This window comes from Sarcophilus harrisii, chromosome 6 (assembly GCF_902635505.1).
Source record: "Sarcophilus harrisii chromosome 6, mSarHar1.11, whole genome shotgun sequence".
In the NCBI taxonomy this organism is placed as follows: domain Eukaryota; kingdom Metazoa; phylum Chordata; class Mammalia; order Dasyuromorphia; family Dasyuridae; genus Sarcophilus; species Sarcophilus harrisii.
Genome location: NC_045431.1, coordinates 102387501 through 102459589, shown reverse-complemented (window position 1 = coordinate 102459589; position 72089 = coordinate 102387501).

Below are 72089 nucleotides of genomic sequence, written 5' to 3'. Positions count from 1 at the left end.
TTAAAAGGTCCCTTCCGATTCTGAATTTATGATCCTGTCTTATAATGAGATAAAAGTCTTGGAAGTTGCCACCCCATTCCCCCAAAATTCCTAAATTCAAATGTAGCTGCCATAAAATTCTGAAGAGTAGGACCTTGAACATGAAATGAATTCTTTTTAGAATGAAAAACAGGGAGGAATTCCAGTGAATACAAACACTTGAGCATTTGTTATCATTATTATAATGGTGACTATCTTTACCCATAGCATGATAGATTGGGATTTGATTTCACAGAGGAAGGTCTTTCCCTCCCTCATTTTGAATCACCTGGAGGGTATAGTGGATATTGGCTTTGGAAACATGAAGAACTGAATTCATATTCTGCTCCTCAGACATTTATGAGATTGTGACAAGTTAGTTGCATACTTTGAATCCTTCAAATTTTAAATCTATGAGTCAGTCTAAGACCACCCATGCTTTGGTGTTCCACCACTGCTGACTGATATTCATTTCTTCACAATAGCATCTGTGTTTTCTAAACTCTCTATTAATTCCCTCCATGAGATATCTCAGAACTGTTGTAACAAGGTTTTCAAAGTATTGTGCTAATTCTAATCTTTTCTTTTTCCACAGGTTCATGAAGCGTTTCACAATGCAATACCAACAAATGAAATACTGTAGGCTTTCCTCTCCATGTCTCATGCACTGTTGCATCTAACATCATTTATAATATTATTAGATTCTATGGTAGCTATTATTACTCTCTTTTGTCAGAACTATGGTGGATTTTTCCATGCAGAAATGACTCTTGTAGCTTTTCATTTGCATTTCGGAAGCTTTATTTCTAGGCATTTACTCCATGCAAGTAAACAGACAGATTTTAAATATTAAAAACCCATTTAGTATGACTGAAAACTTAACCACCTACATTCCCCCTATTACAGAATCTTTGGGTGTGAAATTGAAAAGTAAATTATAATATTCTCTGTCTGAATAGATTTCATCTAGTACTTTGTCTTTGTTAAATTGTTGGGGAGCTTTATTTAAGGATGTGGTCTTCAAAATGAATTACTTGCAGGTCATATTTAGACCTGTGTTGTGAAGTAGCAGCTTCGGTTGTTATTAGTGGTGTGGGTGTATGGGAGAAGTGGATCTAAGGGGACATATTTGATCAACCACACAGCCTAGCTCACAGAGTGCAGCCAAATCATAAGGCCAAAATGGGGAGGACAGGAAATGTTGAATACTTTTCCACCGGGAACCCCTGGGCTTGCATGAGCTAGCTCCATCTGCATTCCAGCTGCCCATGATTCTGCTCATTCCCATCATCATCCATCAGCTCAATGGCTCTGGATGGGCAGCCAGCCAATCCTGAAGCTTTATTACCTTATTAAAGAACAGCTCATGGAAAACTGAGACTATTATTATTTCCACATCAACTGACTGTTATGTCACAAAACAGAATAGAGTAATTTGAGGTGTGGAATAAACAGCAGGAACTGAGGCAGACCCCATACCAAACATCCCTTCTGTGCAAAGGAGTGTTAATAAATTATAAGAAAGACAGTTACCATGGACTCCTGAGCTCAATCTCTTCTACCAGTATTTCGCTTTTAAAGCCAGATTTGATTGTTATATTAGTCTGTAGGCATTTCACCTATAGTTACACAGGATAAAAAATAGGTCCATCATGAGTAGTCTTCAAAACAGTAAATTTTCTTAAAAAGACAGTACAATTAGAGGGAGATAGAATACCAACACATAGAAAGTCATTTCAAGTTAATAAAAAAGAGTGAAGAACATTATGTTTTCATCAGATATTCATTTAAAGTGATCTGCAAGTTACTTAGTGGGAAAAAAGGACAAGATATAGGAATATGGACTCAGTGTTCCAGATAATAAGATGCAAGAGAGACATTTATCACATTTTTAGTTGCAATATTCAGATTCATGAATTGTCAGTATTTCTCCATAAAATTCAGCTTTCCATCTCTTCCTGGGATGCAGTGATTATGAGACATCTATTGACAGTGCATGCATCCTGGCAAGAATATGCTCCATGTTAAAATTTTAATTCTAATATAATTTTATCACAAAGTTTTTTCCTCTTTTAAAATATTACTACTACAACTATTCTTTTAAATACATACACATAAAAAGATTAGATTAGAATTGCATAGGTGGAAGCAACTATTGAAATCATTGAGTCCAGTTTTTCTCATTGTACAGATGCAGAAATTCTGGAATCAAGAAATTAGATGGCTTGTCCAAGATCACACAGGTTAATTGGTAGCAGAGATGAGAATCCAAAAATAGCTAACAGTTTCTTTGATTTCAGTGCTCTTTCTACCATGCTATTGTAAGATCTCTTTCATACTTAAATCCTATGCTAAAAAGTTCAAACTGGTTATCACTTATGAGATTGTAAGGAGGCATTCATACTGTACTTGGCTTCCCTTTCCACTCTTTTAATTAAACTTGATGTTAAGTAGATTCTGTTAGGTAACAGCCCCACCTCAGAAAAGAGTAAGCAGGCAAGACACAGAATAACATATAGCATATATCAATATATGCATACTGACATAAATATAGATATAGATATAGTTAGAGCATGAATATCTATTTCTCTGGACACATAAATAGGCTAAAACAAGGTGGCCACTTGTAATGGGCCAGAACTCTGTACTTGAAACAAAGATTCTTACAAGGTGGACAAGGTGCTAACTCAGTGGAATTGATGAGACAATGGTTATCTAGTTTAGCATGGTGATTAATAGTTCTCTAGTTCAGTATGATTGAATTAATCCTACAACAAACAGTGGTTCCCTGGTGATATAATGATTAGCTTATACTCAGTATGATGAATGGATTTAAGATGTCAGAGTCAGACCTAGAGGTGGGGTGGAAGAAGCTTGGAGACAGACTTGGAGAAAACAGAGGATTGGAGGCTGGACCTCAAGTTCTCGGACTCAGAGAGACATTCACTCCATCTCCCAACACCGGGTGGCTGGCCTGTCCACCTGCATTTCCCCCACTGAGACCAAGGCTAGTTTGAAGGGCCTCCAGAAAGCTAGGCGAGCCCCAGGCAAGAAGACAAACTTGTGAAAGAGATAATAAAGAATTTGGACTTTATCACCTGGCTATTCTTGTGGTGATTACTAAGCTGAAATAAAGGCTGGTCCCAAGACCTACAGAAAACCAACTAGAACACTACAGCCACTATGGTTGAAGGAGATGATAATAAGAGTGAATAAATACTGGGAAAAGAGACTAGGTAACATAAATGCAAGTTGCAGATAAGGGGCATCTTCTCTATTAGTCAATTTGAAAAATTAAGTTTCTACCAGATCATGGTCTTGCCATCACACTAAAGAAATACAAATGTTGGTTTGCTTCACTGTATTTCATCTAATGACACTGATGTAATTGAAGCTTTTCTATTTTATTACAAATTCCACTTTTCCCAATCTCCCCAAATAAAACAACCATTGTCTTACATTAAAAAGCCAGTGCCTTTTTTTCCAGAGAAGATATCAGAAATCATTAAATTACCTCTAAGACTATGAGAAATTTGCTAGTGAAGCAAGAAGTCAAAAGATAACCTTAAAATAACAACTGTACCACTTCCCAGAATGGAGGTCCATTTATTCAGAAAGATAATAGGCAAATTGACTCCTATGTGCACCTGCTCACTGTTATTAGAATTACAAACCTGGACCACTTAGCAGAAGAGAAAATTATGTAAAATGCTTACTCAGAAAAATTATTAAAACTCTGTGCTGTGTGTGTGTGTGTGTGTGTGTGTGTGTGTGTGTGTGTTTCTGTTGTGGATAGAGAACAGTTCTCAGAGTCAGGTAGAATTTGGTTAAATTTCTCTCCTGCTACACAAGCACTTCATGATATTGAGTAAGTCACATCCTATCTTTTCCCAAAGATTGCTCCCTTTATTATCTCTTCTCTCTCACTAATCTTCAGTCCTTTTCTATCTGCTGACAGCTTTCTCATTGCCTATGAACATGCCCATTTCTTTCAACCTCAAAAAATCCTTTTCTATATCTCTTCTTCCTTTAGTGGCTAAACCGGTTTACCTGGTTCCCTACTGCCTTTCCTCTCACTTCTAATTTTCCTGCAGTCTGGCTCTCATCCTTGTCTTTGTACTAAAACAATTCTGCAAAGTTCTCTTAATTGTCAAATCTTTACCTTTTCTTAATTCTTACCCTTCTTGATCCTTCAGCTTTTGATACTATTCATTACCTGCTTCTTTGTAATATCTCTCTAGGTTCCTGTGAAACTCTTCTTCCCTGCTTTTCCTCCTATCTGCCTAACTGCTTACTACCAGACTTCTTTGCTGGAGTGTCTTTTTTGTATCTCCAGTGCTTAGTATGATTCCTGACACAGAGTGTGTACTTAACAAATGCTTGTTAAGTTGACAGTCTCTTAGAGCCCCAGGAAACTCTCTATGACTGCAATAAAGAGAAGGTGCCCATTTGCACCCATAGAGTGGATTGACTGTTCGTTTGGCAATAAAATCACAGGTCACATCCAGGTCCAAGTTTACGATGGATGTGTAGGTATGTATGAATGGTATAAAGTGAGTGAAGACCTCTCATAAGAATGTGACCTTGACCTATGTCTTAATTGTGATTTGAGACTTTGCAATAACAAGTTGAGCTATAAATAAAAGCTGCAGATCTTTGATTATTTTAAGTAAACAAGCATTTTCCTCTTCCTTCCCTTTTCACTAGTATTAAGTACCTAATATGGTAAAAAGTGTGTTATTGACTATTATTTTTTGTTTCTGGGATATATATATTTAGTTTCTTGGTAAATTAGAATTTACTAGCCAATGGGAGAAAAGGTCAGATGTCAGGGTGGTGATTTCTGCATTGGGGTCTATATAATCCTGTGTTTGCAACTTGTGCTTTGCACTCCTCTCTGTTGGGAGTTACCCTTTCTCCTGATATCATAATAAATCTTTTTTTTTCTTTTACCTTGAGTCTAAGATCTTAATTTGGGTAAGGATCACTGTCACACACATGTATTTTACACTCACTCTGAGCCATCAAAATCCAAACAATGAGGAAGTAAGCTTTGGACTAGGTCTTATTGTTGGCCAATCCATGAGAGCTAAAATGATTTGGGTTTGAAGGCAGAGTCAAATAGATCCATTAAAATCACAATGGGCTTTCTCAAAGTTTGGTTTATAGAGTTGGGCAGACATTAATAAACAAATGTGATCGATAGATACATTAATAAATAAATATAGATGGGGAACTAAATAGAATTAGGTAGAAATAGAAAGGTAGAGACATAGACAGGTAGATTTAATATCAACTCTTGCTCATCATGGCAAGATACTCTCTAACTACTGAACTCGTCTGGCATGGCCCCTAGCTGTTGCTCATGTTAGAATGCTTCCCCTTCTGCTTTCTAATCAACCCTTGGGCATTCATTTAGAACACAGCTAATATCCCTTCTCATGTGTCTAACCTTCCCTGATCACCTCAGCATGAAGTGATCTCTCAACCTCTAAACTCCTAAAAACTATTCATCTGTTTATACTCACAAGCTTCAATTCTTATTTAACTCCCTATCTATATTTATTTATTAATTTATATATCACATCTTTAACTCTTTGGTGAATATGACTATGATTATGAAACTTTTGTTTCTTCACTGGCAAACATCATGATCCTTTTTCAGATCTTACCCTCAGCTGGGGCATTTGACATCATTAACCTCAATATCCTCCTGAATGCATTCTCTTCTCTGGGTTTCTTTAATATTACTCTCTCCTGATTCTCTCTGCTGTTCTGTCACCTTTCCCAATTCCTCATTATATTATACTTAAGTTACCTCATTAACTTCCATCATTAATAATTATCTCTGCACAGAGAAATCACTATTTATCCAGACTGAATCTCCACCCTGGGCTTTAAGTTCATGTCACCGATTCTCTACTAAATATTTCAAACTGAATGTACCAGAGAGATCTTAAACTTAGCATGGCCAAAACAGAACTTATCTTTCTCACCAAACCCACTTATTTTTCAAGCTTCCCTATTTTGGTCAAAGACTATCATTCTTCCCATAACCTTGGTTTTCAGCTCAGCATTATTCTCACTTCTTATATGTAACCAGTTACCAAATCTCATTTTTGCCTCTACATCTCTTGCACCTGATGTAAGTCAGACACTACCTACCTTTGTTCAGGCCTTCATTACCTCTTTTCTAGATTATTATAAGAGCCTCCCAGTTTATCTCCCTCCCCACTCCAATTTATCCTCTACTCTGCCATTGAAGTGATTTTCCTAAAGTGCTGATCTGAACATGTCACCCTCCTACTCAATCAATTCCATTGCTTCTCAATTTCCTCAAGTATAAAATATAAAGTACTCTGTTTAGCTTTTAAAGCCCTATAAAACCAGAATCCAATCTATCTTTCTAGTCTCATTGCAAATTATTCCTTCCTCTCCTGTCCCCAATCCCTCCACTGTGCTCCAGCCAACCTGCCTTTCTTCCTTGTCCATATATATTTTTGTGTTTCTACCAGCTGTCCCTGTTGCCTGGAATGCATTTTTTTTCTCCTCCTGACAGAATTCCTGTTTTCCTTTAAGACAGCTCATATATTACCTCTTATATAAAGGAATCTTTCCTAACCTCTTTAACCATTAGTGTCTTCTGTCTCAACCTACCTACTAATTTATGGCTTTTATTGTTATTTGTTTTCTTTATTTTGGCGCATGTCTAGGCCATCTAAGATGGTGTCACCTATATGGAAGATTCCAGAGAAGACTCAAAAATGAACATTCATAAATACCCTGAATTGGCCTACCACATTAAGAATAATAGCCTTTTCCTGCAAAGCCATTGATCAAAGAGCCAGAATTATTTGACTCTTTAAAAGCTTCAAAGCTTTTCCTAGATTCGTCAGAGGGAAAGGGTTCTTTTAATTATAGCCAGTAAGACCATGAGATAAGGAAAGAGAGCCTGAGGGTCTCCTTCTTTCTTTCTCTTCCTTCTCCCCTTCTTAAACCACTGTGGCTCCAAGAAACAAGTCCCAGATTTGGTCTTTATGTTTGTGCTTTTCCAATATAAGTACAAGGGATGGAGCACAAGGCATAGTAATCTTAGAGTGTGGGGGAAAGTCTCTTGGGAACCTGGGAACAAGGAGCAAATTCAGAAGGAACTACACAACAGATTTTGATCTTGAATTATGGAACTAATGCTTTGTAGCTAAATTATAAACTTAATCTACCCTTCATCCTTACTGAGGTGGTGGTTTGTGAGGTAGGGTTGAGGTTATACTTGAGAATTCAGGGAAAATACTTAGATGTTTGTTCTTGCTGTCCCTTTGAAGTAAACATCCCTTTGTAAAAGCTAATGTGATATTATTAGGTTAATGGAACAGCAGTGCTAATCACGATCTCTAAAATAGTAAAGATCTTTAAATGAGGGAACACAATTTGTAAATCATTTTTGATGGGATTGTATAAATTCTGTCATTACAAAAGATAATAGCACTCACAGAGCTCCTATGTCTAACTTAACTTAAAAGATATTTGAACTAAGGAAACAGGCTAATAGAAATTGGATATTTAAAAAAAAAAATCTTACTAATTCAATAGTCATCTCCACTGAGCCATAGTTAGGGTCACACTAACATTATGGTTGCAATTTAAAAATCCTTTGTTAGATATTTTCTAAGAAGTAATTTGGTTCTTGACAGACTGAGTGAACTGAAGGAAGGAGGAAATAAAATTGCCTGCAAGAGGTTCCATAAGTGAACTTTTAGTTTGGTCAAATAGATCATAAAACTGCTAAGATGAGTACCGTTCCACTTTCTATTTCAGGTGTTTATTTTACATTTAAAACTTAAATGGGTCTTTTGTGAAATCTTTATTGGGGTATCACAGAGTTTAAATTTCTGCCAGTTTTTCACATTGAATTCTATGAACATCTAACTTGTTTTGAACATAAGGCTTTGGTCTAAGAATGGCGTCTGTTGGCTCTCCAGTAGCATCTATCATTCTATAGGCAGTATTGTGAGTGCTGAATATTACATAATAAATAGCTTTGTCCTAAACACTATCACAGACGTGTTGAAAGGCATAGGTCAGAACAAATGGAAAGGACAGTGCACACTTCCTGTAATCCATTATGGGACAGAATTATCTCCCATGTGTCAGTTATATGTTAGGTAGATCTTGAATAACAATTTATAGAAAAAAGAGCATTTTCTCTGGTGATTCAACAACAAGAAGACAGAGATTTTGCTGGCACAAGAAACAGAGAGTGAAATTGAAAACCATCTTTCATCCAAGCAAGGAATGACATTTTCCCCCATGGAAGAGGAGCTTAATAGGTTAAAAGAAACTCTTGATTTTTTAAAATGATTTTGTACTAAGTACTACACTCAGTCCCATCAGCAAACATTAATTATATTCTTACTGAGTACCAGGCATTGTGCTAAGAGCTAAGTATACCAAAAAAAGTATAAGGAACCTCACCTCAAGGAGTTCAAATTTCAACAGGTACAATTACGTCCATGCAAGATATATACAGTATGAATTGAAAGCAATCTCATAAGAAAGGGACTAGGGTATGGGGAGATCTTGGGAGAAAGGAAAGATCTTTCGTAGAAAGTAGAATTTGAGCTTGCTTTAAAGGATGTTTGTGCAGATGAACACAGGAAGTGCGTTCCATGAACAGAAGACAACCAATGACAGAGCATAGAGTCAAAAGATGGAGGGTTGTATGTGAAAAATAATCAGGTCAGGCAAGATAGTAAAGGGAATAGGGGAGAATGAGAACCAAATTGTAAAGGACTTTATAAATAAAATAGAGAATGGTAAAAAAAAAAAAGTCAACTAAATGCATTTATGCTAAAGTGGAAATAACTGATAGCCCCTAATAGTTTTTTTTTTTCCTTCAGAGATATTTTCTTGTAAACCCAAATGAATCTCTAATTAATCCTATTGTTCCTTAAATAACCATACTTATCTACTGTGGGAAGGAAGAATATTGGTTATTCTCAGGACTTTTTTTCTGCTGCTAGGAGGGATAAGTCAATGTCTTGTTTATCTTTTTCTATCACCTTCTTTTCTAGAACCTAAGGCTTGGCTACTCATTTCATCTTTGATCTTCGATGAAAAGGGAAGAATAATTATCCTTCTAAGGGGAAGAATTGCCTGATCATCTCAATCAGTGGAGTCAAATAGAAATGGCAGCTACTGTCCTTACATAAGGATTAAGGCTAGCCACATATTAACTTCATTTTAAGATTACATGTTATTTATGTTTTATTGTATTTTTGTTTATTTAATTAAATAGTTCCTAATTTTATTTTAATATGGTTCAGTATCACTTGGGAGTATCACAGGGGTGTGTTCAACACTTCTGATCTAGATTGTTTGACTCCTTATTCTTACCCAGGCATCTTCAGGAGGGCATTCTAGTTCTTATGGCTTTTTTATAGCTCTGGGACCAACTCTGATTTGCTTCTAGTCATGAAAAGTTAAGCCTACTCTCTTGAGATCTGAGTAGCTAGAATGTCACCAGGGTTGGCCCTAAGTAAAATTGTGTTGCGCTTTTCTTCTTTCCTTGATGCATAGCTTAAGTGGGGTGATGTAATTATTTGAAGGATTGCATTATGTTATATTGACCTTGATCAGAATGTTTTCTGAATCTCACGAATGTCACTAATAGATAGTTTTGCATGACTTGGTGTTGGAATCTTTACAAATTGTTAAGCCATTAGAGTTGATAGAGACAATAATTATCTAATTTAGCATGGTTCAATATGATTGATTTGATCTTAGAAGGAGATATTTTGGGCCAGAACTTGAAACAAGGTACTAAGTACAACTGATAGAAACAACACACCTTTAGAGAGCTCATAGAAGCAAGAAATATTTAAGTATTCATTGGAGTTCACATGTTTGGGAGATTTCAGGGTTTAGAAAGAGATATTGGAATTCACACCTCCCTTGAAGTTCTTAGGGCCAGAGTGCACTCTGGGAGGTAACCCATAATCTCTCTCTCTCAGAGGAGGAGTTAACCTTTGGGAGATCATATATAGATATATATATAGAGGAAGCTCTTAGAGCTTGAAGGAATTACTTCAGCACATTGACTGGGGTCGGAGAGGAGCACTCTGGGAGGAAGCCCACAAGTCCTCTCTCTGAGGCAAAAGAGATTCATTGCATCTTCTACCTTGGTTCTGGCTAGAGTCTGAAGAACAAACCTTTGGATTTGGAGACATTCAGAGGGAGCTCTTGGAACCAAGCAGAGAAATAGGCCTGAGCTAACTGGGCTATATTGAAGGACACAATAAAAGATCTGAACTTTTATCATCTGGCTGCAATTTTGGGTGATTATTTACTTGTAACTGAAACTAAAGCTGCCTCCAGAAAACCTCCCCGAGAAACCTCTCCCCCAGAGAGAACTCTTATATTTTAAAGAAGAAAAAACACCAACAACTCGGGAACATCTAAATGTAAAAGATGAAGGAAAACATTTGTTTTAGATGGAAGATGTTTATATATATTGAATGTGTGACATTGGGCAAATTACTTAATTTCTCAGTGCCCTCAGCAAGTATCAGATTATAGATTGTAATGAATGTATCATTTTATACTATTGAAGAAAGTTCCCTAAACTAAAAAAAATATAGGTCCATTCCTTATTCCTTTAACCTTATCCTTTGTTCCTTATCCCTTTAACCACTGGGGTAAAATGGATGAAAAAAAAAACAAAAACTAAAACAACAACAACCCAAAACTACATAGCTTTACTTTAGGACCATGGACAGAAAACAAATATTACTTGAAATTATTCCAATGTTGTAGTCAAGGATATTAGATTATGGAATTTTAGACTTATGAGGGACCATCTACTAGGGCTACTAGTGTAGTGTTGTACTCAGAATCAAGATGACTTATCTTCAGATACCTTACTGACAGGTAGCTGTTTGACCACAGTAAATTTCTTAATTCCTGTTGCCTTAAAGTTGTTTACATATAAAATGAAGATGATGATAATGCTCATAGCATATGCTTCATAATTTTGTTGTAAGTCTCAATTGAAAATAATGTGTAGAGAATACATTGGAAGCTTTAAGATTACAGATGCCAATTATTATTATTATCTGGTATAGACACTTTTTTTTGGGGGGGGGAGTGGAAATCTGTCATATTGTCAGTATCTGCTGGAAAGCCCCAAAAGAAATACTGATAATTCAAACATAGTTAACTGATACATGTCAAAATGCTTTAAAATGGCACAAAACGCAGAAATTATACTTCAGTTGATATTCAGAAAAACAAAAGGAAAAAAATCACTGAGGTTGAAAAGTTCAAGATGACTTATCTTCAAATACCTTACTGACAGGTAGCTATTTGAACACAGTAAATTTCTTATTTCCTGTTGGCTTAAAGTTATTTACATGTAAAATGAAGATGATGATAATGCTCATAGCATATGCTTCATAATTTTGTTGTAAGTCTCAGTTGAAAATAATGTGTAGAGAATACATTGGAAGCTTTAAGATTACAGATGCCAATTATTATTATTATCTGGTATAGACACTTTTTTGGGGGGGAGCGGAAATCTGTCATATTGTCAGTATCTGCTGGAAAGCATCCAAAAGAAATACTGATAATTCAAACATAGTTAACTGATACATGTCAAAATGCTTTAAAATAGCATAAAGTTAGAAAAGGTCAGCAGAAATTATACTCCAGTTGATATTCAGAAAAGCAAAAAGAAAAAATCACTGAGGTTGAAAAGTTTCAGAAAAAAATATCAGTTATTGTTTTACCCATGAAACTGTGTGGGATTTAGGGAAGGAGAAATGAAATGGATATATATCTAAGGGAATAATGATATTTTTTGTCCATGTTTTCCTTTCTATTCTTTCATGAAAGTCTTACTCACGTTTTATCAAGGTCCAGAAGTAACCTGTATTATTGAAAGCCATCTCAATGAAATACAGAGTGTTTTTAATGTACAAAGTCTATTGGGATTGCTTTGAATCACTGAACCACTGAGAAGAACTAAGTATTTTATAGTTGACCATTGCACTTTGTTGCAGTTACTGTGTACAATGTATTCCTGGTTCTGTTTGTTTCACTCAGCATCAGTTTATGTAAATCTTTCCAGGCTTTTAAAGATCAGCTTATTCATCATTTTTATAGAACAATAATATTGCATTATCTTCATATACCACAACTTGTTCAGCCATTCCTCAAATGATGAGCATCTACTCATTTTCTAAATCTTTGCTACCACAAAAAGAGCTGCTACAAATATCTTTGTACATGTGGGTCATTTCCCCTTCTTTATGATTTTTTTTGGGATATAGACCCAGTAATGGCATTGCTGGGTCAAGGGTGTTCATAGTTTTGTAGCCCTTTGGGCATAGTTTCAAATTGTTCTCAAAATTGTTGGATCATTTCACACCACCACGAAGGTGTAAGGTGGTGCCTCAAAGTTGTTTTGATTTGCATTTCTCCAATCACTAGTGATTTAGAGCATTTTTTCATATAACTATAGATGGCTTTAATTTCGTCATCTGAAAATTGTTCATATTCTTTGACCATTTATCAACTGGGGAATAACTTATATTTTTATAAATTGCTTGACAGAATTTATTTGTGAATCTATCTGACCCTGGAGATTTTTTCTTAGAAAGTTCATTAATGACACTGTTCTTTATATATTTTAGAAATGAGACCTTTATCAGAAACACTGGCTGTAAAAAATTTTTCCCCATCTTTGTACTTCCTTTTTAATCTAGTTTCTGTTGGTTTTGTTTGTGCAAAATTTTTTCAACTTAATGTAATTAGAGTTGTCCATTTTGCCTTTCATAATGTTCTCTAGTTCTTCTTTGGTCATAAATTCCTCCCTTCTCCAAATATCTGATAAGTAATTTATCCCTTGTTTTCTTAATTTGTTTATAGTATTCTTTATGCCCAAATCATGTATCCATTTTGACCTTATTTTGGTATAGTGTATGAGGTGTAGGTCTATGCTCAGTTTCTGACATGTAATTTTCCAATTTTCCCAGCAATGTTTGTTAAATAGTGGGTTCTTATTCCAGAAGTTCAAGTTTGGGGGTTTATCAGATACTAGATTGCTATAGGCCTTGATTATTGTGTCATGTATATCTAAACTATTCCACTCATCCACCACTCTATTTCTTAGCCAATACCAAATGATTTTGATAACTGATGCTTCATAATATAGTTTTAGGTTTGGTACTGCTAAGCATCCATGCTTTGTATTTTTTTTTTTTTTTTTATTAATTCCCTTGATATTCTTGATCTTTTGTTCTTCCAGGTGAATTTTGTTATTATTTTTTCTAGTTCTATAAAATAATTTTTTTGATAATTTGATTAGTATGACACTTTATAAGTAGACCAATTTAGGCAGGACTGTTATTTTTATTGTATTAGCTTAGTCTACCCATGAGCAACTGATAGTTTTCCAGTCGTTTAGATCTGACTTTATTTTTGTGAGAAGTGTTTTGTAATTGTGTTCATATAGTTCTTGGGTTTCTCTTGGTAGATAGATCCCCAGGTACTTTATTTTGTCTACAGTAATTTTAAATGGAATGTTTCTATCTCTTTCTAATGGGTTTTGTCAGTAATATATAGAAATGATAATGATTTGCGTGAGTGTATTTTATATCCTGCAACATTGCTAAAACTGTGAATTATTTCCTGTAGGTTTTTGGATGATTTTCAATGATTCTCTAAATATGTCATCATATCATCTTCAAAAAGTGATAGTTTTATTTTCTCATTGCCTATTTGGATTCTTCTTTTCTTATTTTATTGCTAAAGCCAGAATTTCTAGTACAATGTTGAATAATAGTGATGAAAATGGGCATCCTTGTTTCACCGCGATCTTATTGGGAATGCATCCAGCTTCTCTCCATTGCAAATAATGCTTGCTGTTGGTTTTAGATAGATACTGCTTATTAATTTAATGAAAGCTCCTTTTATCCCAATGCTCTCTAGTGTTTTTGATAGGATTAGGTGCTATATTTTGTGAAAAGCTTTTTCTGCATCTTTTGAGATCATCATATGTTTTCTGATGATTTTGTTATTGATATGGTCAATGATGGCCATATTTTTCCTGATACTGAACCAACTGTGTATTCCTGGTATTAATCCCACTTGGTCATAGTGTATTATCCTGTTGGTAAATTGCCGTAATCTCTTTGCTAATATTTTATTTAAAATTTTTGCATCAACATTCATTAGGAAGATTAAGCTGCAATTTCTCTTTGTTTGCTCTTCCTGGTTTAGGTATCAGTGCCATATTTGTGTCATAGAAGGAATTTGGCAATACTTCTTCTTTACCTATTTTTCAAAATAGTTTACATAGTATTTGAATTAATTGTTCTTTAAATGTTTGATATAATTTACTTGTGAATCTATCTGACTCTGGAGAATTTTTCTTAGACAGTTCATTAATGGCTTGTTCAATTTCTTTTCCTAAAATGGAACTATTCAAATATTTTATTTCCTCTTCTATCATCCTGGGCAACTTATATTTTTGTAAGTATTCATCTGTTTCAGTTAGATTGTCAGACTTGCTGCTATAAGTTGGGCAAGACAGCTCCCAGTTATTGCTTTAATTTCTTTTTCATTGGTAGTAAGTTTACCTTTTTCATTTTTGATGTGATAGTTCTGATGATGATTTGGTTTCTTTCTTTCCTTTTCCTGAACAAATTAAGCAAAAGTGTACCTATTTTGTTAGTTTTTTCACAAAATCAACTCTTAGTTTTATTTATTAGTTCAATATTTTTCTCAGTTTAAATTTTATTAATCTCTTCTTTGAGTTTCAGAATTTCTAATTTTGTTTTTAATAAGGGATTTTCAATGTATTCTTTTTCTAGGTTTTTTAGTTACATGCCTAATTCATTGTCTCTTCTTTCTCTTTTCTAACCATGTAGCTATTTAGAGATATAAAATTTCCCCCAAGAACTTCTTTGGTTGCATCCCAATGTTTTCTCATTGTTATATTATCTTGGATGAAATTGTTTCTTTGATGTGTTGTTTGACCCATTCATTAAAAAAAAAAAAAACAAAAAACAAAACTAGATTATCCAATTTTAATTGGTTTTTAGTCTTTTCCCCTGGTCTTGTATTTAATACAATTTTTATTTCAATGTGGTCTAAAAAGGAAGCATTTACTCTGCCTTTCTCCATTTGAATATGATGTTTTTCTGCTCTAAAATATGGTCATTTGTTGTGAAGATGCCATGTACTGCCAAGGAAAAGGTATATACACTTTTGTTCCTATTCAGTTTTCTCCGAGGTCTATCATATCTAGTTTTTCTATGGTCCCATTAACCTCCTTACTTTCTTTTCTGCTTATTTTGTGGTTAAATTTGTCTGATTCTGAGAGGGGAAGATTGAGGTCTCCCACTAGGATAGTTTTGTTGTCAATTTGCTATCAAAATCTCTGGGAATTTGGCTACTCTACCACTTGGTGCATACACATTTTGTATAGTTACTACTTCATTGTTTGTGGTACCCTTTATCAAGATGAGTGCATTTTCTTCCTTAACACTTTTAATAAGATGTATTTTCACTGTTGCTTTATTTGAGATTAGAATTGCTACCCTTGCCTTTTTACTTCAGCTGAAGCATAATAAATTCTGTTCCATCCTTTTACTTTTACTCTGTATGTAAACAGTATATTTTAGGATTGTACTATTTAATATACTCTGCTACTTTTCCATTTTATGGGAGAGTTCATCCCATTCATATTCACTGTTATGATTACCAGTTCTCTTTTCTTCATCCTATTTTCTCCCCTTATATATTTTTGTTCTCTCTGTCCACTGTGTCCTTGGTCTTGTGTTTTATTACCCATCCCACCCATTCAAAAAAAGCTCCTATGACTCCTCCCCCTTCACTTACTAGTGTTTTTACCTACCCCCACTCACTACCTTGTCTTCTATCATCCCTTCCCTCCTTCTCTTACCTTTTTCCCTAGTCTTTCTGCTATCCTTTCTATTCTATTCCTCCCTGTTGTTTTTCTCTTTCTCCTACTTCTTTATAGGGTTTGATAAATTTCTATACCCAACTGATCATTAAGCTATACCCTTTTAGAGACAAAACTAATGAGATCAAGCTTTAGAAAATGCTCTCCCCCATCCCTTGTTTCCCTTCAATGTAATAGGTCTTTTGTACCTCTTTATGTGGATTAATTGTCCCACTATACTTCTCCTTTCTTCTTTTTCCAGAACAGACTTTTTTCTTAACATCTTTTTCTTTGAAGTCATCACATCAGAGTCCATTCACAACCACACTCTCAGTCCCTATGATGTCCTCCTCTCTGTCTGCCCGAGTGACACACACTGTTCTCAAGAGTTATAGATATTGTTTATATATATATATATATATATATATATATATATATAGTTTTTTTTCCCGTTTACCTTTAATGCTTCTCTTGAATCCTGTGTTTGTGAATTAAATTTTCTGTTTAATTCTGTTTTTTTTTAAAGAAATGATTGAAAGTCTCTTACTTTATTGAAGATCCATTATTTTTCCTGAAAGATGATACTGAGTCTCATTGGGTAGTTAATTCTTGGTTGTAATCCTTGGCCCTTTGCTTCCCAGAATATAATATTCCAGGCCCACTGATTCTTTATTGTCGAAGCTGCCAGATCCTGGGTAATCCTGTCTGTATCTCCTTGGTAATTTGAAGTGTTTTTGTCTGGCAATATGCAATATTTTTGTCTTGATATTGTAGCTCTGGAGTTTTGCAACAATATTTCCTGGGATTTTCTTTGTGGGATTTATTTCCAAAGGTGATTGATGGATTTTTTTGAGAAGTATTCCCTTCTCCCTCCCCCCACCTCCTGTTTTTAGAATATTGAGGCAGTTTTCCTTAATGATCTCTTGAAGAATGCTATCCAGGCTCTTTTTTTTTGGTTATGGCCTTCAGGTAGGCCAATACTTTTTAAATTGTCTCTATTTTCCACCTCTTTTCTAATGAGGTATTTTACATTTTCTTCCACGTTTTCATTCTTTTATGTTTGACTGTTTCTTGCTATCTTAGAGACATTAGATTTCATTTGCCCTGTTCCTGTTTTTAATGTGTTTTTTTTTTCCAATTAGCTTCTATATCTCTTTTTCCATTTAGCTAATTCTACTTTTTAAGGGATTGTTTTCTTCAGACACATTTTTTCTTTTTTTTTCCAAGCTATTGACTCCTTCATGCATACCCTCTCATTTCCTGTCTCATGTTTTTCTTCTACCTCTCTTATTTGCTTTTTTGTTTTTTTTAAATAAGCACTTCCAAGAAGCCAAGAAGCTTGAGACCAAGTCATATCACTTTGAGATTTTTTTCTGTGGACATTTTGTCCTCATCTGAGTTTGTGTTTTGTCAGCATAGTAGCTTTCTATGGTCAAGATACTTTTCTGTTTATTGCTCATTCTTTCCTATTCTTTTTGTATTTGTCTTTTTTTTTTTTTTTAACTTTTATGGTTGAGCTCTATTCCTAATGTAAAGGGGGCACTATCTCAAGTTCCTGTGCAGCTCTGAGTCTTGGCTTTGAGGACAATGGCCCCTTGAGTTTGCCTGCTCTGTTCCAGAAACAGCCTGGTTTCTCAGAGTTTGCTTTATGAACTGAGACTGGAGACCCAATGATTTGCTCCTCTACTGAGTCAGGACTGAGCGTCTTAGTGCTAATTTGTTGTGATTCAGATCCTCTCATTGGCTTTCTCAGTGTCTGGACTGAGCTAAACATAACCTTTTCACACCAATGAGATGCAATCTGTGCCTATGACAGGAGTGTCCACCCAATGAAACAGTTAATCCTTAAAATATTGAAATATTCCTAATTTTAGTTTCTGATTCCCTACTTTCAACTCAGGAATAATTCTAATAATGAAATAGTTATCCAATAAAATCTTTGTTGCTATAGGAATATCTATTTAAATTGCTTTGTTAAAGTTGAAATTGACATTTACTTAGCTAAATCCATTAATGTGAATTATGATGGTCTCACAGGAGGTGTTTTGGTATAGATGGAATTCACCCAGGGCATTGTTCATCTTCTATCTCTTCTCCTGATTCCCCAAACTCAACTTAAATATTTATTATCATAGACTTTTTAAAATAGGAAGGATCTTAGAAATTATAGATAGAGAATTGGAAGGGATATCAGTGATCACCTAGTCCAAATCTATTTACAGAAGAGAAAACTGACAGCTTTTCCATGGTGCACAGTTCACTAATTCCATTTAGTGCTCTTTCCTCAAATTAACTGATTATCAGTTTTTACTCAATCTTATTCCTCCCTTTTGTAGCCCTGCCAACAGGAAACATGGTCCCTAAATGCAGAAAACAACCCCTCTCCCCCATACACAGATCAAGAAGGAAATGTAATGAAAGAAGAACACTTCACATATATTTTCCAGATACCTGAAATCATTATTACTCTTAACTGGGCCTGCATTGGTCACCTTTATAAAATCTTACTTCAATTTTTATATCTCTCCCTATTGTTCCAACAACCCAGATACTTCATTAAAAGTGTTTAAAACTCTAATCACTTGGTTACAAGCACAGTTTAAAATGAATAGGCAATATCTGTTCAGTCTTTTATGAATAGGTATTTATAATTTCACCTTTACCAGATGTGAACAATATCAATTTAATTTATTGCTATAATATTAAGTACCTATTATAATTATTGTTCTAAGTTCCAAAGGAGAAAAAGAGTTTGCCTGGTATTTTGGTGTAAAATATAAGACGGTTTGTAGCTTCTTTTAGTCCACCCTTCTCAGACAAGGTAAAGGAGGCTCAGAGAAGTTTAGTACCTCTCCTAGATTGTACAGGTTGTATGTTGAAGAGCCAATGTCTGAATACATTTCACAAATGTCTTAGTTCAGTTTTGAACTTTTAAAGCTTATAAATCCTTGCTCTCATGTAGCTTACAGAGTGAGAGTGTTGAAATATTTCACAAGATATTCCAGGCAATTAAAGAACACTGAAATGAAGAGAAATAAGGTAAGTTTGGGGAATGGGACAGTATGTTGTTTTCAGTGACAAAACAGTTTGAAGTTCTAAAAGATCCAGATTGTCTACAAGATCAAAATCACTGGTAAATGTTTAAACTCTTCTCTTCATGTAAAAAAATCAACCAGCCCAGGACAATGTACTGATTGCCTATTTGTGATTATGGGAAAGATGAAAGAAAGTCATTATGTTACTTAGAGTGCCATCTGAGCTTTGATTATTGTATCCTCGAGCTTCTGACAGCTTCAAGATAATAGAAAACACCAAGGAAGACATCACAATTGGCACACACATTGCATAACATCCTGAAAGAGAGGAATAGAGCTAAATCAATAAAGCCTTGAAAAAAGAACACTCAGGGGGTGACATGATCAATGTCTATAAATGTCTCTCTTTAACCTTGAAGATTCTAACATAAAAGGAAACAGTTTATTCACATTGTCAAGGAATGTCAGCAATAGACTGAAATTCAAATTAAACTTTTTTTAACCTGGAAAATTTTTTCCAAAGACTGGGCAGATAAAGAAACAAATAAACCTCACTTGTTTAGAACCCAGCTTCTTAAATTGTGGCTTGCAGCTCCATATGTGTAACTGAATGTGAGGGTTGTGAAATTATGATTTATTATCAGTAAATGTTTTACTTGTATACCTATTTTATTTACTTGTATACTCAAGGTCATGTGCAAATTTCTTGGGTGAAAAGGAGTCACTAGTGAAAAAAGTTTAAGAAGCCCTCTTCTACAATACTGCACTCATTATTGCAGGGTATTTAAGAATCTCTGTGAAATCAAAATCAGTGAGTATAAAATCTTTATCAGATACAAGATATTCTCTAGAATAGGATTTTTAAAATGAACTAGGGATAATGTTAAACCACCTCAATAAATTTAATAGTCAAAGATTATCCCTTAAAATGTAAATAAAATTGTGTGAAGGGCATAAAATCTGTTACATTTTGCTGTTCATACTTGGTAATTACAGTAAGATATGTCAAAGATTATATTAGGATGGATTTATAGTATGAATATAGGACAGACAATATTAGTGCGATATATCAGTAACAAAAATAAAAAAAACACAACTAGATAATTTTATAGCTACAGAAATACCTTGTAAAAATACAATACCTATTCTTATTTAAAACACCAGAAAATATAGGAATAAATAGAGCTTTACTTTAAATGATTAGTAGTATCTATGTAAAACAAAGAGCAAGCATTATCTTAGATAAGAGTTTACCTAGAAATCTTCATATGAGCAATATTGAAGCAAGAATGTCCATTATCACCTTTAATATTCAATATTTGTACTATAAATATAAAGTATATCATTGACAAGAAAAAGAAAATGAAAATAGATAACAAGGTTACAAACTATCACTCTTTGCAGATGATATGATGGTGCATTGACAGAACCTTAGAGAATCAACTAAAAAAGTCTAGTTGAAACCACAATTTTAACCAAGTTGTAAAATATAAAATAAACCCACAAATCATCAATATTTTCTATATTATCAACAAAACCCAGCAGTAAGAGAAAGACAAATTCTATTTAAAGTTATTATAAACAATATAAAGTACTTGGGAGTCTAACTGCTAAGACACACAAAGAAATTATAGTTGCAAAATAATCTTCACACACATAAAGGCATTTTAAACTAAATATTATAAATTTAACTAATTTTAAAAATATCAATTGCTCAAAGTTAGGCTAAACCAATATAAGAAAAATTACAGTATTATTCAAATTAACTTACTGAGTCAATGCCATATCAATCAAACTATCAAATGATTATTTTATAGAGCTTGAACAAAAATTAACAAAATTCACTTAGAGGAACAAAAAATCAAGACTATCAAGGAAATAAATGGAAAAAAAAATGGAAAGGGGTCTAGAAGTACCAAATCTCAAAGAATATTACAAAGTACTAATGATCAAAACAATCTGGTACTGAATAAGAAATAGAATGATTGATTAGTGAAATAGATTATGTGCATAATATGCAAAAATGGATGAGCATAGTAGCATAGTAGTCTTATGTTTGATAAACCCAAAGAACATAGCTATTGGGGCAAAACCACACTATATGACAAAAAATTCTTGGAAAATTGGAAGATCATTGGAAAAAGCTGGTCATAGATCTACCTTGATTAGAATGTTTTCCAAATCTCATGAATATCTCTCACAGGAAGAAAGAAGTATATTCCAGGCACAAATAATAGCAGCAAACCAGAAATGTGAATCACCCATTGACATTGACTCTATGACCCATAGACATACATGGTCTATGCTTTGTAAAGTCTTACATTTTTAACTAAAAAAATAAAAAGCAAGGATGAAGAAGGCATGGTTAAGTGCTTGCCAAAGATCTGGGGGATTTGGACAAATTTAATGTATAAATATTTTTATGTATGTATAAATGTATGTGTTCATTATTTGACTATATTGTAATCTTTTAAAGTTCAGGGACTTTTTTTTCCTTTGGTATTCTTTTTTTCTTTGCTTGTTGATGGATTAATTGTCCTGAAAACTCTATATTCTCAATGTGATGTTACCAAATCAGCAAGCATATATTCATATGCTTCATGCCCAGCTATAATAAAAACCAACAGATGAAGTATTGTATTCTGTTCTAGATAGAATTAGTTAAGAATGACTTTAAAAATTTGGATGTGTCTAGAAGAGGACAATCAAGATAATGAAGGTCTTGAGTCTATGTCACAGGATGAGTTTGATAGAATTTAAGATATTTAGTCTAGAAAAGGGACCACCCAAAGAGGACAAATTAGCTGTGTTAAATAATGTGAAGGTTGGTCATGTGAAGAAGGATTAAGCCTGTTCTGGTTGGTCCCAGAGAACAGAAACACAAATAACTGAGGCTACTGGAGAAAAGGGGTCAAATTTAATTCATATTAAAAAAACATTCCTAATAATTAAAATTTTCCAAATGTGCTGTCTCTAGAAGTGGTGGTTTCTCCCATGTTAGTAGCTTCGAAACAGTACTACCACTTATAATGTACATTATAGTGGCTATTCCTTTTGGGTGTCTGTTAGACAATATATCTGCTAACATTCTTCTCAACTTTAAAATTCTGAGATAGAATAATTCTTAGAATTTTTTAAATGTCCTACCTGAAAGACCCCATCATGGTTAACTCTTAGAATATTCATGAATGGAATTTTCCTTCTGTGAGCTGATGAGCTGATTTTAACCATTTCCAAGATCTCTCTACAATCTATTGAGAAACATAATCATAATTTGCAAGCTATAAAGTTCTGAACAGGGCTAAATTAAATGTAAAGATTTTCTTATGCTAGTTCTGTACACTCCTAGTTAAAATAACTTTTGTTACAGTAAATTACTAGAATGTTTTGCCTTTCTTGCTTATCTCATGTACTTTGGGGAAAAAACGACAGTTCAAAATATTTGTCTATGGTTTATGTGCATCCATTTATTGCAAATCTTAATTAATCAGCTGTTTTTAGGAATTTCTTCTTATAGTTCATTAGATAAGTAAAGCATTCAGATTGTGACTAAAGTAAAAGTGACCTTTGTAAACTCTCTTGGAGAAAAATGGATCTTGACCTTGTTAATTCACAAAACAATTATAACATGGAATTTCTTGCTTATTTCGTTAGCACTTTGTCAACAGTAAGGCTTGGTAGTTTGATGAATGTGCATTCATGCAGAATAGGGAAAAGGCCACATTTGCATTGAAATTCAATTTTTAATTGTTTTTATTTTTTATTAATGCTTGGTGAATCAGATCTATAAAGAGTCATTTTCAAAAGGGACTCAGACTTGACAAACATTGTAGCTTAGTAAATACTTGCAGTAATTATTAACACTAATTACACTCTGTTCCATTTAGTAATATTAAAGGAAAAAGGAACAAAAAAAAGTCCATGTCATAGCCTAACTTCAGGTTATTTAGAATAATGAAATCCAAAGAAACTTTTGTTTGGCTGTGTAACTAAATATGCATCTATCCCAAAAAAATACTAAAATGATGGCACTCATGCCCAGGAAAAAGGAATAAATATAACCAAAATATTTTTACATTTGTGATTGTGTAAATAAGACATACTTATTAATAAATAGGAGTAAGGCGGTTTATTGTCTCTCTATTTCTCTACTTCAGTGTCATGGAGAATTTGCACAGGCCCTAGGGATCAGAACTCCAAACATTTGTATGATGTACCCACTGTCAAAATATGTATTCATTGAATAAACATGAGTAGGTTTTCTGTCCTAACTTTCCCCTGATCCTCAAGTTTGATCAATTAGCATGATGATAGGAAACGTGAAGTCAAAGAACTTCATGTTGCTATTTAATGAGTGCAATGTACCGGGCAAACCAATTATTCTTCATCTATCTTTTCTTGGAAGAGTTAGGAAAAATCCATATTTTATTACATATACAATATTTATATTATATCTGGTGTCTAATTCAATCTCTTGAAAATCCTACAACTGGAATAGCAATTCTGAACCACTATCAACTTTAGGGTAGATTCTCTTACCTGTCCACTTGGCTGCTACAAAAATATGGCAAAACTTTGTATTTTTATGAACTTCCTCATCTCCTCATTTTCATTTGATTAATGTCTCATTTGGTAGTTCTTGACAAAATGATTGTGCCTAAATGTCCTAACACTTATTCTATGTCTTTGGTAGAAACATGAGAGAATAGTTGGCTTCCTTGCCTTTTCTGTTAAAATTTACTTTGTTAACTTTGTTTTTTATTTTTATTTTTATAACTACAATTTTTTGTAATAATATTTTTTTTTCAAAATACAAGCAATTACACTTATCAACATTTAGCCTTGCAAAAACTTTTGTTCCAATTTTTTCACCCTCCCTTTCCACTTCTCCCCTACTCTAAACAAGTAATCCAATATAGGTTAAACATGTGCAATTCATCTAAACATATTTCCACATTTATCATACTGTGCAAGAAAAATCAGGTGAAAAAGGGAAAAAAAATTAGAAAGGAAAAAAAAAAAGGAAGCAAAAAACAATAACAACAACAAAGGGGAAAATACTATGCTGTGATCTACCTTCAGTCTTCATAGTTGTCTTTCTGAATAAGGGTGGCTCTCTCTATCACAAGTTTATTGGAATTGCCTTAAATCACCTCATTGCTGAAAAGAGCTAAATCCATCATAGTTGATCATCACATAATCTTGTAAAATTTACTTTAAAATGACTTCTGCTAAAGTTCTATCCAAATGAGACCACTTTTCTTAAATTATTAACATCATGATTCATTAAAAATTTCTCTGAGGTTCTTATATTACAGATATGTAAGAAAAATAAAAATGAGTCAAATATGACTTCATATAAATGTCAAATATAGAAATATATCTCTCAGAATATTTTTCTTTGATATAAGGAAACAAAGGTCACTTAGAGGTCTTTAGGAATTTCTTTAATACTTACAGGGATCTATGACTTTTTAAATTGCAATATAATTACGCCTTGTCATTTGATATGATTTTTTTTCTTTTTTTTAAATAATAGCTTTTTATCATCAAAATACATGCAAAGATAGCTTATAACATTCATTCTTGCAAAGCCTTGCATTCCAAATGTGTCTCCTTCCCTTTCTCCACCTTCACCCCTAGTCAACAACCCAATGTACATATTTCCACATTTATCATGCTACACAAGAAAAAATATGATTCTTTTCCATGTACCATAAACCCTTCTCAGAGGATCTATGCAACATTTGAGAGGCCTTCAACATTTTTAAAAAACAAAACAGGAATACTAATGCATTAATCTGCTTATTACAGTATCAATTTCACTTTATTTTTATTCTATTTTTTAGTTAACAAGCACTTTTTTCTTTTCCTGCCTCAAAAATTAAAAGGAAAAAAAAGAACAACCAAATTCTTGTGACAAGTATGCATAATTGAGCAAAACAAATTCCTATATGACCTACATTAAAAAAAACATATGACATATTTCACATCCTGAATCTGTCATCTCTCTGTTAACAAGTGAATAGTGAAGTGTCAAATTCAAGACCCCAGTGTGTCTTGTAGCAGATTAAAATATAAAAACAGACTAACACAAATAATGTCAATATCTGGTTTTCTAAGTCAAAATATGGAAGTCATGGATGCCTTTCTTTTTGACTTTGACCCCACTGATATAGATCATCAATAGTCCTTTAGAATCATGGATGATTTCATTTTTCCTACAGGTCTGACCCATGTCCTTCTGGTTAGACATATCCTATATCATAATTTATCATTGCACATGGGTCAGCGATAGAATTGATAGAAATTTGTTGTGGGCTTACTTATAAACCCCATGTAGCTTGCCATTTTATATTGATAATTTAGGATTTTGATTCTTTGGGGCTTGTATGGTCTACAATCTTTCATCAATTAGAGCATGACTGGGAACATGTTGGTAATGTTCACAAATGCAAATGTAGCCCGATTGCTTCCTTATTCAGTTGTGCTCTTAATTCATTGTCCATCTGCAGTGTGTAGTCTATATACATAATTACAAAATTATACCAATGGACAAATTTAATGGGGTCCTTGGCATCCTTGGCATCCTTTCAGTTTCAGATAAATTATCTTGGAATGATCTTCTTTACTCGAGTCTTCTGCCAAGATTTTTGAAAACTTGCTTTTGCCTCCATCATTGTTTACTGTTTTGTTAGGTAGCATTACCATTAGCATTTACCATCTTACCATCTTCCTATGTAATGCTTCACAAATTAGTTTTCAGTTTAAACCAATCCTGTGTTGGACTGCTATTTCTTTTTTCTTCATGAGACCAAGTCTTTCCTAGATAAGGTAATTTCTGGAATAATTTTGTCTTTTTTGTTGTGGTCACTATTTTTATATTAAACTGCTGTAGAAGATAATAATCACAAATGAAGCCATTTATTTCCATGTTAAATAGAAATAAACTCAAAGCCATAACTTTAAGAGAAAAGTATTTAGCTTCAATAATCCCTCTCACAGAGACTATGAATCATGTTAATACATCTTTAAGAAGAAATAGAATCTTGGGGAGAGCAGCGTTTTAATTGTAATGTGGAGAATTAACTGACATAGTGAGAGAGAAAGAATTAAGAAAATATCTTTCTTGAGAACATGAATATGTTAATTGTCAAGGATAAAGAATATGAACTTTTAGTATACTATGGAGTATAGCTTCCATAGAGGTTAGCACTTATTCCATGGAAAAACTGGAGAATCTATGAAGAATCTCACTTGAAGATAGTTTTTGAGGCACTTTGAATTACTATCTTGACAAAATTGTAATTCTAGAGATAAGGAAGAGTCAGGAAATGTACTTGATCTTTACAAATGACCCTACCTATCAACATCTCCACAGCTGATCTATTACTGAACTATTTAAATAGCTTTATATTTTGTATTATAATGTCAATAAAAATATATAGCCTGTAACATCAATGTTATCCAAGCAAATGAAATTGGAATGGGTAAAGGTTATAGTATGTGGGTTTGAAAAAGGTAGAAGAGCAAAAAGATTATGGAAAAGAACTTTCCCTGGTTTAAAAAGATAAACTATGGGGTAGGGTTCACAGATCAAGCAATTATTTAAGACATCTTGTGTATTTCTCTTAATTCATGAAAAAAAAAAAGTACATACTTGATTTGTTATTTATTGCTTTATGATCCAAGATGAGAATAAGTAAAAAAAATAAACTTATAACAGTATAAAAGAATGGTCAAATATAGTAACATTACCTTTAAAACTTATTATATATAAACTTTAAATTCTGAATGATAGATGCATATGAAAAGATAGGACCCAAAGTCCTAAGGAAATGTGAAGGGAAAGGCAAAAGTATTTCAAGAACTTAAGAGCCCAATAACTCCTGAAGAATTTCGGCTTAAGATAACAATAACAATATTATCTATAGGAATTTTTTTTGTTTTAGAAGATACCTGATTATTCTCAGAAGTAATGTCACCCTGACATTTCCAAATTAATATTTCTAAAGTAGATTACAAAAATAGAAAGCCATTTTTCTGTACCTACATTTGATTTGGAATTTACCATGCATCTCAATGTGTTTCTCTCTTAGAGAACTCTCTATTAAAGCTTAATATACTATGATTTGAAATTAGTTCTTGAAGTTAGACCTATGAGGACATGTGAAGGTTATCTATTCTGTAATTCTGTTTTTGCGTAAGAGAAAACTATTTCAAGTCATACAACAAACACTAATTAGTTGCTTTGTGCAAAGGCCTAAAATAGGCAGCAAGGCAGATACCAGGAATAGATAAATCCTTATATTGATTCAAGTCTACTAAGAAGATATCACACAGAGATAAGCACTATATATTCATAAGTATGTTTGAGAAGCAGAATTTTGAAAGGGGCAACTCCTTACTAAAAAAGAGTATACCTCCAGAATTTCTGTAGGAAGTGGTTTTTGAGATGAGATTTAAATAGTAGGAAAGCATTTAGCAAACAGAGAGATGGTATTTCCCATGTAAGGAGATGGTGTGAGCCAAAGTATGATGAAGGGAAAGCATAGTACATATTTTGGGGAAAAGAATAAACAAATTTGGCTGGAGTAAAATAGGGCTGAGATAGATTGTGAAAAGCTTTGACTATTAGCCAAAGGAACATGAAAAAAACTCAGCAAATAGTAGAAAGTCACTAAAGATTTTTGAGCATAGCAATGCTCTACCTTATGGAAAAGTAGGAAGGTTAGATTTTAAGGTCAGGGGAAAAAAAGATGTAAATTCAGTTAAGTATTCATAATAGTTTAGGCTCAGTTGAAATAATTCAAGAGGCTCTGTCTGACTTAGGGCCTCTAATGATAAGTCTGCAAATCTGAACATGGGGAATTGGTACTACTGCCAACAACAGCAATGTCAAAATTAGGAGTGGATTTAGAAAGCTCATAGATAAAGCCTCTGTTCATGTAGGCATTCTACTCCCCTATGCCTAAATGATGTCAACATTTCTCTTTCTCTCTGTCTCTGTCTCTTTATTTCTCTCTTTCCCTCCTCCTTTTTTTCTTCCTTCCTTCTTTCCCCCTCCCTCCGTCCCTCTTCCTTCCTTTTTCTTTCTCTTTGTTTTTCTCTTTCCCCTTCTGCACCCCTCCCTTTCTTTCTTGCTGTGTCTGTCTCTCTGACTCCGTCTCTGTCTCTTGCTCTTTTTCTATTTTATTTTGTTTTGGACCTTCCCTACATAGGAATGATACCTGGGCCATGAATATCCCATGCCAGAATATCTTCTGATGCAAAGATCTTTTCCTCTACACCATTTAGTCTTTTCTATTAGATTGTAATATCTTTATACGCAGGGCCAAGATTGTATTGTTTTTGTCACTGCATTTCTAGCATCTAATATAGTGATTTGTACATAACAGAAGCTGTGAAAGATGACTCTTACTAGACATATCTTACTTTGTTTTGGTTTTAGAGAATTAGATCTTATTGCAAAAGACCTTGGACAGAGTAGATATTAATATTTTTAGGTATTATGAAAAAACTATTTTTCCCAAGGGGAACTTTGTTCCCCATGTAAAACATGTAGTCAACTTTTACTGTTTTCAGAATGTTTTTCAGTCATAGGGATCCAAATGATACCTTCTTCAATCTCCACATTGTTATCTATCTCTTCCTTTCAACATGACTTGGCATCCATTCCATTCCCCCCCCCCCCAACTCTGTATAACTCTTAAGGTTTTCCTTGTCTTCCAACACATTTTAAAACTACAAATTGCTCCATGATGAATCTTCCTAACTCTTAGATCTTATATTCTATCCACTGTACCATCTAATTGCCTGGAGTCAGGAAGACCTGAATTCAATCCTGTTTCAGATAGTTACTGTGTGACTCTGAGTAGGGTCCATAACCAGTCTCAAACTCAGTTTCCCCACCCATAAAATAAGCATAATAATAGCAATCCATTTATAATGTTGTGAGAATCAACTCACTTAACAGATATAAAAAATACTTTGTAAACCTTAAAGTGCTATATAAATGTTAGTTATTATACAAAATCTTCCTCCTCCTTCTCTTTCTCCTCCTCCTCATCTTCATCATCTTGTACTTGTACAAGGAATTTACTATCAGCAGCCAAGCCAAATCTTGAGTCTTCTGGCTCCTGATCCATTGATCTATACTATGCTACTATAATAAGATTTATTCTAGATAAAATGAGCAGATTATATCTTTATTTTAGTACTGCTAATGAACTGTCTAGATTAACAACTTAGATTTGTGTAATGAACATAGAAAAATAGAAAGTTCCTCAAGAATAAAATGCAATTAATCCTATAAAACCTGAGAGGAATGACACATAAGGTAGTGGAATAATAAAAACTAAATGAAGCATAGTTACGCACACGGGAATTTTAATATTATCATAGAATAATAAATAGATATATTAATAAATCAAATTTAATTATATGACTAATTCAATAGGAAATATTAAGAAAATCAGAAATTAAATGTATTTAAATGGTACTTTCCATTGATTTAAAAATAACAACAGTAACTTTTTTTTTTACACACATCTGTAATCTTTAATATTGGGTTGGGGGAAGCTGAAACTGGTGGATAGTGTGATTCAAGGAGTTCTGAGATTCTCTAGGACTAAAATCTATCAGGTATTCACAATAAATCAAAAACAAAAACAAAAATTTAGTAGAATGAAATTTCCATATTGGCTGGGATTGGAATTGTCATAAGAGTAGCTGATGCATTTTCAACTCCAGTAAACAGGGACTCACTTATTTTTTTTTTAAATCTTGCTTAAGGCTGATTACTTTTATAAACTCTAATTTACAAACATTATTTTCACAAACCCATAGGATATAGCTGTAATTTTATTAGTAATACATTGGGTCACTACAGAGCTGTATCTCCAAGTTACAAATAATGATTCTATCATCTTCTTGCCCTTTAGGAATTTATAAATGATTTCTTTCATATGCCATTAATACAGTAGAGACTATCATCAGAATAAAAAATTTGCCTCTAAAGCAGAATGGGGTCATTTTACATAAGGCAATAGTAATAGACAATGTGAATTGTAATTTATGCTTTAGCAAGCTCAAACATATTCAAAACATCATTTCCTGAATTCTCAAAACCCAGATATTCCATTGCTTACTTTCTTTAAAAAAATTTTTTTACACAATATGAACATCATTCTATTATTCTGACTTTGTAAGAGGTCTCTTTTAACAAAGTAAAACTAATGCAGGATCTTATCTGAGAGTGTATGCCATATTTCTCTCCTATAGTAACTCCCTCCTCTTCATCTTTATTTTTTTAATCAACAGATTTATTTTTCTCCCTTCTATCTTGAGACTTTTTGGAAAAAAGAAAAGAAAATTAATTTTTTTGGGGTAAGTAATATGCACAATCAAGCATTCCCTTAATGGCTGTCTATAGAGATAATTTTGTCTTGTTCTCCACCCTAAATCCATTGATTCACTCTAATAGATGGCAAGTATCATAATCAGTCCACTAGAATTGTGGTCATAAAACTGGTCATAATTCTTAGAGCTTTCTCCTGGTTCTTTTCATTCCATTTTTCATCAGTTTATAAAAGTCCTCAAAATTTTGTTCACTTTATAATGTTTATATCATAATTTAATTTTTTCTTCTGGTCATATTCATATCATGCTGCATCAGTTTATGTAAATGTTTCCATTTTTTTTTTTTACTGTATTTATTTTCTCATTTCTTACAGAAACAAAGTGCTTTATTCTGTTACTTTCTTATACTACAGCTTATTCAACTATTTCTCAATTGTGTCAATATCCTATTTTTCAGTTTTTTTTTCTTTTGCCACAACAAAAAAGAATTGCTGTAAATCTTTTTGTATACAAAGGATCTTTTCCTTATTTAACAGTTTCTTCAGGTATAGGCCTGCTAACTTTTTAACATTTTGATTAACGAATGAATAAAAATCAAAACAAAACAGTAAATGCTCACTGTGCCATTCATTAGACTAAGCATTAGAATAAAAGTATAAATACAAAGTTGGTTCCTGTCCTTGAGGTGGGAAAGGATCTTGGGTCTGGAAAATTATTGCAGTGATGAGATGGGCATAAGGTACTCCATAGATATATTTGATGTAGCAATAATAACAGAGTTAATTTTATTAAGATTCATTATTACTAATGGGAAAGAGGAAAGAAAAGTTAGCTTCAAGGGGCAGGAAGTAACATGACTGATCAAGAAGAGAAAGCATAGGGAGTACAAAATTAAGGAGTGGAGAAGAGGTCATTCTAACTGATGAGTGGGTGGCGTTTTTCCAAGAGAGTAGGAGTGATGAAACAGCAATGGTTGACTACCTTAAAATTATTCCTCATGGTATAGTATCATGAGAAAATGTCTAGTTTTTTTAAAGTAATAATAGCTTTTTATTTTCAAAATACATGCAAAAACAAATCTCAGCTTTGCTACTCAGTATCTGCTTTACTTTGGCTAACTCATTTAAGTTCTTTATCTTAACATTTCCTCATTTATAAATCAAGAGAGTAAAGCTTGAAAGTTATATTTTATGATTCTTCTCAGTCTTAATTATTGTTAAGTCTTTGCAGGGAATACAGAAAGAGCCATAGACACGACAGCCTGACTGCAATTCTATCTGGTTTTTAAATTTAGAAAAAGATGATTTGGAATCACTTTAAGGTAGCAAAGAGATTAAAAAAAGGTCAAATGTACATGGGTACAGTGCCCACCCCCCTCTACAATGTGCAAATACCCTGAGAGTTTCCTTGCATTTTGCTTGCCAGCCTTAGATTGAGTCAGACAGCTTTCATTATCTCTGTATGTAGAGAGGAATGCTTCTACCAATAAAAATCAAGGAACCCCGTTGATTGACCCAGAAGCTTAGGTTAGGTTATAAGTGAATTTCTGTTCATTTGAGTAAAGCTTGTAAGAACTCAGAGTCCCATAGGACATCATCTTTTATTTTTCTAAGTAGAAAAGAATCACTACAACATTTACTGTAGTTATCCACACCTTTAATATATTGGACGCTGTTTATCAATGTCACAGATCCAACACTTTAAAGGAATATAATTGAAAAGCTGCAACACATTAAGAAACTAGACCCCTCAAGAAGTTAATCAATTCAAAGAACTGAAAGTAATGAAGTGACTTAAAACAACTGTTGGGCTCAATGTAAATAACTTAACCTTAACTGACACAACAGTTCAACTGTCATTTATTAAGCATTGTACTACGTGAAAACTTTTACCATAGGTGAAAGGTATAGGTGAAATACAGGTGAAAACACAGGTAAAAGACAAAAATAATATAGTCCACACGCTCAAGAAACTTATGTTCTCTTATATATTACAATTATACAATAGTAATTGTATACATTTATACATTATACAATTATAGCAATGCTCTTAAAGTAACTCAATTGTTTTGTGGTTCTCTTTAATCCCAGTGCATTCCTGCTGAGGTTATCCCCAATTTATCTTGTTTATATTTTGCTTGTATATAGCAGTTTGCATGTGGACTACTTCACCAGTTTGTGAGTTCCTTGAGACCAGGAATAGTTTGTTACAGTTTTTTTTTTCTATTAGTTTATCTTTGTATTATGAATTCTCAGCAGAATGCCTGGCTCATTGTAAAAGCTTAATAAAAGCTTGTTGACTTGACAAATTAATGAAGAGAACATATTAGCTAGAAAAACTAACTTGTCTAGGTTATATCAATTGAGGTTTGTACCTACAGACCTTAACATGAAACAAGAAAGGGGAACTTGAAAACAATAGTTTTAAACTCTAAGGATTGTCATTGAAAACAAAACAAAACAAACAAACAAAAAAACCTTCCCCATACTCAGAAAATACAAGTAATAAAAATGGCAGTCCCAAAGAGGTTGTTGAGGATTTACTAAAACTATGAATAGCAGTCTAGTCATAGATCTATATTTCTAGATCAGGTTCCTCTTTGAGAAAGAACTATTTAAGGTAATGAAATCAGAGGGAGCAAAAAGCAAAACAAGATTGTGAGCAGAATATAATAAGTTTTACAAGAGAAGTAGTGTAAAACATTATCAAAGAAATGAAGAGGAAATTTACTCATTTTCTACACTGAAGAAATCAGAAGTCCACCACCGCTGCCCCTCTTTAAAAATTACCTTCTACAACTATAACAATATGTTATAGGTGTCTTTTTATGCTTAATGAACATTGCTATAGTAAGCTTATAATAAAAATGTCAACTACTGAGTGTAACTCAAGATAAAAGGATTAAATCCAATTGTTAAAGGTCAAATATGTGTCACAGAACTTAAAAAACACACTATCAACACATAGATATCTTTTTGGGTGTATGCTCTGATCTTAAGCAGTATGATCTTTAACCTAACCTAGGGATTCCAATTTAGAAATTCATAAAATGCGTTCCAGCCAAATCACCCTGGAGGGACAGATGGTAGGGCTATGTACAAGAATTCCAAGGAAAACAGAAATTCATACATGAATCAAATTGATGTTCTAAAGGTAATTGTTAATATTTTTCTTAGGAACCAGGAAACAGAATATATCTAAAAGTAAATTATAAGATACCAGGTAAATTTGGTCATGAGCACTTCAGGACTAAGATTTCTCATCATAGGAAGAATGCAGTGTTGGGGATTCTGTACTAAATATCCATCATCAAGAAGCAGGGAGACCATTTTCCCATTAAATTATATTTCTCAGTGCTTGAGTGTATGATAAAAGTCAATGTGACCAACTCATTTAATGTCTTTTAAAGGAGAATCTGTAAGCCATATTGCAGTTTAACTATCAACTAATCTTATTTATAGTGAGAATATCAGTTAGGTCGACGATTCAAATGGTCTTTTAGTGCTTTATTTATCTGATTTAAAAAAAAATCACACTAAGGGTAGCAGAGTGAAATTAATAGTTGTGGCATAATTAATTCAAATTCTAATTATTCTAGTATAGCTTGCTTTGTATATATTTGTTTGCAGATTGTCTCCCTGCTTTGACTGCAAACTCCTTGAGGACAGGAAATGTCTTTTGCCTTTTTTTTTTTTTTTTTTTTTGTCTCCTCAGCAATTAGTGCTGACACATAGGAGGTACTAAATAAATGTTAACTGAATTAAAAAAAAAATCTTTTCTTGTCAGTGTCTACCAACTTTTCCATCATTATGTAATAATTACCGTAGAACCAGGAGGATGTAATGCTGGACTGAGCTCCCTTTTGCATATTGTACATGGATTACTATGGCAGCAAAATTATTTATCATCTGTTGATCAATTTTCTGGTGATTAACTTTGCCATAATTATTTACTGATCCTTAGACAACAAAGGAAGAAAAGAAGGAAATAAGCACGTACACAGTGCTTACTACATGCCAGGCACTGAATTTAGTACTTTTTACAAGTATTATTTTGTAACATAGTGTTTGATAAACTGAAAGATCCAAGCTTTTGGGTCAAAAACTCAATATTTGAAAATATTGCTAGAAATACTCCAATAATCTGGAGAGCAATTTGGAACTATGCCCAAAGGGCTATAAAACTGCATACTCTTTGATACAATAGGGTTACTACTAGGTCTGTATACCAAACAAATCATAAAGGTGGGGGAAAACCCACATGCAAAAATGTTTATAGCAGTTCTTTTTGTGGTGACAAAGAATTGGAAAATGAGTAGATGCCCATCAATTGGGTAATGACTGAATAAGTTGTGGTATATGAAAGTAATGAAATGTTATTTTTATATAAAAATGATGAACAGTTGATATTAGAAAGGCCTGGAAAGATAAAAAAAAAAACAAAAAAAAAAACTGATGCTGAGCAAAATAAGTAGAACCAGGAAGACAGTGTATACCATAATAGCAAGATTGGACAATGATCAACTATGAAAGACTTGGTTCTTCTCAGTAGTTCAGTGATCCAAGACAATCCTAATAAACTTTGAATAGAAAATGACATTTGTATCCAGTGAGAGGAGTATGGAGAATGAATGTAAATCCACACATGCTATGTTCACTTTTTTTCCTTTTTCTTCTGTTGGCTTTTCCTCTTGTGGTTTTTCCCTTTTGATCCAATTTTTCTCTTTCAACATGATTGACAAAGAAATGTGTATTTTAAAATTAGTGTACATGTGTAACAAGAAAAAATTTTTTTTTCTTTTTTTTTTTTTTTTTATTTAATAGCCTTTTATTTACAGGATATATGCATGGGTAACTTACAGGATTAACAATTGCCAAACCTCTTGTTCCAATTTTTCACCTCTTACCCCCCCCCCCCCAGATGGCAGGATGACCAGTAGATGTTAAATATATTAAAATATAACTTAGATACACAATAAGTATACATGACCAAAACGTTATTTTGCTGTACAAAAAGAATCAGACTCTGAAATATTGTACAATTAGCTTGTGAAGGAAATCAAAAATGCAGGTGTGCATAAATATAGGGATTGGGAATTCAATGTAATGGTTTTTAGTCATCTCCCAGAGTTCTTTTTCTGGGCATAGCTAGTTCAGTTCATTACTGCTCCATTAGAAATGATTTGGTTGATCTCGTTGCTGAGGATGGCCTGGTCCATCAGAACTGGTCATCATATAGTATTGTTGTTGAAGTATATAATGATCTCCTGGTCCTGCTCATTTCACTCAGCATCAGTTCGTGTAAGTCTCTCCAGGCCTTTCTGAAATCATCCTGTTGGTCATTTCTTACAGAACAGTAATATTCCATAATATTCATATACCACAATTTATTCAGCCATTCTCCAACTGATGGACATCCATTCAGTTTCCAGTTTCTAGCCACTACAAAAAGGGCTGCCACAAACATTCGTGCACATACAGGTCCCTTTCCCTTCTTTATAATCTCTTTGGGATATAATCCCAGTAGTAACACTGCTGGATCAAAGGGTATGCACAGTTTGATAACTTTTTGAGCATAGTTCCAAACTACTCTCCAAAATGGTTGGATTCGTTCACAACTCCACCAACAATGAATCAATGTCCCAGTTTTCCCACATCCCCTCCAACAATCATCATTATTTTTTCCTGTCATCTTAGCCAATCTGACAGGTGTGTAGTGGTATCTTAGAGTTGTCTTAATTTGCATTTCTCTGATTAATAATGACTTGGAGCATCTTTTCATATGACTAGAAATAGTTTCAATTTCTTCATCTGAGAATTGTCTGTTCATATCCTTTGACCATTTTTCAATTGGAGAATGGCTTGATTTTTTATAAATTAGAGTTAATTCTCTATATATTTTGGAAATGAGGCCTTTATCAGAACCTTTGACTGTAAAAATATTTTCCCAGTTTATTGCTTCCCTTCTAATCTTGTCTGCATTAGTTTTGTTTGTACAAAAACTTTTCAGTTTGGTATAATCGAAATTTTCTATTTTGTGATCAGTAATGATCTCTAGTTCTGCTTTGGTCATAAAGACCTTCCCCTTCCACAGGTCTGAGAGGTAAACTATCCTATGTTCCTCTAATTTATTAATAATTTCATTCTTTATGCCTAGGTCATGAACCCATTTTGACCTTATCTTGGTGTACGGCTAAGTATGGATCAATGCCTAGTTTCTGCCATATTAGTTTCCAATTTTCCCAGCAATTTTTATCAAACAGTAAGTTCTTATCCCAAAAGCTGGGATCTTTGGGTTTGTCAAAGACTAGGTTGCTATATTTGTTGACTGTTTTATCCCTTGAACCTAATCTATTCCACTGATCAACTAATCTATTCCTTAGCCAATACCAAATAGTTTTGGTAACTGCTGCTCTATAATATAATTTTAGATCTGGTACAGCTAAGCCACCTTCATTTGATTTTTTTTTCATTAATTCTCTTGAAATTCTTGACCTTTTGTTTTTCCATATGAACTTTGTTGTTATTTTTTCTAGGTCATTAAAATAGTTTTTTGGGACTCTGATTGCTATAGCGCTAAATAAATAGATTAGTTTAGGTAATATTGTCATCTTTATTATATTTGCTCGCCCTATCCAAGAGCATTTAATATTTTTCCAATTGGTTAGATCAGACTTAATTTGTGTGAAAAGTGGTCTGTAATTTTGCTCATAAAGTTTCTGATTTTCCCTTGGCAGATAGATTCCTAAATATTTTATATTATCAGTAGTTACTTTAAATGGAATTTCTCTTTGTAACTCTGACTGTTGGATTTTGTTAGTGATATATAAGAATGCTGATGACTTATGTGGGTTTATTTTATAACCAGCAACTTTGCTAAAGTTGTGGATTATTTCTAATAACTTTTTAGTAGAATCTCTGGGGTTCTCTAAGTATACCATCATGTCATCGGCAAAGAGTGATAATTTGGCTTCCTCATTGCCTATTCTTATTCCTTTAATCTCTTTCTCAGCTCTTATTGCTATAGCTAGCGTTTCTAATACAATATTAAATAGTAACGGTGATAGTGGGCAACCTTGTTTCACTCCAGATCTTATTGGGAATGGTTGCAGTTTGTCTCCATTACATATGATGCTTACTGATGGTTTTAAATAGATGCTGCTGATTATTTTAAGGAAAAGTCCATTTATTCCTATACTCTCAAGTGTTTTTAATAGGAATGGATGTTGGATTTTATCAAATGCTTTTTCTGCATCTATTGAGATGATCATATGGTTTTTGTTAATTTGGTTATTATGGCCAATTATATTGATAGTTTTCCTAATATTGAACCAGCCCTGCATTCCTGGTATAAATCCTACTTGATCATAGTGTATTATCTTGGAGATGATTTTCTGTAGTCTTTTTGCTAATATCTTATTTAAGATTTTAGCATCCATATTCATTAGGGAGATTGGTGTATAATTTTCTTTCTCTGTTTTCAGCCTACCTGGTTTAGGTATCAGTACCATGTCTGTGTCATAGAAGGAATTTGGTAGGACTCCTTCATTCCCTATTTTATCAAATAATTTATATAGCATTGGGGCCAATTGTTCTTTAAATGTTTGGTAAAATTCACATGTAAATCCATCTGGTCCTGGGGATTTTTTCTTAGGGAGTTGTTTAATTGCCTGTTCTATTTCTTTTTCTGAAATGGGACTATTCAAGCAATTTACTTCCTCCTCTGTTAGTCTGGGAAGTCTATATTTTTGGAGGTAGTCATCCATTTCACTTAGGTTATCAAATTTATTGGCATAAAGTTGAGCAAAATAACTCCTTATTATTTTTCTAATTTCCTCTTCATTGGTGGAAAGTTCTCCCTTTTCATTTTTATGACTACTAATTTCATTTTCCTCCCTCCTTTTTCTAATCAGATTTACCAAAGGCTTATCTATTTTATTGGCTTTTTCATAGAACCAACTCTTAGTTTTATTAATTAGTTCAATAGTTTTTTTACTTTCAATTGTAACAAGAAAAAATAAAACTCTCTCTCTCTACACACACACACACATACACACACACACATTTCTCACTCTATACCAAGATAAGATCAAAATAGATATAAGCTGTGGAATCATGGAAAATTTTACATGTCAGATCTAAGGAAAAGGGAAGAGTTTTGATCAAACAAAAGATAGAGAAAGGATAACAGAACTTATTATGGATAATTTTGCTCACATGAAATTAAAAAGATTTTGCACAAATAAAATCAATGTGGTCAAAATTAGAATAGGAAACAAATAAACAAACAAAAAACCCGGGAAAGAATTTTTACAGCAAGTTTTTTTCAAGAAAGATCTCATTTCTCAAAAATGTAGAGAATTGATCAAAATTTATATATAAATAAGACATTCCCTCATTGATAAATGATCAAAGAAAAATAAACAAGTAGTTTTCAGAAGAAGAAATCAAAGCTGTCAATAGTGATATGAAAAAAATGCTCAAAATCAAAACTGATTAGATAGTAAATTTAAACAATTCTGAGATATGAAGTCACTATTGATTAGAGATGCAAATTAAAACAATTCTGAAATGTCACTATCAGATTTGTCAACATGACACAAAAAGAGCATGTTAAATGTTGAAAAGGATGTGGAAAAACTGTTAATGGAATTGTGCATTATTCTAATCATTTTGGAAAATAATTTGAAACGATGATTAAATCACTATAACACTAGGCACATCATTTAATCCAGCAATATCACTATTTGGTCTATATCTCCAACAGACCAAAGAAAAGGTCAAAAATCCTATTTGTATAAAAAACATTCACAGCTGCTCTTTTTGTGGTGGTAAAGAATTGGAAATCAAAGGAATGGCCACTAATTGGGCAATAATTGGACAAGTTGTTGTATATAATTGTGATGGAATACTACTGTGCTATAAGAAATGACATGTAAGATGGTTTCAGAAAAGTTTTTGAAGGCTTATATGAACTTAAGCAAAGTGGCATGAGCAGAGGGGGAACATTGTACCCATCATTAATGATATTGTAAGGATGATCCATTGTGAAAGACTTAGCTACTCTGATCAAGAGAATGAATGATACAAGACAATTTCACAAGATCCATGATGAAAGATATTATCTTCCTTCAGAGAGAGAAATGATAAAGTCTAGAAGCTGAGTGAAGCTTCCTTTAATTTTTTGTTTGTCTTTGTTATGTTTTATATGACTTCATATGTATAATTGAAATCATTTTGCTTACCTTTTCAAAGAAAGGGGAGAAGAAGAGAGGAGAGAATTTGAAATTAAAAATTTTTTTTAAAAGTGTTAATATTTTTCATACATAATTAGGAAATATTTATTGAAATACATAATATATAAACATATGAATAAATATGAAATATATAAATATAAATGAAAATCATAAACATAATAAAACCTAGATCAATCATTCTGGAGAACAAATTGATTCTACACCAAGAGGGCTATTTAACTGTGAGTACATTTTGACTCAATCATATCACTTACTAATTTTAGATCCCAAAGAGATCCTAGAAAATGCATTGTTAGTTAAGTTGTGAAGTAGTCCAACCACTCTAGAGAACAATTTGGTTCTACAAACTGAGGACTATTTAATTGTGCATACCCTTTGACCCAGTAACACTAAAGCCAGGTCTGTTCTTCACATACATCTTTCCATTCTAAGTCTTATCACTTTTGCCTTGGCTATTACCCTTGTCTGAAAAGCACTTTGTCCTTTCTCAGCCTTATGGAGTTTCTTTCCTTTAAGATATAACCTAGATACATGGATTCTGCATGAAGAATTTTCTCATTCCCTCAATTACTATTGCATTTTTTCAATCTAGCTTGTTTTCATTCTCAAATTTTATATTTATATGAATTTAATTTCCCCCTACTAGAATATATATTTCTCGAAAGGGGGACACTCTCATTTTTTGTACTTTTATTCTTTGTACTTAACCCAGTATCTGGAATACAGTAGAAGTTTAATAATACTTGTTGATGTATTGATAAATGGGATCCCAAATCCATGATGCAACTATATGATTCACTGGATAAAGCACTGGGTCTGAAGTCAGAACAAATATTTACTAGTTGTATTAACTCCACATAAGTCAATTATCTAACCTCTGTTTGCCTTAATTTTCTCAAAAAATGTAAAAGAGGGTTAGTAATATACTTCTCAGAGTTATTGTTAGGATCAAATAAGATAATATCTGTAAAGCTACTGGAATTAATAATAATTATACTTGTTTGTAATTATGATAATTATAACTATGCTATAAGAAATGATGAGCAGGATGGTTTTAGAAAAACCTGGGCTGATATGAATTGGAATAGAGTGAAATGAGCAAAACCATGAGAACATTACACACAGTAACAATGACAATTGTGAGTGACCTAGCTATTCTTAATACAACAATCCAAACCAAATCCAAAGGCCTCATGATTAAAAATGTAATTCACTCCTAGAGAAAGAATTGATGGAATATGAATACAGATTAAAGGATACTATTTTTCACTTTTCTTCTTTTGTTGTTGTTGTTGTTGTTTTTGAGTTCCCCCCCCGCAAATGACTAATACAGAAATATTTTACATGACTGATCATATATAATCTACATCAGATTTATTACCATGGGGGAAGGAAGAGTGGAAGAGAATGCAATTGGAACTCAAAACTTAAAAACCTACAATGCTAAAATTTATTTTCACATGTAATTGAATAAAAATATTATTTTAAAAATAATATATATGTAATTTTTGGTTTTCTTCCATTGAAATATTGGAGGATGGGTAAAGATTTATAAAAAGTATGGAATTTCTAATGATCAACCCAACTTTTTTTTCTTTGTGAGTCAACTAGAGTTAAGTGACTTTCCCAGGGTCACACAGCATGAAAGTGTTGGTCAGATTTGAATTTAGGTCCTACTGACTCTAGGGATTTATCACTGAACCACCTAGCTGCTCCAACTCTATATTTCTTTAACACATCAGTGCTCAAACGAGTGAAGTCATGAAGAAGTGAAAATTGAAAAAGCAATTATTTTTCCCATTCATATTTTATTTACTAGCTTCATTTGGAACTTTAACTCTGGAGATTGGCTGGGATGGCTAGGAGAGAAGTTATTTTCCCTCTTGCCTCAAATGAAGTAGCACATTATTGTAATATTGTTATTACATAATAGTTGTACTATTATGTACTATATTACATAATACAAAATAACATTCAAATGTTACCATATTGTAAGGTGGCATATGGAAGCTGTTTTTTCAACTCTCTAATATTTAGAAATTAACTTGTGAATCTGAATGTTTTCTTCCTGCTCACATATCTTTAAAAAAGACAATGCATCATAACCATCAGCTATTTGGAATTCAAATATTAAAAAAGGAAAAATGGCCAAAAAGATGAGAAAAACACACAAAATTTTATAGGGACAGGGAAGATTGAAACCTCAACTTAGAAGAGGATAGCAATGTCAAAAAACCTGATGGACAAAAATTCAAAGAAAAATTGGAAATAGTCTCCAGCTCAGAAATAACTCTTGGAAAAGTTCAAAAAAGTACTTAAATATCATGCAAAAAAGATAGAAAATAATTGGCACAAGAGAAGAGAGGGATTGTGACAGATTATGACAAAAATATCAGCATCATGGAGAAAGAAAACAATTTTTTTAAATTGCCAAATGGAAAAGGAAATATAAAATCCACTGAAGAAAACAGCTTAAAAAGTACAACTGGCCAAAGAGAAAATAAAATACAAAAACACAATAAAATAAAAAAATAACTCTTTAAAAGTTAGAATTGAGCAAATTGAAACTAAGGACTCTTATGAGACATCAAGAATCAACCAATTTAAAAAGAATGAAACATAAAGTAAACTTAAAAAAAAGATTCTTTGATCTTTATTTGCAATCCATTTTTGGACTTTTAGATTTTGAGTTCCAAATTGTTTCCCTTCTTTCCTTCCTCTCCCCCTGTTCAGAAATGGTAGATAATTTGATATAGTCATACATGTGCTATCATGTAAAACATTTCTGTATCAGTAACAGATGTGAAAAACAAAACAGATCAGAAGGGGAATTTTTTTTTTTTTTTTTGCTTTTTGTATTTATTTATTTATTTTTAATAGCCTTTTATTTACAGGATATATGCATGGGTAACTTTACAGCATTAACAATTGCCAAACCTCTTGTTCCAATTTTTCACCTCTTATCCCCCACCTCCTCCCCCAGATGGCAGGATGACCAGTAGATGTTAAGTACATTAAAATATAAATTAGATACACAATAAGTATACATGACCAAAACGTTATTTTGCTATACAAAAAGAATCAGACTCTGAAATATTGTACAATTAGCTTGTGAAGGAAATAAAAAATGCAGGTGGACATAAATATAGGGATTGGGAATTCAATGTAATGGTTTTTAGTCATCTCCCAAAGTTCTTTCTCTGGGCGTAGCTGGTTCAGTTCATTATTGCTCCATTGGAAATGATTTGGTTGATCTCGTTGCTGAGGATGGCCAGGTCCATCAGAACTGGTCATCATATAGTATTGTTGTTGAACTATATAATGATCTCCTGGTCCTGCTCATTTCACTCAACAACAGTTCGTGTAAGTCTCTCCAGGCCTTTCTGAAATCATCCTGTTGGTCATTTCTTACAGAACAGTAATATTCCATAATTTTCATATACCACAATTTATTCAGCCATTCTCCAACTGATGGACATCCATTCAGTTTCCAGTTTCTAGCTACTACAAAAAGGGCTGCCACAAACATTCGTGCACATACAGGTCCCTTTCCCTTCTTTATAATCTCTTTGGGATATAATCCCAGTAGTAACACTGCTGGATCAAAGGGTATGCACAGTTTGATAACTTTTTGAGCATAGTTCCAAACTACTCTCCAAAATGGTTGGATTCGTTCACAACTCCACCAACAATGCATCAATGTCCCAGTTTTCCCGCATCCCCTCCAACAATCATCATTATTTTTTCCTGTCATCTTAGCCAATCTGACAGGTGTGTAGTGGTATCTTAGAGTTGTCTTAATTTGCATTTCTCTGATTAATAATGACTTGGAGCATCTTTTCATATGACTAGAAATAGTTTCAATTTCTTCATCTGAGAATTGTCTGTTCATATCCTTTGACCATTTTTCAATTGGAGAATGGCTTGATTTTTTATAAATTAGAGTTAATTCTCTATATATTTTGGAAATGAGGCCTTTATCAGAACCTTTGACTGTAAAAATATTTTCCCAGTTTATTGCTTCCCTTCTAATCTTGTCTGCATTAGTTTTGTTTGTACAAAAACTTTTCAGTTTGGTATAATCGAAATTTTCTATTTTGTGATCAGTAATGATCTCTAGTTCTGCTTTGGTCATAAAGACCTTCCCCTTCCACAGGTCTGAGAGGTAAACTATCCTATGGTCCTCTAATTTATTAATAATTTCATTCTTTATGCCTAGGTCATGAACCCATTTTGACCTTATCTTGGTGTACGGCGTTAAGTATGGATCAATGCCTAGTTTCTGCCATATTAGTTTCCAATTTTCCCAGCAATTTTTATCAAACAGTAAGTTCTTATCCCAAAAGCTGGGGTCTTTGGGTTTGTCAAAGACTAGGTTGCTATATTTGTTGACTGTTTTATCCCTTGAACCTAACCTATTCCACTGATCAACTAATCTATTCTTTAGCCAATACCAAATAGTTTTGGTAACTGCTGCTCTAAAATATAATTTTAGATCTGGTACAGCTAAGCCACCTTCATTTGATTTTTTTTTTTTCATTAATTCCCTTGAAATTCTTGGCCTTTTGTTTTTCCATATGAATTTTGTTTTTATTTTTTCTAGGTCATTAAAATAGTTTTTTGGGAGTCTGATTGGTATAGCGCTAAATAAATAGATTAGTTTAGGTAATATTGTCATCTTTATTATATTTGCTCGCCCTATCCAAGATCATTTAATATTTTTCCAATTGGTTAGATCAGACTTAATTTGTGTGAAACGTGGTCTGTAATTTTGCTCATAAAGTTTCTGATTTAGGGGAAAAATTTGGAAGTCAAAATATTGGAAAAATGAATGCTAAAAATTGTCAACATGTAATTAGGAAAACATAAAATACTATTAATAAAAAAGACTGCATCATTATCATCATCATCATCATCATCATCATAACTCATTTTCACTTACCACACAGTTATTATTCTATTTGACTTGGATATAGGACTCAAAGAGGTAAAAGCAAATATTTTCTCTTTATGAGCTCTTGACATTAATTTATTAGCATCCAAATCCTCCACATTGGAAGTACTAAGGCTCATGAAGAAGATTTTTCATAATATTAAACACTTTACTGCATTTCATTTGAATTTCAGCACTTTTTCTTGCCTTCCAGGTAGATGAACATACTCATCTCAAAAATAAATAGCTTATTTAATGTGGCTGAATGACTGTCAGATTACAAATAGAAAGCATCCAATTAAGGTGCCAAAGAATAAAAAAGTAATTTATCTTACTCTTCATTTTCCTTCATATTCATTCACAGAATTGAAATAAAACCTAAACACTTTCCCTCATTTCACAAACATTAAGAATAAGGTTATAATGGACAAGCCATTTAATAATAGCTAATTTGAACAATATTTAATACCATAGCAAGGGAAACAATATCCAAGTGTTTATGGTCTAGAAGAACTGATGCTAAATTATCACTAAGGATATCAAATCATGCTAACACTTTTACTTTGAAATGAAAATTTTCACCCTATCTCTATTTTTATTATGGATCAAATATATATCAGGTTAATTGGTGTACATTGGTCTTTCAAAATATTTTAAAATTCTGGTCTTTCTGGTTTTAGTGGCTGCTGACTTTAAACTTAAAAAACAAAACTTGATAAAGTCTTAAATCTTTTCAATTCTCCCTCAGGACAAGTATATCAGATACATCAGTGTATCTACCAAAGCATTTTGTATATATCAAGATCTCTACAATTATTTTATAGTTGAGGCAGTTGACTTTCTCCTAGTCAAATAGCATCAGTGGTTATTGTTCTTTATTCTAGATGAGGACCAAAAGGATGTCATCATGTTAGAGTATGTCGGATTGTGGCTGATCAAATCAAAAAGGAATTGCAATGCTTTATCACAGGTTAGGCTCAAATGGTACAAGTGAACATTTGGAGTTGAGTCTCCAAGTTTACACATCTAACATTTCTTTTGAGTTACTTCAATTATGCTTTGTTCATAGAGCACAACACTTTCTTTGATGTAGGTTCATCATGCTAGGTGGTACTTTGCCAGTGTCTTCCATGTCAGTCAGTTGTTGCCTCCTGATTACTAGTCAAGTATTCTTTCCATTACTCCCTATTTAGATGACTTTTGAGAATAAGGATGACTAGACTATTCAGTGAAGATTCGTATTTGGGTTAACAAGAGTTAGAAAAGATGCTATTGAATAATAAATCAATGAACAATTGAATTTTAATCAAGCACATGTTTTATTGAGCCCTACCAGATATGCCCTTTAAAGAATAATTCTCAAAGAGCTGTATAACTGAAAGAAAGGATCTTAAGCAGCAAGAATACTAAAAATAACTATATGAAGTATAAAATTGCAAATACATATCTTTGACTTGAATTCTAAAAGGGTCAAGGAGGTTATTACTGTCACTAAATGACACATAAACGAAGAGTCCTATCTTGGGAGGCAGTGTGACCCAAGGTAATGTGCTTGAATTTGGAGATTAGGACATGAATTGAATTCCAGCTCTGTAACTTATCTCATCTGTGAACTTGGGTGAACTTCACCATTCCATGCCTCAATTTCCTTATTTCTAAAATTAGAGGATTGGATTGGTTTACTTTTAAAGTCTCTAAATCTATGATCTTGTACTCTTATAATCAAATAAAATTAATTTTTTTAAATTTAAATTTTAATAAATAAGTTTAATTTAATTTTAATAAATTGAAAATTAAAAATATCTTTTAAAAAGGAACATTTATGATTATTCCTTGTTATAGAGAGGATTACTATTTGAAAAGGGGTAAATTAGCTGAGATTGTTATAGATATTTGAAAAAAGCAGTAAAGGAACATAAAAAATTTTGAAAAAAAAGTGGAGGGAAACCAAAACTTAGAAAGAGATAGACTTAGGATATTTTTGTTTCTGTGTGAAACAAAAGTTCACTATTTCATAGATACTCAGGGAATATAGAATAAATAGGATGATAGCTAGAAGAACAGATAGTATAGTGGGGAGAAAAAAAGGAAGTGAAAACCTAATTTAATCTTCAGTAGGAGAACTAAGATTGACATAAACTCCAAAATTTGCAAATAGTAGGCCCTGCCAATTGTTAATGACAATAACCTCTCTTGTATCATTGCATATGCATACATATATACAAATTCTTAGAAAGATTTTCTAGCACCTTTTTTCCTTTTAACCTGCTAGGGATGGTAAAGTGAACCATTATATTATATGATCATTATAATTATTGAAATGAAGTACAACTTAAGAGTTCTGGAAGGGAAAGAGAAATGAAAATAACAAAATTGTCCACATTAAAGCATTTAGGTTAAAAATTGTGGGACTTAGCCTAATTAAATGCCAGAAGGTATGCTAAGGTAATGTTGAGTTTGCAAATTTAAACACACAAAACTGAGGCAATTTAAGCATTAAGGGATCCAGGGCAACATTAACTTACTCACACTGCACAAAACACAGGATAAAAGTAGCATTTAGCCACCAGAATGGTCGTTCATAATGCAAAAATATATGCATTTTGGGAACATTAGCTTTTTCATGATAAAAGTACATTTTGTACTAATTTCAAAGGTACACTATTCTCATTGCACTGATGTAAGGAAAGTTCTTGTCCCCTTCTCAATTCCTATAGATTAAAGAAAAACAGTTAAAAGAAATAAATTCTAAATATTGCATAAATTTTTTCATTGCATTTATATTTAGTTAGGCTCCCAACAGTGAATGAATGAATGCAATTTAAAATATGCTTCAGGTAGTATAAACTTTCAAAATGTATTTTTCATAAACATAGTTAACAATATGCAAAGTTCTTCTGAGTTTGCTTATAACAGTAGTATTCAAATATACTCACCAATATTTATTATTCTGGCCCATCTAATAATATTATGGGCCTGAAAACTCACAGAGTATGAAATCAATAATTTTCTATTTAAGTTCAATTTTTTTGGCCAAGTATCAAAGTCTTCAGCCTTATAATAACACTAGGGGTGAAACAGGAAGCAAATACTGTAGATGGGGTTGGGAAGAGGAAGCATGTTTACTCACAATACAAATGAATGTAGTAAATAAGGTGCTGTGCTGCCTTCAGTGATTTAAATCCAGTCAATAAAATGCATATTTCAAAATACCTTCAAAGGTATCTCTTCAAAGTAATTTCTTAGATAGTGTTTTCAGATTGCTTGGCAAAGTTTAAAGAAGGTCAGTTCCTCTGCTTGCTTTATCAATTCTTTCTTACTACTCAGAGGGAGATAGAGCAACTTGATTAGGGTAAGATACTGACTTATTCCCATCTTTCTTCATTCCTTATTTTGCTCAACAAAATAGTTAACCAGAAAAAAATGGATGGTTTGGATGCTATTCATCAATGAGATATCTTCTAGGTCTTTAAAGTTTTCTGTTGGGATGGGAGAAGATCCAGTTTTATAAAAAAGTTCAACAGTATGGGTAGGCCCCACTGACAGAAGAAAATATGAGTTTGGAATTTGTGTGGAATAAGAAGTAATAATAATAATCATCTCTCTTCCTGCTCTGTCCTATTCCCAAAGCAAGCCGTGATTACCGAGCAAATGTTGAGATCATGATATATATATACATATAAACTATAATTCACATGAACTCTATACATAAATACACACATATATAGTAGGAAGCAGCCATATTGATGAAATAACAAATCATTGAAGATGTCAAAGTTCAAAAAGCAAATGTAAAAGTTTTCTTCAAGCGATGTTTTTTTCTACACACATTCTACATCTGTAACTATAGGGATAACTAAATAAGCCCATGAAACAAGGAGATAAGTGTCTAAATTTTTAACTTATGGAAGATGTCATGTGTAGAATTCAAACAGGATATGAATTTCTCAGTGATGAGGTCATCCACACAATTCTATGCATTGATTATATTACTGAACTGATTATAAAGAGCCTGAAACACTACAAATTTCCCTTAAAGAAATATAAGGTAATTCAAAAGACAATGGTCTAACATTCCATATTTCAAAAAGCAAAGTAGATGGAAAAGTTACACGAACTATGTCACATCTAGACAGAAAATCCATTCAATTATTCCATAGATTTAAAGGTAGGGCACAATGAGCTCAGCTCAGAATTGAATAAAAGATGAATTAGATAACTTTTCAGACATTCTCAGTCTCCCCCCCAGTAATTCTAAGGCCCTTACTTCCATAAAAGTTTATATTTCCAACATATCAAAATTCTCTTGGTAGTGTGATCTTGCTGACAATTATGAAATACCTTGAAAGAAAAATAAAATGTTCCTGAAAGTCAATGGGAAGTAGGAACATAATGGGTATAAGTAAATTGCACCCTACGAATAAAAGTTTAAATTCTATTTGTAAACTGATAAAACTTATTCTTTTACAACCCAATGGGGAAGAATATAAAAATTATTTTCAAAATCATTTTGACTGCTGAAATTGTTTAGTTCCTCAAAGCAAGTGTTTTAATGAAATTGTCTTTCAGTTTTTGAAACACAAATCATTTGACTTAAAACCTTAATAGCACACTGCATCTGTAATCTTCATTAGATTTTTTCACTAACAAATAATTATATATATATGAATTTGTACTTTATACTTTCCATTCATAGAAAGTGAATGTCTCAAAAAGTAAAGATGAAAAAAAAGAAGAAAAAATAGTGTTATCTTTCAGTTTTTGTTGACTGGGGATAAAGAAGGCAATTTCTATCCCAACATAAAAAGAGAGTATAGTATATGAATATTATGGAATATTATTGTTCTGTAAGAAATGACCAACAGAATGATTTCAGAAAGGCCTGGAGAGACTTACACGAACTGATGCTGAGTGAAACGAGCAGGGCCAAGATATCATTATATACTTCAACAACAATACTATATGATGACCAATTCTGATGGACCTGGCCATCCTCAGCAATGAGATGAACCAAATCAGTTCCAATGAAGCAGTATTGAACTGAACCAGCTACGCCCAGTGAAAGAATTCTGGGAGATGACTAAAAACCATTACATTAAATTCCCAATCCCTATATTTTTGCCCACCTGCATTTTTGATTTCCTTCACAGGCTAATTGTACAATATTTCAGAGTCTGATTCTTTTTGTACAGCAAAATAACGGTTTGGTCATGTATACTTATTGTGTATCTAATTTATATTTTAATATATTTAACATCTACTGGTCATCCTGCCATCTGGGGGAAGGGGTGGGGAGAAGGAGGGGAAAATTTGGAACAAGAGATTTGGCACTTGTCAATGCTGTAAAGTAACCCGTACATATAACCTGTAAATAAAAGGCTATTAAAAAAAAGAGTATATTAACATTTTCAATTCTGAAGTCAATATTCTTTAAAAACAAGAACCCTGGACTTTAAAGCTTTATTATTTGATTTCTTACTTGAATGTGAGAGCTCTTATCTTATGGAATGAATTTCAGAGTATGAAAAAATTGCTTAGGTCTCTGAGGGTTGTTTTTTTTTTTTTTTTTTTTTTTGTCATTGTTGAAAAAGTATGAAAGAAATTATTGGACTTTGGTGACCAGTTTTATTAACTGAGCTGTGGCAACAGGAAATATTAGCAAAATCTGAAGTCTTTTGTGTGTTCTTAATTCAGTTGGAATGTCTTTTCTTGAGTTTCCATAAGAAAGTCATATCATTAGGCTAAACATGCAAATTTCCCTTTGTAGAACAGAAGTTATTTTCAAATCAAAATATTTCCATATTAAAAAACATAGTTGCTTAGGGAGATTTTTAAAATGTGAGTTATATTGTTTCCATAGTTCATCCTCAATTTGTTTTTACACTGCAGATTAGCTGAAAATGGTATTTTCCTTTATTATCTCTGGGTCCCTTCTCACATCTCTCGTATTATATGATTTCTAATTTCCCACATCCCATATTAAATCATTTTTGGGAAGGTGTTATAACCAGGAAATAACTGGATCATTCTATTTTTAGAATCCATTTAGACAAAATTGATATATCAGAAGAAAGGAATTGAAAGGTGTACAAGATGGAAAAGGCTAGCTTCCTCCATTCACATCAGTTGCACATCACTAACACATTAACTATTAACATTTCTGCAAATCTCACTATCCTATATATAGCATAGCATCATTAGGTCCTAAGAATTCTAACATATTCATTTTTGGCAAGCAAAGGCACCATACACCTTTTAAAAAAATGCAGCACACCAAAGTAATGGATATTGTTTCCAATTATTCCATCATTTACTATGAGATAGAAAACAAAGTTAACATATTTGATTATGAGATAGCAGGAGAACCATTTCCTTATCCATTGCTAAGGAAGTATAATAATATCAGTATACCCAGGGATAGTCTTGAGAATACAGATCACTTTAGGCACTGGATAAAAATCATATAGGAAACTATATCAGTCTAGGGCATACTTTCTCTTTATGATACTCAGATGAAAGCATCTAGGGAGCAGATAAGAAGGAAGAGTAAACAAGGATTGTGACTATGAAAGGAAATTCTGGACCTGAAACATAGGAATTCTTTGAGAGGGATATCTGGACAGCAGAGCTCAAAAGTTAGGGGAAAAAAAAGTGTGTTAAAATAGGAAAGGTGAAAACCATAAGTCAGAGAGACCTCAGAAGTTTAAAATTAAGGCAGAGTAGTTCCTCAGAAATAGACTGCCAGTTAGGAAGGAATCTAGAGTATAAAGAATCAAGATAGTTCAAGTGGAGAAGACCTGATAATAATCCATGAAAATAAAAGCTGACATTATACAAGAAAGTCTTAAAATGTGAGAAAAAACATCTCTTGAAGCTTAAAGCTTAAAGCTGAAGCCACATATTGAACAGGGAATATAAAGTAGGCCTTTGTTGCACTTTGCAGAAACTGAATTATTGTCCCAGGGTTCAGCACCATGTTTGACATGGACAAGTACCAGTCTCAGCTCCTTTTCTAGCACTAGGTAGGTTGCTTAGCACAGAAGAGATATTTAATAAATGAAGATCAAATGAGATAATATTTGTAAAAGAAAATGCTTAGCACAGTGCCTAACACATAGCTGGTACTATATACATGTTTATTCCTTTCAGTTCCCCATTTATTTCTCATCTATCCATTCAACAATTCACTTATTTAATCATTTTTTTTAATGTAGAGAAATTGTGTTATTTACCGTGGAGGAAGCACTGAATTTGGAGTTAAAAAAGGGCTTGGATTCAAATTTTAGTTCTACTTTCTACATTGGTTGAGTTGCTTAACCTCTAGTTCTCTATTTCTTCTTCTGTAAACTGATGGAAGGGACTTCACTTAGATGATGGGAGATGGCAGATTTGGAGTAAAGATCATATTTATGTCCTCAGAGAGAAAATAATAGAGGTTCTTAATTAAAGGTAAGGCAACTGGTCTCAGAAATTCATTATTCTTTTCTCTATGGCCTACTCCTTTAGAAGAAAAACACTGCCAGGATACAATAAAAATCAGTTTATAGTTATTTGGAAACAAAATCCATTTAATAATACAGACAGCAAATAAACAAGATTTAAAAAGAATGAAAGCAAAACCTTCCCAAGATAAGTGATGAAGCAGATATCCAGACAGCAATATGATTAGGAAAGGCATGGAAAATAGACAAAATAAACAAGTACCAAGAGCATCAAGACAAATAGTGTCTAAAAAATAATAGTCTGCCCAGATAGATCATTTAGCAAGTGCACAGTGAGTCAAAACTCCAAAACATGAATATATTTGGTTCTTGATAGCCCTTTCCTTCACTTATAACCAATTCATCACACATCTGCAGGCATCTACAGCCATGAAACTTTCTCTTTTCCGTGGGTCTCAAGTCCCCATGCTTCCTTCCCTTGCCACTTTGGACTCCTGTCCCCCATGATTTTAAAAGAATCTATTCCAGCCAGTGAAACTGCATTTCCCATGAATTACTCCAGTCATTCTAGATTGCATAGTGGAAGGATTTTAATCCTCCTAGCTCTGCAATTTACTGTATTGTTTTTAACTATGGAAGCATATTTATAAAATATAACTTAGTTCTTCAGAAATAACAAGAAAAATTTCACTGATCTGAAACTCCTTTTCTAAAGTCCTTGGAAAAGTGATTGATAGGATGAAGAGGGAAAATGATATTTCTTAAGGACATAGATTAATATATATCTAATATATCCAAACTTAATTTTGTCTTGTTTAAATCATAGACTTCTCCAATCCTGAAGCACTTAGTACTAGGACACAACCAAGAATCAGGAGGAAGTCAATGGATCCTCCATGTCAGAAAGGATTGTTGACATAGATCTCCCATTGATCTGTGTTCTGGGGACTAGTCTGGGATGGAATAGGAGGTTGTCTTGGCTTCTTATTTATTATTATAACTTTAACCTAAAGTATAATTTTCAAACAAATTATCTTTTCCAGTTAGGAATGATAGACCTTTGGAGAAAATTGAATGGGGAAAGAAAGGAATATATTTTTTTCCCAGCAGAATATGGCTGGGGAAAAAATACAAAAAAATTGGCATGTATTAGGGCAAAAAAAGCCCTCAGAATCAGATGCAGAAAGGCAGAAATAGTAACTGCACCCTTTTCAAATAATAAGACAACAAAAATTACATGTACTAAAGGATTGAGGGAAAAATAGATAAAAAATTATTTGAAAACTAAATAATCTAATCCTAATAAACCATATAGGATACAACCAAAGCAGTTCTTAGAGGAAATTTTATATCTCTAAATAAAAAAGAAATAGAGAAAAGAGAAGTCCTATAAATTGGGCATGTAATTAAAAAAGCTAGGAAAAGAACAAATAAAAATGCTTAAATAAATATAAAATAAGAAAACCTTAAACACAAAGGAGAGATTAATAAAATCGAAACTAAGAAAACTATTGAACTAATTAATAAAACTCAGCTAGTTTTGTGAAAAAAAAAACCCCACAAAATAGATAAACCTTTAGTTAATTTGATAAGAAAAAGGAAAGAAGAAAATCAAATTACAAGTATCAAAAATGAGAAGGCTCAACTTCCCACCAATGAAGAGGAAATTAAAGCAATAATTAGGAGCTATTTTGCCCAATTGCATGCAATAAATTTGATAATCTCAGTGAAAAGAATGCTTACAAAAATATAGATTGCCCAGATTAACAGAGAAGAAAAAAATTACTTAAAAGTCCATTTAAAAAAAAATAATGAGCAAGTTATTAATGAACTCCCTAAGAAAAAATATCCAGGATCTGGTGGATCTACAAGTGATTTCTATCAAACATTTAAAGAACAATTAATTCCAATACTATACAAACTATTTGGAAAAATAAGGGAAGAAGGAGTCCTACCAAATTCCTTTTATGGCACAGATATGGTGCTGATACCTAAACCAGGAAGGGTCAAAACAGAAAAAGAAAATTAAAAAACAATTTCCTTAATGAATATTGATACAAATATCTTAAATAAAATATTAAAAAAGGGATTACATTAATTTACCACAAGGGTAATACACTATAACCAAGTAGGATTTGTACTAGGAATGCAGGGGTAGTTCAATATTAGCAAAACCATTAACATAACTGATCAATAACCAAACAAACAGAAATCATATTTGACAAAATACAAATTATCTTCTCCTAAATCATGATTCTTGGAAGCATTGCTTCAAATCATCTTGGGCAAGAAAATCAAATTGGAGGATAAAGGGGAGCATGGCAGATTATTCATTTTTATTTCCAAGCTAGAAATGCTTGGGTGTAAAGATTAATCTTAAATTAAATTAAATTGTTTCTGTCAGACTTGAGACTAAAATTCAGAGTAGAGTAAAAAATTTTTTTTTGACAGACTTCAGGCAAACCACTTCAACTTTCTGGATTTCAGTTTCTTCATTCATAAGACAGGGAAGTTGGGACTCTGACCTGCAAGGTACTTTCTAGCTCTAAATATACATTCAGATACTAACTGTGAAATTTTCTAACTGTTCCTCCTTAGATAAGTCATTTAACCTTTGTAAGTTCCAGTTACTTCATCTGTAAAATGAGGGATCTGGATTAAATGATTTCTGAGTTCCTTTTCAGATTTTCAGCTATAATCTTATTATTAAAATGACATCTAAGGTTCCTCCTAACTCTATCTATGGGCCTATAGTGCTATTTGAGCATTATACAGCTTTGACATTTATGATCCTATGAATTTTGCAAATTTATGACCCTATGTTTCTCATAGAATATGAAATATGTGAATAAGAGTCTCCTTTTTTGGACTATATCATGTAAACAGAAATGTTTTGCTCAAGCAGTGAATTCTCTCCAATATTTTGTTATAAGTAGTCATATGATGAACAAAATATGAGATTTCCTTTCCCTTTCTCTCATTCAGTCAACAAGCTTTTATCAAGCTCCCACTATGTGTCAAGCATTCTGCCAAGGACTAGGGATTCAAAGAAACACAAAAAATTACAAAAGCATTAATAAAAAGACAACAGTCCTATTCTCAAGGAGCCTAGAATTTAATAGTATTCAAATTACAAAGCACTGAGGAGTAAATATGAAAAAAAAAAAGCAAGTAGAGGCAAAAAGCAAGTATAGAAGGCTTTGTCTAGGAGACTGCATAGGAAAGAAAGAAAAAAAATACAGAACTATAGCTTAAAGGGATGGTAAGGTCTGAAGAATTTTTATAAATAGGAGAGACAGATATGATTGAAAGAGGTTGAGGGGAAAGAATAAGTGATTTGGACTAAGATTTGGAGATTAGAAGAAGAAGGGGACCATGGAAGTTGCAATCTTCTGGAGAAGAAAGAAGGAAATAGGATCAAGATTAAACATAGATAGATTGGTTTCAGCAAGGAAAAAGGCTAATTCATTGTCAGGGACTCAACAGAAAGAAGAAAAGCTTATGCTCATGGTTTAGCTTTGCTCAGTAAAGAGAATCTGTAACTTGAGAGAGAGAGGAGAAGAAAATGTGGGAAATTTAGGAAAGAAAAGAATGTTTGCAGTAACTTCCTGGGGAGTGATGTAAGGATTAAATTAACAAGCAATGGAAAAATCTCTTTATGAAAATAAGGATGTGATTGAAGTTCTTTCAGATTGATTTAGCTTCAGATAAACAGAAGTAGAGAAAACAGATGGTGGAAATAATACAGGGCAGGGTTTTCATTAAAATTGAGAGATGATAGAACAAGGAGTTCAAAAATTTATAGGAGATAACAGTGCATCAGTGAATTGCCTAACTGCAAGATCAAAACTGAAAAAGAAGAATATTAAAGTGTAAAAAAGGAATAATGCCCTAAACAAAAAGAAAATTAGAGCTCTAGATACAGAGAAACAATGTTAAGAAGAGTGAAGCACAGGGAGAGAGAATGATGATAAGTAATGAATAGACAAAGAAATGGTAGGAAGGACTTTAAGGAAGTCTAACATTGGTTGACAATGGTGAAATATAAATTGTTACTATTCTTATGTGTGGCCAAGATGAAGCCAAAGAGTAGGTAGTAGAATATTCTAGGTATGCAGAAGATTAGAAAGCTGGAGATAGCAGTACTCTACTTGTTTTAAGTTCCCTAGGATAATAGGAACTAGGGAGAACAGAAAGATGGTGAAACAAGTATTGAATTCTTTAAGAAAGAATGGAGAATGATCCAAGGGCAGGTATTCAGTAACCATTATGATCTGGTTTGGAATAACAGTTTTTCATTATCTATGAATCCCCAATACAACAACAAACCTGAAATGCAGTCAACTGAATCTGTGTACATTTCCACTGAAGACAGAAAATCCTATTTGTTTTTCTGGAAGTGATCTATTCCCACTGTATTTTTTAAATTTCCATTTTAAAAACATAAATCCTTTCTTGGCTGAGACAGCATTGCTCCCAGACTTGTTTTCTCTTTCTTAGACTACTGTCCTTGGTTCATCATTCTTCTGTTTGATTTTAATTAATATCATCACTGTCTTCAGATTTTCTAAACAAATACTTACATAGGACTCTAAGCAACAGAATCTAACCACTTTTGTGAATGGTCATTTTTATGCCTTTTTTGTCCCCAGAAATGATTGAGGCAATCTTATTAGAATTATTTCATTTATATTCATTTTATATCTTAATATTAATGCCTGCCTGCCTCTCTCTCTTTGTCTCTCTATGTATTGCACGTGTGTACACACTTATATATATGTATATACATATGTATATATATATGTATATATATATATACATTCCTCCCTCCTTCCCTCTTTCTTTCCTTCCCTCCCTCTTCCTCCCTCCTTCCCTCTTTCTCTCCCTCCTTCCTTTTCTTCCTTCCTTCCTTCCTTCCTTCCTTCCTTCCTTCCTTCCTTCCTTCCTTCCTCCCTCCCTCCCTCCCTCCCTCTCTCCTTTCCGTTTCTATCCCTTGTTCATTTCTTTCAGTCTCAAGGAAAGAAATACTCTTCTTCCTTTATAAAAGTCAGTCTTCCACTTCTGATCTTATTCTGACCCTTTTTTTATTCCTTAGGGATCTATGAAATTTAACCCTTTCTAACATTTTCCATCTCCATTTCTTCCCTCTGCCTTCAAACATAAAAGGGATCCCCTTATTTTGAACAAAAAACCTCAACACTGTTAGTGGGAATCTGCTATACCATCTGATTGTGTCTAAGTTCCTTAAGGGAATCATCTTTATCCACATTTTTTGTGGCTTTTGTTGTTCCATTTGGGTTATGACTCTCCATGGCTCAATTTTGGAGTTTTCTTATCAAAGATACAGGAGTGGTTTGCCATTTTCTTTTCCAGATTATTTTATAGTTGAGGAACAGAGTTAAGTGACTTGTCTATGGTCACATAGCCAGTAAGTGTCTGAGGCTGCATTTGAACAAATGAAGATGAGTCTTGTTGATTGCAAGCCCAGTGCTCTCCCACTATGGCCTTTAGCTGTTCCACATTCGATTCCTTTTTTTTTTTTTTTTTTTTGTAAAAAGCTGTTTCCTCCTTTACTTTTATTTATTCATTTTATTTTTTGGTAGCTGTTTCCTGTTTAACTTAACCCCTCCACTCAATCTCTGCTACTCTAAAAATATTCTCCCCCAAATCATAACCTTTTATTGATTCCTTAGCACCATAGACTGTGAGCTTCCTGACAGAAGAAAATGTCTTTTGTTTTTGAATCTGTAACAATTAATGCAATGTCTGGAACATAGCAGGGACTGAAAAAAATACTTGTGAACTATCCCTTTGAAACAGAATCTCTTGGTTTCTGGGTAATTCATATAGTCTAATTTTCTTTCTATTTTCTTATGACTGAGTCTTTGTCTTTGCTTATGACTTTTCTTCCTCCTTCCCCTCTCATCTTAGTTATGAACACTTAATACTGTCTAGTTCTTGGCTCTCTATTCTTTTCTCCACCAAGTCCCTTGAGGAAAGCTTATCTGATGGCTTCAACTTTCACTTCTAATGATGATAACTCTCAAAATCTACTTTTTAATTTTGAAATTTTATCCACCATAAATTCGATTTGGAAAAAAATACTTGTGTCCACTGTGAGTTCCTTGAGAGTTATTACCTTTTTTGGCCAGCATTTGAAATATAACAGGTGCTTAATAAATTCTTTTTTGACTCATGTCAGAATACCATTCTTCGAATTTCCTAAATTCATAACTTCAGCATTAATATTGAAGCATCACTTTCTCTCACGCCACATATCCAACAATTGCTGAATCTTGCTCTTTCCCACTATTGATCATTATTTACTTTTCAAAACTCTCTCCTCTCTGGGCTCTGTACTATGGTGGTACTTGAGCTTTTGCCTATGTCTTTAACCTTTTCTATTTTTATTTGGATGACTTCTATCTTCTTCCTCCTTTACATACAACAGTGAATATTCTCCAAGTTTCAGTTCCTGGCTATTTTCTTTATACTAACTAGCGAACTTGTTCATTCTTATATCCTTAAATATTATTTATAAGTACTAAACCCAAGAGTGGCATCTATAAAGTACTCTAAGGAAAGCTCCTATGAGAAGATGAACTTGAATCATCTCTTACTGACTTTGGAATGCTACATGATTACAAACAAAACATTTAATCTCTCACTACTCCTGAGAAATTCTCTTAAGACTAGTGAATTTATAGAGCAGGTATAGATTAGCATCACTGAGAGTTTAATCAATGAACATTTCATACCAATGAAATCATAGATCTGATATTATAGTTATATCAATATTAATGTTAATATTGTTATAGATATATTTAGATAGATATATAGATAGATATAGAAGCATCTATATCTAGATATGCAGATATAGGTAGATAGATATAATTATAGATAGATATCTATACCTATCTCTATCTCTATTGAAAGTAGGAACTTAGAGTCATAGAATTGGAATTCAAGAGATGTGAGATAAGGTTTTGTGAGTGAATTCATATCTTCAGACCTCTTTTAAGCTCTATTTTCATATCTTCAACTTCTTATTTATAATCAAAGTTCTAGCACCACTTAATATTCAAAATTATGCTATTGCTATTTACCTATATAGTGTGTTCAGTTGTTTCAATCATACCTAACTCTTTGTGACCTCATTTGGGTTTTTCCTTGGCAAAGATACTGTAATGGTTTGCCATTTCCTTCTCCAGCTCATTTTCCAGATGAGGAAATTGAGGCAAATAGAGTAAAATGACTTACCCTGGGTCATACAATTAGTGAGTGTCTAAGACTGAATTTGAACTCGTCTTCTTAACTCTAAGCCATTGTACAGTGCTCTATCCATTGTACACCTTGCTGCCCATTTACCTACATAACTAGCTTGAAACTTTGAGAGTGTCATCTTTAATATATCCCTGTCCATCATACTCTACAGTCACAATATCATATTTATTCTCCTTTCATTGCTTTGGTCATGTGGTTCAATCTTTAGGTGGGGATTAGGCTAAGATGTAGCAAAGAGAAGATCATGTTCCATATTACTGATAGAACCCTGTTCAGTGTTTAGGGGAGGAAGAAAAATTCTAGAATTATGAATTAGGTTCAGCAATTAACAGTAAGCTGGAACTATCAGAAGAGATAGAATATCTAGAGAAAATGATATACAGAGAAATTCAAAACAATACCGAAGAGGAATAGGTGATAAAATAATGCTCTATGTAGTGTACCACCTGCTGCTCATTTATCTACATAATTAGCTTAAAACTTTGAGCATGTCACCTTCAATATATCCCTGTCCATCATACTCTAAATATTCACAATATCATATTTATTCTCCTTTCATTGCTTTAGTCATGTGGTCAGTAGAGTTTTATGTATGATTATGTACTTGATAGCCTTCCAACTCATTGAACTTCCTCTCAGACTGATAGGGGAAACCAGAGAGACTGACTCTGCCTCCATTAACATCTATGGAATCTGTGAGACAGTAAATTATTTCACTCCACTATCTGTAAAAACATGTCTTGTGCTGCTATCACCTTTCTTAACCTCCATAAAATTTTATGGGGTAACAGATTCTGATACCCCCTTTCCCTCTATTTTCACTCTTTCTACCCTAGTCCAAGCTTTCATCACTTAATGTCTGGATTATTACCTTCTGCCTGAAAATAGTTGCCATGACTACAGTCTTTCCTTGATCCAAACTTTTTTGTGTGATTAGCTTGATGATCTTCCTTAAAATAGTTTCTAATGCCACTCTTGTTTTTACCAAAAATCTCAACAGCCTTTGATAACTCCATTATTCCTGCTTCAACAGCTCTAGACTTCTCTCTCTGCCTTTTGGTCCATTGCTTACTATAGAAGTGGAAGGTTGGGGGTGGTAGGAGGAATGTCAAGCAAATGAGAGCCACAACATAGTACAAAGGTAATTTTATTAAATAACAGAATGTGTGTGTATGGAATTTATAGTTGTTATGTGTATGTGTATGTGTGTGTATGAAACTTATAGTTATTACATCTGGGGAGACTCTTTGTGAAATGACATGCATGGAAGAAGTAGTTGCCAATATTAGCTAGTGGAAGGCATTTCTCAGATCTAGAATGACTTGAGAATGTCCTGTCCAGTCCTTTATCACTTCATGATCTAAAGAATTTCAAGAGATTTGAAATGCTACTGGGAAAAGTTAAATATACTTCTTATGATGTGGCAATATGGTTCATTCTGAGACATTTCATGGTCCCCACAAAATGGAGAAAACGGCTTGATACATATTAACCCAGAATCTTTTTACTTTTTGAATGGTGGAAGGAATATCAAATTTCTTCTAACTTATGGAAATCTGAATCATGGTTAAAAGTAGAGGAATCTTACAAAATTATGTGGTAGAGGGAACATTGTGCCACATCCATATTGAACATTTATGTGCACAAAGCAGGTCCAAGATCATCATTTCCCTATTCAATAAACTCTAGTAACTCTACCATCTCCTCCAACTTTTCCTCTACAGTAACATCACTTTCTTTCATCTTTTATGTGGGATATTTTACCTCATAGTATTTCCCCCTTTCCCTTTCTTCCCATGCATTCCTCTTTCTCACTCCTTAATTTTATTTTTAAAACTATCATCCTATCATATTTAAGTCATTTAAGTCATGCATACCCTCTGTCTATATATAGACTGCTCTAATAGTGAGAAAGCTCTTATGAGTTACACGTATCACCTTCCTATATAGGAATAACTTAATAACTTATAACAACTTAATAAACTGTTTACATTCCTATCTAGGAATATAAATAGTATAGGAATGTAAACAGTTTATTAAGTTGTTATAAGTTATTAAGTTATAAGGCTTATGATTCTTTCTCCCTGTTTACTTTCTTAATGCTTCTCAAGTTTTGTATTTGAAAGTCAAATTTTCTATTCAGTCTTTTTTTTTTTTTTAAATCAGGAATACTTAAAAGTCCTATATTTTATTGAAAATCCATTTTCCCTCCCAAAGGGATAAATTTGGTTTTGCTGGGTAGGCAATTTTTGGTCGTAATTCGAACTCTTTTCTTCTTTGGACTATTGCATTGGACATAATATTTCTGGGTATTTTTACTTTGGAATCTCTTTCTGGAAGTAGAATTTTTCATTTTCTATTCTATCCTCTGGTTTTCAAGGTGTTTTTCTTGATAATTTCTGGAAAGATGATGTCTAGGCTATTTTTTTTTAAATCACAGCTTTTAGAAAGTCCAATAAATTTTGTTGTCTTTCCTGAATATGTTTTCAGGTTAGTTATTTTTCTAATAAGATATTTCACAGTGTCTTCTATTTTTTTCCTTTTTTTTTGGTATTTGTTTTATTGTCTCTTGATGTTTCATAGTCATTAGCTTTTACTTATTCAGTTCTAATTTTCAAGGAATTATTTTTTAATTGAAGTTTTGAATCCCTTTTACATTTGGCCACTTCTGCTTTTTTCAGGAGCTCTCTTCAGAGAATTTTTGTTTGTCTTTTTCCATTTGGCCAATTCTGCTTTTCCAGGCATTCTTCTCTTTTTTTGATTTTTGTTTTTGCCAATTCTGTTTTCAAGTATTTTTGTTTGTTTATTTTTGGTACCTCCTCTACCAAACTGCTGGTTTTCCTTGTCTCTTCCCGTTTTTACCTCTACTTCTCTAACTTTATTTTCAAAAAAAAAAATTGAGCTCTTTGGAAACTTTGAATGTAGGAGCTTTGATTATCCTGTCTTCTGTGCATTTTGCTCTTCCTTATCACCACAACAACTTTCTGTGGTCAGAATTTTTTTCTGATGTTTGCTCATTTTTCTAGGCTAACTTTGCCAACGTGGGTCTCTGATTCTAGGGTCAAATCTGTCCCACGATTCAGGGGTTTTGTGCATTTGTTTTCAGCAATATTACTAGGGACCACTAAGTTGTCAGTTTTTCCAAGATAGAATGATTTATTCTTTTCTGTCCTGGTACTGTGAGGAGAGTTCTTGTTCCACTGTGGCTTCAAGCTCTGATGTGTTAATGTTCCTCTTTGCTCTAGGACCCTGAGCCAAGACTATGTCCCAGATCTAAGTATGAGTAAAGCAACAGAATCCTGTCTTAATGCTAGTAAAAAGACCCTTATAGTCTCCTTTTGTCTCTATTCTCATACATAGACCAAGAGCTCCATAAGCAACTGCTGCTGTTGCTGATTCATTTGCTCCTAAAGTCAGCTTATGGTTTTCTGAAGCCTGATCTGTCCTGGTGTATACTATTCTGAATTGTGTTCACTTTCATTCACTTTCCTTGCCAAATTTTTAAGTGTTCTTAATCTGGAAAATTTTTTCACCTCCTTTTTGTCAATTCTGCTTCTCCATATTTCTTTTAGGAAATTATTTAAAAGGCCCTGAAGGGGTTTGGGGGAGAGATCAGGCAAACCCCTGCTTTCTCTCCATCTTCAAGGCTACCCTGTTATTCAGTTTCTTATGTTGGAAATGAGGGTGTTGAATTTGGATGATATTTCATACATCTCAAAATCCACTATCATGATCCAACAAATAAATTTCCTTGCTGAAAGAGGGTATTTCATATATGTTTCTCCTGTGTCTAATTGGCTATTTGTCACATAATAAGTAGATATTTAGAAAATATTTGCTGAATTAAATGCCTCACTATTTACCTAATATTAACTAATATCATAAATTTAGAATTAGAGATGACCTTAGAGCTCATCCAGCCCAACAATTTTATTTTATAGATCATAGTATCTATGACCCTGATTTTGTCAGTGAAGAACCCAGATAAGTTAAGTGCTTTACCCATAATCAAGCAAGGTAACAGGTATCAGAGCCAAGATTAAATCCAGATATTGAGTTTATAGATATAGAATTGTAAAGATCCTTCCTTAGAGTCCCTATAGTCTAAGTAGTAGTAGTAATGACAATACTAAAATATAGATTTACATGATACTTTAATGTTTGCAAGATGTTTTACAAATGCCTAATTTTATTCTATTATCATCTCCATTTAACAATTCAGATCAGTGAAACATAAAGAAGACAAATGTTTTACCTAGGGTCACACAGTTGACATGTGTCTAAGGTTATAATTGAACTCAGGTCTTTTTGTCTCCAGATTTGGTGTTCTATACATATACACATACTGTGCCATGGAGCAACCTCATTCTAAATATGGTAATTTTCCATTTGCCACAGTGCTATGATATCGCAAAAGCCACAATTATTGTATTTTACAATGCAGAAAGGAGATGTTATTGCTCAGCACTTGCTTAAATGTATTCAACTGAGCAAATAAATCAATATATTTGACATATCTGAACCTTCCTACTTGTTTGTATGTGTGACAAATGCCATGCAAAATCTTGTGCTTTAAATATGCAGATGCATTATCTGTAAGAAACTGAGCATGAAAGGAAAGCTTATCACCTAATCAGTTTGCTGTTGGTAAAGAATTTTTTTGATCATAGCTCTTGCTTAGGTATCTAGGAATCCATCAGATTCATCTCTGGCTCTATTTGGAAAGAATTTCAATTTGCTTGCTCTCATCCATGACTCTTAGCTAAGCACCTGTTTACTGGTAGGAGGCTAGAAAACTATCATGGTGAGGAGACAATATGAAATCAGAAATGAAGAAAGAAAAATAACTTTCCCTTCAAACAGCAAAGAAGACACATTTTGCAGTGAATGATCACATTTGAATCAGGATTATCATCCTCGGGGTTTTCTTCAGTTGTTTCAATTGTCAAAACTAATCCTTGATGACCTTTGAGAAAGGACTAAATGAACAAATTAGCTAATGACTAAAATGAAAAAAAAAAAGATGATGAGAGTCAGTCATTTGTTCTCCTGATAGACAAATATGCTTTAAATTCATGGTGAAGTATCTAAAGATAAAGTGAATTGAAGACTATTATGACAAACTTAAAGATCTCAATTTTTTTTTTGATTAAAGTTGGGATATCCATTTACTCATAAGAGGAGTAATATACTAGGTGTGACACATTGAAATAGTCCTTTAACTCAATCTGATAGATATTTACTTATCCATGGAATGAATATCCTCAGCTAGGGGAAATGTAAAAATGAAGTTTAATTTAGTTTTCTGCTTATATAGATTTTTCAGGGAAGACTGGTTCTCAATTTTTAAAAGATCACCTGGAAGCTGTTATATTTTTTGAGTGAGAGGCAGTGTTATTAGTGAAGAGAAGGCTAGCATCATTGTCAAGAAAATGAGTTCAAATCCTGCTTCAAACATTTACTAACAATGTGAAACAGAGCAATTTACTTAGCCACTATTAGCTCAGTTTCTTCATCTTTAAAATAGGGGTAATAATATCACCTATCTCTTAGAGTTGTTGTGAGGATACAATGAGATATTTATAAAGCAACTCACAAATCTTAAAGGTCCATATAAACACTATTATTAACATAGCCATTATTTGTAGAAACTTAATCAATGCTTCTTGAATTATTTAATAATTCATGCCCCTGGCAAATCTTTAAGCCTATAAATTGAAGAACTTATATAGATATTACATTTGAAGAATTGCAATTGAAGATATACATTGGTAAAAAGAATTTCCTCAGTACAAGTACCCTGTCATGGTGAAATTGTAGAATGATGGATTTAGGGGTAAGGACGACCTGAATTCAAATCCTGATTTTAACTGTTTAGCACTGTCCCTCAATTTCCTCATTTGTAGAATAGGGATAATAATAACATCTATTTTAAAATGACTGTATTATGTGATAACTTTCCAATTTAGTCTGTTTACATCTCATTTAGATATATTTGTTTGTAAGCTCTCTTCACCATTAGGTTGTGAATTTCTTGAGAGAAGGGTCAATTTTCTATCATTCTTTGGCACCCTCAGCATTTAATATGGTACCTGGGCCACATAGTAGGCATTAGGAGACTATTTCATAGGATTATAATGAGGCTCAGATGAGAATAAAAAGAGGGAAGCACCTTTCTAATTTTAGGAAGCTTTATGAATGTCAGCTATTATTAAATAGCTTTTATTATTCATTATTAATTATTAAATAAGTTTTCCAACTTTAAATACTCTATTAATATGTTAATATATATTAACTCTATGCTCTATAAATATTAACAAATATGTGTTTTGGGGAAGACCAGAAAAAAAGTAAAAGGGAAAGGGAGAGAGATGAAGGGGGATCTTGACAATCTCTTTGCTAGATTATTTAATGACAATGTCTTCTGATGCTCTAGATATTTAAAGAAAGAAGTCATGTGGCTACTCCCTTTCTAGACCAGAGAATAAAACCTTCAAGGCCCTTCTAGTTTGTCATCCTATGCTATCTTCTCTCTTTTAGTTCTTTGGAGAAGGCACAGGCAGTTTTTAAAGCTTTTCTACTTACTCCTACATGGCCTCCTTTTTGTCAAGTACAGTGGCTTCACACTCCTATGACGAATGCATTATCCATAGAAGATTGCAATATGTCATTATCCTAAGAAACTATTAGTGCCCAGCCTGAAATATAATGGACTTTCTAAAAACCTATCAAGATGCCTCAGCCCTTCCAGACTCAAGGAGGATTAGTCCTCTGGCTATGGCCTCTGCTGTCCTTGTCTTCATACTGACCATTTAAATGTACTGTCAGAAAGACTAAGAACTTCTTATATTGAATATTCAGAGTATTCTCTTTTTTTAAACCTGACACATAGTAGAATCTCACTAAAAGCAATTTACATAGTGTTGCTAAAGGAGTCCATTTATCCCATAGAAAATATTCACCCTCAGAATCAAGTTTGTTCTTTAAGAGGGACAATTTCCATAATTTTTGGAAATGATTTAAAAACAAAGAATTAGGAAAGGCCAAATGGGTTCTCTTTACAAAATTGGTTTTACTACTTTCATCATACACTGTAGAACACAGGAAGATACATTACTTTAGAGACCCTTTCTGATCTCTTCTTCTCATTTGAATTGAGGAAAAGTTGTGCAGCAAAGTTTATAATTCTCTGATGGATTCAAGAATACATAGTGGCAGAGTTTAGTCACTGACACATTGTACTCAGAACAGAAGAGGCAAAAAATTCTATCTTAATATTAGAAGAAAATATATTGCTATTAAAAAATTTGCTGTCAGATATTTAGGTCACTATTGTGCTGAATGTGTTATCTTCTCTCATTGCTTCACCTTCTTGATTTTCCCCTTTCCTGACCTACAATCTTGCATCTTATCACTCAATTGAAACTGCTCTCTAAAATATTATTAGTGATTTTTTAATTGTCAAATCTAATATTTTCTCAGTCCTCATATTTCTTCATGTACAGGCAGCCTCCAGCATTGCTGACCACGTTGGCCAGTTCTCTCTTGGTTTTTATAACACTGTTTTCTTTTCATTCTCTTTCTACTTATCTGAATAGTTCTCACTGTCCTTTGTCCATTATAGCTAAACCACTGTTTTTTTAAGTGGTTGCATATATTCAAATTTATAGTATTTGAAGTTATAATTATGTGAAATATAGTATTTTATGTAAAAATACACTATAATTCCAAACTACTGGAATTATGCTGTGAAAATTTAAATAATTCAACCACTTTATGGGATTCATTATTTTACCAATTAAAGTCTAGTTGTAGTTATCATGGGGTATAGCTTCTAGGGGAAACATAACAGTGATGAGGTCTCCTGACCTTAGAATGCTTTTGTTCTAACAATCCTTCTGGTCTGTCAATGAATATAAAGTTTTCCAGCCTTAAGGTAGTCCTACAAATGTTGCTAAAGGTCAAATAGATAACCTGTTGGTCAATGATAATCAAATTCCTGAGACAATAGTGACTAGATCACTCTTCAAGTTCTACCTCTGGGCTAAAAAATTAGAAGATCAATGACATGAATAACTGGATAAATTTGACTTATTGCCCTTGATTCTTTTCTAAATCCTTTTGGAACTTAGCCCACTTCAATTGGTGTTACAATTACAATCGATTTTTCCACTTGACTTGGAGATGGGTTCAAGCCTGCAATTTTTTTTGAGATATCTCAAAACATCAGTCTACAATCCCAACCTTTGGGGTCTCCTGAACCTCAATATTAAATGGAAGGAAATTCTGTAATTAAAATATTATCATAAGTTATAGTATAAACTCTCTATGAAGGGCAAATAAAACCATTTGTAATACTGGAGAAAATGAGGCAAGATAGAGATTAGGGAGTTTTTAATATTTTATTTATTGGAGAGCTTAATTGATTGACTGGATCAGACTCTCATCTCAAAGTATCCAGTACTGAATGTGAGACTCCAAGTTTTCTTTCTTTCTTTCTTTTTTTTAATAGGACTTCAGTGAGAAGAGAAACAAAGGCAGAAGGCAAAGAGCAGGAATTTTCAGGGACAGACCATAAATTCAATTCTGATAGATTGGGGGTGAGAACTATAAATTCTTACTGATTGGGAGTTAAGGAGGTGTCCAGCTAGAGACAGGAAATCTGGAGAAATAAAGGTAGAGGATGTCAATTAGGTATTTGAGATAGGACATCTGGAGTCTTCCTTTGGAATGTCAGAGTGGCCAGATCTGTGGAGCCCTAATTATCTCAGCCCTAATGAACAGAAAAAGAGGGGGTTGCATACTAACTCAGAGAAACTGAGATATTATAATTCAGAGAAACTAATGCAGGGAAACTGAAGTAGAATAATTCAAGGAGACTGTGGCAACACATTGTCACATCAAATAGTTAAAATTATTAATAGACATTTGTTAAACTCTTACTACATGATAGGTACTGTAAAAATGTAGTGAGTATAAAAAATACAATTGTAAAGTTACATTCAAAAGGTGATTTGATAGATAATTTCTTTTGTTCTACAAGCCTTATAGAAGAAAAACATGTAATCATGACAATATACATAAGGATTGGATATGAATCTATGATTTCAGTGATACCTAGAAAACTCCCAGATAAGGAAATTCTTGCCAATTCTAGTATTTCTCTTCAACATATATTGATATTGATTAGAACTTTTGTGTCAGAGATAGGACTTGAATGAATGTGAGTCTATATGGCTTCAAGGTGGCATTGATCAAAACTTTTTCTTAGAAATAGATTCAAGAGAACATTAAAATATTAACTGAGATTTTGGGTATGAGTGTATAGAGGTGGCATTAACAGATATAAGTAATTTAGAAAAATGCATCCCCGTTTAGAAAAGTGGGAATAAGTCTTGGTATTTTGGAATTCTTTGTATGAAGAAATTTAATGACTTTATAATTTTAGGTCCTTCCCCCCTCCCCCCACTCCCGACTTGAAATCAGGAGATTTTGGTTTGAATCTTAGCATTGTAACTTACTAGTTGTATGTTTTTTGGAAAATCAGTAACCATCTCTAAGCCACACCTTTCCTTACCTATTAAGTGGAGAGAAATGACAATAATAACAACATCATTTATGTATTTCATTAATGGTTATAAAATACTCTCCATAATAATCTTTTTTAATTCTCATGAGAACCTATATATGTAGGTATTAGAGGTATTTCTATTTTACTTATTAGGAAAATCAAGCTAAGAAAGTTTCAGTAATTTTCTAATAATCACACAATTAAATTTAAGAATGAACTTAAACATTCTAGTAGGAAGTTTGAATAAAGGGGCAACTATAACTTTTACATTTTAGAAAAATGGTGAGCTATCATTTTCTTCAACAAACATCTTTAGAGCACAAATACTAAAGAGATTCTTTTTACCTTTGAAAGTAATAACATTTTTCAATTTTTCATTACTTCTTTCCATTTTCCAGACAATGTAGTTACTTGGAAATTAGCTAAAAGATATCTTGAGTCAGATAAGCTAAACTTTCAGTGCCTATTCTCTGTATGCCAGCAAAAGTTTTAGAAAGGACTATCTTGGCTTTAAGCAATTAATAATCATCTCTAGTGGAGGGGTATCAGACCTAGGACTTTCAGAAACTACTTGACTAATATGCACATTGAAGGTTATGACTATATCTATATAAATATCTATAACTATAGTTATATCTGCAGGTAGGTAGCACAGTGGATATAGAACAGAAGGCCTGGAGTCAAGAATCCTGACTTCAACTGATCTTAGATACTTCCTAACTCTATGACCATAGGCAATGTATTTAAACTCTGCTTCAATTTTCTCACATGTGAAGATGAGAATAATAATACATCTACTTTCAAGGACCATTATGAAAATCAAATTGGATAATAATTATAGAGCATTTAACACAATGCCTGATATGTAGTAAACGCTATATAATAAATGTTATATAAATGTTAACTAATATGCTTATTATATATACTCATATAATCTATATCTATAATACATACAAATCTATACATTTGCATATCTATATATGACATATCAATTTAAATACATATATATCTGTATTGGTGTGATATATACACATATATGTATTAAATATGTACATATATATTTCAAAGAGGAGAGAGAGAAGGAGAAGGAGAGGGGGAAGAAAAAGAAAGGAAGGAAGGAAGAAAAGAAAGAAGGAAGGGCAAAAGGAAGGAAAGAAGCAAGGAAAGAAAGAAGGAAGGAAGGGAGAGAGGGAGGGAGAAAAGAAGGGAAGAAAGGAAGAAGGGAGAGAGGAAAGAAGGAAGAAAAAAGAAAAAAGAAAGAAAGAAAGGTAAGAGATCTGATTCAGAAAGATTTGATAGTGTTACATAATTTATGTAGTTATACCTAATATGGATCAATTAAAGCTTTGTTATAGGGCATCAATATGTGGAGACATTTACTCCCAGGAAGGATAAACTTTCCTGTGGCAACTGTTCTCATCTCTTGCTTTCTAGTGACCTCCAAAATTCTCCTATAATATATGTTCAATTCTTTCCCCCAAGTTGAAAAGATTTATAGTTGTAACTTTAGATAGAGGAAATCTGGATTTGGTTTCATTAAGTAGCAAACTACCCAGATTGGTTTTCAAGCAAATTTCTGATCATATATACAAAGAAAAACCTTCACCATATTTTCAATGTGTTGGAACATCTAAACCCATGAAAGATACTGTACATTATAATGTAATGATTTTATTGGAAGAGCCTGAATTTGTACAAATAAATTATGAAAAACTGATTGAATTACTGGAGAGTGCAATCGCCATTATGTTTTGGTTTTACTTATAAAATCATAACATTTTAAATTGACTGTACTTCAGTATATAATCTTGAGTCCTTAAAATCAATGCATTGGAATAGATTCTCAAAGATAAATGGATTCTTAAAACACAGAACCAGTTAAAACAAGGGGAATAGGTATCTAGTTAATATTCATTCAGTGGATATTTAGTACCTACCATGTAGTGTCTTCAGCTAAGGAATTATGTGGAATTTGGTAATGAAATGAACATGTTCTTCCCTTAAAGAACTTAGAATTTATGAGGAAATAAAACAGAATAGGATAGGATTAGTGCCAACAGAGGGATACAAAGTGTTTGGTTGATTATTGTCCTTTGTTCTCTAAGAGAAGTTACAATATGTGTCCTGTGGCTGAGCAGACCAATATGATCTTGGAATGCTCTGCCACAGATTGGGCACAAATAGTCCCTATGAACATTTGAGGTGGACTCTCTAATTCTGCACCTTTATCTTTTCTTCTGAACTAATTCAATTTTGTTTTGTTCATAGAACCCCACCACTGTCTCCTGCGCCATACAATCAATTCTAAAGTTTTTAAGAGAGATCTTGAAAGTGTCCTGTCATTTTTTTATGACCTCCTTGTGAGTACTTGCTCTCTGTGAGTTCTCCATAAAGAAGCATTCCCAGAAAATTCCATGAAGGAAGTAACATGTAAGATGGTTCTTAAAGGACAAAATCATGTGAGATTAGGTTAAAAGTGGCATGCTAAGTCATGTAAAGGTAAGATGATATACAATTATGGGACCTATTCAGGAAATAAGAAGTTCAAGTTAGAGGGGAAAAAATCCAAATATGAGAGTATTAGCAACTAAGTGTGAAAGGGTAGATTGGTGTCAGAATATTAAGGCTAAATTAAGTAATTTATGTTTATTCAGTAGGTAATAGGAGACCTTAATGGTGTTTGAGTAGCAGAGTGATATAACCAAAGTAATGCCAAACCAAATTTGGAAGGTTAATTTACCAGAGAGTAGGGTAGTAGAATGGAAACTGGAAGGTTTGGATAGGGATATTTTTTTTTTAAATAGATTAATCAAGGATGGGAAAATGAGAAGTAAATGACATAATCAAAATTCTTTAGAATAGATTCATTTTGTCATTGTAATATTAATTCACTTGTTACTTGTTAATCTATCAGAGTTGATTGATATCCTCATGAATATTATTCTTCCAAAAGCATATCAGCTGTTAAGTCCTCTACAATGATTATCTTTGGCACTCAAGAATACCACTGACCTTTTATTAAAATGCTAGCTATTAGTTAGCATTTATGTGATTAAATTATTATTCAAATATTAGCTATTAATAAAATAACTAATAACTCAGAAATTATGTCTCTTGAATTTTTTAAACATTAAAAGATCAATGTATTTTGCTTTTATGGACATCATGATTTCTTTTGTGGTTATTAGATTTTAATTTTATTCTTCCAGATAGTACTTAACTTCC